The sequence below is a fragment of the Rattus norvegicus genome, chromosome 20 (assembly GCF_021556685.1).
Source record: "Rattus norvegicus strain SHRSP/BbbUtx chromosome 20, alternate assembly SHRSP_T2T, whole genome shotgun sequence".
Taxonomy (NCBI): domain Eukaryota; kingdom Metazoa; phylum Chordata; class Mammalia; order Rodentia; family Muridae; genus Rattus; species Rattus norvegicus.
In genome coordinates this window covers 21,452,838-21,524,926 of record NC_141553.1, presented here as the reverse complement: position 1 = coordinate 21,524,926, position 72,089 = coordinate 21,452,838, and the positions used below count along the sequence as shown (strand labels likewise).

The following is a 72,089-nucleotide window of genomic DNA, read 5'->3' as shown; positions in this document are numbered from 1 at the left end:
TGTCCCAACTGAAGACCCATCCCGTGTGAGAGAGCCCACCGCTAACACTGTTAACGATACTCTGCCATGCTTGCAGACAGGAAGCTAGCACAACTGTCTCCTGAGAGGCTTCATCCAGTAGCAGATGAAGCCAAACACCAGGTGGAGCTCAGGGAGTCTTTTGCAAGAGGGCAGAAATGAGCAAGTCAGAGGGGTCAAGGACACCATAAGAAGACCCACAGTGACAACTAACTGGAGCCATGGGGGCTCACAGAGGCCACCAACCAGGGAGCAGGCAGAAACGGGACCCAGAACCACTAGACATTTGTAGCAAAAGTACAGTTTGGTCTTCATTGTTGTCTCTGTCTCTGTTTCCTGCCACTGGATCCCCTCCCCTACCTGGACTGCCTGGTTGGGCCTCAGTGGGAGAGGATGTGCCTTATCCTGCTGGGACTAGAAGCCCTAATGTGGGGTGGTACCCAAGGGGGGCGGGGCTCCCTTTCTCTGAGAGGAAGGGGAGGGGACAATGGGAGGAGGGATTTGTAAGGGTGGGAGTGGGAAGAGAAGCAGGAGGGCGCTGTGATCAGAATCTAAAGTGAGTAAAAAACGAGCAAACAGAACAAGTCCCGCCATGCTGACAGCAGATTGGCGTGTCTCATGTTTGCCGTGTCTCCTGTCGAGGGATTGGTGTATACTGTGGAGTGTGTAAACATGCTCCACGGTAATGCTCTTACAATAACAAAACAACATTGTATTCCTCCTTCCTCACTTCCATGGTTGGCGGGATACTTTATAGCAAACCTGTGTACCTTTCCGTGCCCCATGAGACGTCAGCAGACAACACGGAGCACAGGCTAATGCATTATTGCCTAGCTGGTTTTGTGCCTCCCTTTGAACATCCGTCAGGAAGTGACTGATCCCCTAGAGGAGCATGGGAGAACGAAGCACAGCTTTGTGATTTGACAGGCTGATCCTTAGCCAAGTTCCCCAGAGGTGCGAACAGCCCTAGTTAAGATCGGTACCTCAACCAGCTGACTCTGACCAATCTGTAGATAAATGAACTAAATAAATAACGGTTAAAACACTAAAGAAAGTACAAATAAAAGTGTGTATACATGTGCAACCTCACTAGGCTGTCTTCGGTAGCTTTAAGTTAGTGTGACAAAATGCTTGAGGCTAGATAGTATGTAAAGAGGAAAGGTTCATTTAATCCATGGTTCTGAAGACAGAAGAGGACTACCCCAGCATCTGCTTGCCTTTGGCAAGAGCCTTATAATAGATCACAGGACAGATTGTTGGGACACATGCAGAAGAGAAATTCAGAGACATTCTCAGCTTACTTAACACAACCAATTCTTGCAGAAACTAATCTAGTTTCATGAGACCTGATCCACCCCCTTGAGACAACATTAATCTGTTAGGGGGATGAAGCCCTGTAACCTAATTAGCTTCCCGTAGGTCCCACATCTGAAAACTTCCCCCACCTAACTCTTACCACATTGAACAGGGACCTTTGATAGGAGGGGGAAGGCACATTAACCTCAGCCATGATTTCTATCCTGGTAGTCTGAGAGCACACAAAACTATGACCTCCACAGCAGAAGTCACCACCGAGAATTTAAAGACAAGACTCTCAGACCGAGGCCAGCTGGGCAAACATGGAGTCCTGCCCCTTCTCATACCTGACTTCAGCTGTCCTATACCACTTCTCTCTTTGATCTCGCCTTTGTTTCATTCTGACCGTTCCCATCAAGTTGATTTCCCATCAAGGTATTTCTTTTTCACACTCGCTACAAGAAGCCTGCTAATTGTTGGTGTAGGTACCCAGCAGAAGAGCTGAGTACTTAGAAAATGTTGGTGGAAGATATACGCAGCCTATTTTGCATGGTGTCAAATGTTAAACGTATGTAAACCAAGAAATACAGATGTGGCCATAGCTTTATGGATCTCCTCCGGGTGAGCCCATAGGATGCTCAGTAGTGGAGTGCTTGCCTTGTGTGTTTGAAGACCTGGTTGGACCTCCAGCACTACAGGAAAATGAAATAAATATCAAGGGGATGAAAAGATTGAGATGAAATGGATGATCGAGAAGCAGAACTGATGTCATACATAAATTGACTTTTCCCTGTGCTTACATCAGGAATTATGACACAGGACTAGAACGGCTACTTTTTAACTTACATAGATTCACACCGTAGAAAAGGCAGCCTGACTGGCCTTCAAATTCACATGAATTAAAAGCAAATTAACTTAAGTTTGCAATGTTGACCGTTGTTCTTGGTAGTAGCGTTTGTAAAGCTCAGCAGCTGGTGTCCGCTGCACCGGATGTCCACTGCACCGGATGTCTTGGGTACAATACTTTCTCCATCATGTTCAAAGTTTAGTTAGAAACAATGTTCACTGGTGTGTGTGTGTGTGTGTGTGTGTGTGTGTGTGTGCGTGCGCGCGCGCGCGCGCGCGCGCGCAAAGGCAATGAATCAAACCAGAGTTCCAAAGACAGCAGTTTGAGCACATAGACCCCCAGAGATGAACTTTGTAGGTTCAAATCCCGGCCCTAATGCAAGTTGTCATTGTTATTTCTGCATTTGTATTCATGTATGTTCAGAGTACACATGAATCAATCTCACGGGGTTTTGCGAAAACATAACAAGCAAATAATGTCTATACATACACATGCAGTTTACCTTGAGCTTCTAAGAGTACCTAGCATGTGGGGCTTGCACAATGATGCATGTGTTTCAGCTTTTGTTTTTAGAGACAGGGTTTCTCTGTGTAGCCCTGGCTGTCCCGGAACTAAGTCACTCTGTAGACCAGGCTAGCCTTGAACTCAGAGATCTGCCTGCCTCTGCCTCCAGAGGGATTAAAGGTATGCACCACCAGCCAGTCAGTCAGTCATGCATATTTTTATTGTCTATCCTATGAGCCAGACTTTATTTTACCACAGGCCCATAGTTTGAGTAAACTGTGTGTCTATGAGATTTATATGTATTGAACAGGTGCTATTGAATACCTTCTATATCAGGTCCATACATTTGTATATAGATCCATAACTTTTTCGCAGGAGAAAACACACTGTCATTTTCTGTTTTTGCACATTTCTGAAGTTTCTATATTTCTACCGTGATTATATATTGTCTTGAAAAAAAGAATGTGTATTTAAAGACACTAACGTATTCTGCAGCAAATAGCATTCTACAGCTGTCTGAGTTCCATGTGCTGGCCGATCGTCCCCCCTGCCCTCCAAGAGCTCCTACGTGCTATATCTGAGTCATTGGCTTGGCAGATTCTGTCCACAGGGGCCCATTAGATAATCTATGTGATTAGCTAATCAGGGCTTCGTGACCTCTTTCCCGGACTGTTACAAAATCCTCCTGGCAGGTCCTCATCCCAAGTCCAACCCTACCCCAGCCTCCTGGTGCTGTCTCCACAGTATTGCCGGTGACCTGGTGTCTCTCAACTCTCTGCATGGCTTTCTGCTCAAAACATGTTGAACTTCGGTTCACAGCACGAGCCACTCAATCCTTGCCGGTCTTTCTAGAACCAAGTTCTCCAAGCCATTCTGTATCTGTGATACTTCCTAATGGTAATTGGCTTAACAGGGTCCAGAGCAGTGGTTCTCAACCTTCCTGACGCTTCTACCCTGTAACACAGTACCTCATGTTATGCTGACCCCCAACTGTAAAATTAGTTGTGTTGTTACTTCATAATGGAATCATATGTAAATATCAGTGCTTTCCAATGGCCTTAGGTAACCCCTGTGAAAGGATCATTCAACGTCCCTCAGGGGGCCATGGCCCACGGATTGAGAACCACTGAGCTAGACTCACCTGAGAACCCTCTGTGCATGTCTGTAAGGGACTAACCGAGGTGAGACCCCACGCTAAATGTAGGCAGCACCACTGGATGGGTCCCTAAACTGAATAAAAAAGAAACATCCGAGCTTAGTTCTACCTTTCTTTTCTCACTGCTTCCTGACTACAGGTGTGGTGCGACCAGTCACTTCCAGTTCCTGCTACTAAGCCCTTCCTCCCTTGCGTGCTTCTTTCAAGCATTTTGTCAACACCAATGTCAAAATTGTCAAAGATGCTATCTGAGTCTTTACTCTCTGCAGCAAAGAAGAGTCTACCTCCCTCTCTACCACCTCCCTCTCTACCATCTCTGTCTCCAACAAGAAGTCTTGAAACACTGCCTACCATTGCCCAAAAGTCCAGAGCTCCCACAGCTGGACCTGTGTCCCACATCCAGCTACACAGAACAGCAGTCAGGTGTTTACAGCCCTCACTTGACCTCGATTGCATGGTCCTGGAGCAGGTGGCATCCTTCCTGTGCATAACCAAGATGCTGACCTCCAAATAATGCTACAAAAGGATGGACTTGGAGAGAGCACATTTTTAGTACTGTTTTACTAAAAAAGAGTGTTAACCGGGGTTGGGGATTTAGCTCAGTGGTAGAGCGCTTGCCTAGGAAGTGTAAGGCCCTGGGTTCGGTCCCCAGCTCCGAAAAAAAAAAAAAAAAAAGAACCAAAAAAAAAAAAAGAGTGTTAACCATGCTGGGACTTGAACCCAGGCCCTTATGCATGCCAAGTAATCACCCTACCCACTGAGCTATACCCCCAGCCCTAAATGAATCTTTAAAAGTATATCGTTATGCCATACAGACTCCATTTTAAAAAAACATTATGCTGTTGGGGATTTAGCTCAGCGGTAGAGCGCTTGCCTAGCAAGCGCAAGGCCCTGGGTTCGGTCCCCAGCTCCGAAAAAAAAAAAAAAAAAAGAAAAGAAAAGAAAAAAAGAAAAGTTTAAAAAAACATTACGCTTATTCCATGTGTGTCTGTGTGCTTGTTGGGGTTCAAAAGATAACTTTCAGGGAACTGGTTGTCTTTCTACTATATGGAATCCAGGGATTGAACTACAGTCATTATGCTTGGCTGCAAGCTCCCTCAGCCACAGAACCACCTTACAAATCCAGTTTCCATTTAATGAGCCGTGGAGACATCCCTTTTGGTAGCTACTTCCTTGACAACAGCCAATATTCACAAGTACCTAACGTTCTTCATAAGGCACATGTGACAGCCCATCCTGACCTCCTCGGAGAACTGGAAACTTTACCAATGATGTCCCATAAATAAAAGTGACCCCATGGGTTTGTGAGCCCAAGAGAACAGGGCTTAGAATTCCTCCTGCTTTCAACCACAGTCTCTACAGCATGAACATCATCTCTTCTGTAAAGCATCAGGACACAGCGGTACTGACGCACTATAGGTTATTAAACACAAATTATTTTGATGTTTCCAAATAGCTTCACATGTGTCCCAATTCATTTCCTCAGGGAGAGTTTTCTAGAGACAAACTTATTTTGAAAAGGCAAGATGCAACACCACGGTTTTAGATATGCAATATCCAATAATTCTACTGAATAGACCGAGTAACTCCACATTGCTTTCTTTTACTCTCTTACAGTCACCAATATTTACATAACTTAGAAAATTCTACTAGGCTGGTGAGCTGTCTCAACCAGCAAAGGTACCTCTCACACAACCTGGGTTCAGTCTCTGGAGGAGAGAATCACCCTTTCAAATCGTCCTCTGACCTCGACACATATACCTCACCCTATACACAAGTAAGTAAATCTTTAAAAATAAAGACTGCAAAGTCATTACCTGAGAGCAATTAATTCCCTTTGAAGGGTCACAGCTCCTTCCTAACCTCCAGCAATTTCCTCGGTCCCTGGTACAAAGCTGGCCCTTTCTGAGGAGCCCAACCAAAACTGCATGTAGCCAGGGATGCTGAGGTCAGCATTCTTGAAGGATCTCTGCAAGAATACTGTTTCCTTCTTCTTTTTTAATATATATATATACATATATACATATGCACATTGTATATGTATATATGTCTATGCATGTCTATATATGTACTATATGTATGTGTATATGTACATTGTGTATGTATATATGTAAATATGTGCATATATATGTATGTATATATGCATGTATATATGTAATATGCATATGTGTGTATAATTTATGTGTATATGTCAATGTACATATATGTATATGTATATATGTATATGTACATATGTGCCTATATACATATGTAAATATGTATATATGCATATATATTTGTACAATTTATATGTACGTGTACATTTATGTGTATGCATATATGTATGTGTGTATGTGCATATATGTATGTGTACATATATGTATGCATGTATATGTAAATCATCTTCATTATATATAAATTCTTTGAGAATTTTAAATATTCTTGCAATTTATTTTTACCATATGCATCCACTTTAGTCTTCCCCTAACTCCTATCAAACCCATTCTTCACCCTCCCACCTCTTCCCAACTTCATATACTCCTTTCTTTTCTCTCTTTTTCTCATATAACCCAGAGTTGGACCTGTGCTCTCCCTATATCTCCTAATCTTTTTAAAACAGCTTTCAGGGATCTGACTCAGTAACACAGACACACTCTTCCTGGCACGGGAAGATTCCGGCTAACCCCTGAGATAAACAGTGGGCCAATCACCACTGCGAAACTGAGTTTCCGCATTGGCAAAGCAGAAACAATGGCTTTCTCCTGGTTGCTTGAGAGCGCATAGTGGGGCTCCTGTAAACAAACCTGGGGCTAAGGGCGAGTATTACTTTGATTGTTCAGTCTTCATCCTTAATCCAGAGTGAAGAAAGAAAGTGACTCATTCTGTCACCTACTACAGGACAGTCCTTCATTGTGGAATGTGGGCTGTTGGGAACAGCTTGAGTCCAGTTCTGAGAGGCTGAACTTCTCAGCTGGGTGCAGTGAGCTGTCTGTGCCAGTCTCCTCAGGCACAAGAGAAGTCCTTCGGGAGACAATGGTGGCCATTGTGGAGCTGGGGTGTGGCGAGAGGGGGAATGTGGGTAACGCCCACTGAACCTTTGCCAAGGACCTGCATGACAAGCAAGGGCAGTTTTTCTGATTAAGAAGTGGGAACGAAGCTAAAAGACTTGTTCCTCCCGAGGCATGGAAGCCTCAAATCTCTCCAGACAGGTGGCCAAGCCTCAGCGGGTCACGACACATGGATGCTGGGACCTCTGCCCTAGTTTCCACTTCAGTGTTTTTTTTTTTAACTGCCGTCGACCCTAGCCCTGGTCCTCCACTGAACAAATCCACCCATGAAGGAGTGAGCCAAGCTTCACCTCTCTGCCAAGCCATGAGGACCCTTGAGGCCAAATTAAACAAGCTAAAGATGAGTAGCCCAAATTGGGCAACTCGTGCGAGGGAGCGAGAACAGGCGGGGGCTGGCACAGCAAAACAATGGCTTCAAGGGGTGACACGAAGAGTCAGTGGCTGGATACCAAAGAAAAGGGAACCGGGTTGGGAAAGGTGGGAAATGGAGAGGCAGTAGAAAAAGACATGACACAATGCTTCATATATTTGGGGTATTCATTGTTTACCCTGCCTCGATCTGTTTGTGGCCAGTGTTTTCTGGGTACTATCTGAACTACAGCTCAACTGGGCCAAGGGTGGAAGAGCCTCTAAGTTGGTGGTTTTCAATCTGTGGGTCGCAGCCCCTACATACCGAATATACTGTACATCAGATATTTACAGTATGACTCATAACGGTAGCAAAATTACAGTTGTGAGGCAGTAAGGAAAATAATTTTAGGTTGGGGATGTCACTGTAACGTGAGGAACTGCATTAGGAAGGTTGAGAACCACTGCTCTTAGTATACAGGCTGTATCGTGTGATGCTGTCCCCAGCTGGGAGACACTAACCAATCTGCCCATTGTATTACGGCCGTCAGCCTTCTATAGTGAGTGGTTTGTTTCAATAAAGATCCATGTGATACCTGCGGCAAAGTGAACTCTATGTCAGGGGGCTGTGCATTTCCTAAGAAAGAAGAATTTTCATTTTTTTGTTTGTTTGTTTTGTTTTTTTTTTTCATTTCATTTTCCAAGAACAGTATCCAAGAACTGTTAACTTAGGCAGAAAGGGTGTGTTTTTGTATACCCTTCCCAGATTCGTTTTTTTTCGGCATCTTCTCTCACATACACGGTGTGGTCCTGGCTCACTGTCACTAGGGCTTTCCCTTCGTTCCTGAGCTCATTTTCTTTCCTTCTGCTGGCTTCATTTAGGGTTACATGCATCAGCAGAACAACAGCAGTTCACAGCACACCCCTCCAATGTGAGGCTCGACTCTACCCCACGAAGCTACCTGACTCTGTGTAGAATTGAAATGAAGGACCTTACATTCAACAACTGTTAAGGATGCCCTAGAGCAGGAGAGCACGTGGGGAGCATGTCTGAATATAGAGGTCTGCTTCAGGGCACAGGTTACAGGCCTACGAAACCCGCCCAATGCCCCAGACTTACTGAGCCACTTATGAACACCACACTCACCTATCCCCTTCTCCTGATCTTTAAATGGTGGACAATAATAATACCTGTCTCATAGCACTGTGGAGTGATTAAACTAGATATTAGTGCTTTGGACAGGGCATGACACGTCAAGGGCTTAAGTATGATTAGCCAGTATTATAGCCCAGATCCTGTTTATAGACCGAGAATCTTCACATCCTAATAAAATGATCAACTGTGAGTAAGAGGTAGATGATGCAGGCAGAGCGATCATATCTCTGTTTTTTTTTTCTTTTTTTGCTTAAATTTGAATCATCAGCACTAGAGAAGTTTAGTGTAAGTCGTCCAAGTGGGCCCTTCATTCCTGCACTCATTTTGCTTATGAGCAGATCCAGTCAGATAAAATTGAAATAGAAACTGAAGAAATGTAAAGGCCAGATGATCTATGGAAATTGTATCAGGCTAACCAAAGCGGTGGCCTGACTAGCATTGTGAGTCTCGGGTCAGCCTGTGCTGTATAATGAGGCCTGGTCTCAGGACCAAAAGGCAAAGGAAAAGGTACCAAGGACACTCTTGAAAGGCAATCATATCCATCCCTAACTGAGGAGTTATGGACAGTGATAGCTTCCAGATGGGAAAGAGTTAGATTTATTTAAGAGTCTGTTTCCCGGTAGGTTAAGCATGCTCTAATGGACCACCCCACAACCAGGAGTGTACGGGTACCACAGGTTAGAGTGGATGAGTTATTTTAAAAGGAAGGGCACAAAGTTGGGGAGGTAGGGAGGGGGAGTATATGTGGGAAGAGTTAGGGTTGGGGTGAATATGATAAAAAAATATTAACAAGTAGAAAAAAAGAGGAAAAGGAACAAAAAATTTGATGTAATTTACTGAATATCCCCCCCACCCAAATACCTAGAGCAACACAGTGTACTATATAGCTGGGTGCTTTCCCATGTGATCATGAGGCTACAGGGACCTTTGGCTAGCTGTGGCCAACCAGCACAAAGAAAGCATCGTACTGTATAAGGCTAGCCCAGGAAGAGATCAACATTCAGAGTCCAGAGTTAAAATGTCTAGTGATCACACGTCACTTTTACACCATAAAGTGGTAAAAGAAAAGAGAACAAACCCACCTTGGTCCTCCGAGGGGCATTGAGACACACACATATGATTCCAGTTCTCTGGGGATGAGGCCGGAGGAGCAGGAGGCCAGCTAGGACTACATCGTGAGTTCTAGGTCAGCCTGGGGCATATAGCAAGACTTGTTTCTGTGTTTTTTTTTAAGATAAGTAAATTACAAAAAAAGCAAAAAGTTTGGAAAGAATTAAGTTAAAAACTGTATCATGAAATAATCTTGTAATGCAAAAAAAATACAGAATAAATTTTTAAATGAAACGAAAGAAACAGTAACATAACCACGTAGCTTGACCAAATCTTAACATCTTTATGTGTCTAGAGTTTTATTGTAAAATATGAAACACAAAGAAAACAGCTCTGCAAAATAAGTGCACTGTTTAATAAGGTAAACACTGCTCTAACCCGAGTGGGAACTAGAAGGAGGACTTGGGTACTCACACTGGAGCTCCCTTGGGCCCCTTCTCTCTGCAGGCCCTCCCTCCCCTGAGATGCAGTCACTATTCTGACTTTCATAGAATTCGCCAGGGAGGGATGTCCATTATAACCAGACAAAGAGGGAATCAGAAACCAACCCTGAGCATAGAACAGGAAAGTAACACAGTGGATAAACAGCACCCTATGCGGAAACCTAGATGGAGGAGGAGCTATTTCCCTTGGGTGACTAAAGGCTTCCTATACGCCCCCGCAGATGGCTAAGAGCCCTCCTCTCTTCTCACAGATGGGTTCAACATTTTCCAAAACTTGATGCATTTTGCCATCCAACAATCTATTCCACCTCCAACAGTGAAAGGCACGCACTGTCAGTATTTTACTAAAGCGACAACACCTAGCCAACATCCCAAGTTGGAAAGACAATTAACCAGCGATTGAACACTCTGCCTCTAATATCGACGACAACTTTCCTTCTTAAAAGATTTTCATTGGGGTTGGGGGATTTAGCTCAGTGGTAGAGCACTTGCCTAGGAAGCGCAAGGCCCTGGGTTCGGTCCCCAGCTCCGAAAAAAAGAACAAAAAAAAAAGATTTTCATTGTATTTTATTTCTAATTGCATGCTCGTTTGCATGCATGGGAGTGTGTGTGTGTGTGTGTGTGTGCATGTGAGTGCAGTACCAGAAGAGGCCAGAAAAGGGAGGCAGATCTCCTGAGGTTGGAGTTACAAGTGGTTATGAGCTATCTGATGTGGGAACTGAACTCAGGTGCTCCCCAGTAGTGTGTGCTCTTAACAGATGAGCCTTATCTCCAATCCCAAGAAATTTGACAGATCGACTTATTGATTGATGATTGATTGACTGACTGACTTCATGTATGGCTGCACATAAATGAGTGTTGGCAGCCATACCAGGGAGCTGCAGAGAATCTTGGTGCCTTCCTTGAACACCTTTCTGCTCTTTGCCTGGAGGCTTACATTTTCTCCCTGTAGTCCACAAGCCAGCATAAGGGACCATCCTGTCCTTGCTTCTCTTAGAGCTGAGCTTACAGGCAAATCCAGGATGGCCAGCTCTTGTGGATGCTGGAGGCTCAATGTCGGTTCTCACAATTACACAGCAAGCATGCTTAACTACGGAGCCGTCTCTCTACTCCCTCGGTAAGTATGCTTTTCATAGCAATGTTATCATTGCTGTGCGAAATGACTTCTTATTCTGTGCCTTTAGAGGAGCCGCAGCCGGGACCTGATAGGGCCACGGCTTCCACCTTAGAGATCCATCTTAAAGAGAGGAGATGACGGGGCGCTTTCACATGGATACATGACCCACAGGCTCCCGCAACTAAACTGCAAAACGTCAACAAGTCGCCTTGGCCTCTTGGCTTGGCTTCTGCCGTGGTGTGTCCGCTTTCCTGGCCCCAGCTGGTTTTGAAAACCCAGAAGCAGGGGCTTGACTGCTGTTTGCTTCCTGTTCCAGTTTGAGCCTTGTGGGAAATGAGCTCGCTCTGTACCTGAGTGCATGACATGAGCAAAACTCTGCAAATGTCCAGTTAAGATAGCACGCATTTAGTTGTATATAATATGTAATATATACCTGTCCATACACATGTCCACATGTACAACTGCTCTGTGTACACGAACATGTGTGCTCATGCAAGTGGAAGCCAGAAGACAACCTTGGAAATCATTTATTAGGTTCTGACTACCTGTTTTGTTTTGACTTTTGAGACAGGGTCTCTCCGTGGCCTGGAACTCACTGAGTAGTCTACGCTGTGTAGCCAATGACCCCTAAGGATCTGCCCATCTCTGAACCCCAGCACTGGGACTCCAAGCACACACTACCGGGCCCAGGTTTTTGTATGTCTTCTGGGTTGTAAACTTAGCTCCTAACAGTTGCAAGGGCTTTTACCCACTGAGCTACCCTTAACCTCGTCATGCATCACATTTCTATCAAAAGGAAAATGCACCAAAAGGCAAAGCAAGCTGAAATATTTATGGGGAACTATACCAGCATCTTCAGCCTTCTTCTGATATATATATATTCATTCACTGGCTGTGAAGATAAGTAGATACCCAAGACAGGAATTATACTGAAATATTACTGACTAACAATGGGGTTAGTTTTGTGCAGCAAAAGAACCATCCAGTTCTTTCAGCTTTGCCATGTGTGTCCATTTCTTTCCATAATGGAGTGTTAGCGTGGGAATTCATTCTGAAGAAGAACTTTCTGGCTCTTTACTCAGTTCTAAGTCAGAGCAAACATGGAGACACTGCTCTTGTTTACTCTTGCTCTCTTGCTCTTGCCTTCCTGCTCCTGCTTTTTCCTTTTGCCCCCCCACACACCACATGCTCATGGCCAGCCTCTACTTTTCTCCTCTCCTCTCCTCTCCTCTCCTCTCCCCTCCCCTCCCCTCCCCTCCCTCTCCCTCTCCCGCCCCCGCCCCCGCCCCCGCCCCCGCCTCTGCCTCTCTCAATCTCTTAACTCCCCTCCCCGTTCCCTGAATAAACTCTATTCTGTTTATTGAAGGAAAAAAAAAAGAATGGAGACCAACTATTCAACTTCAGCCAACTGCCGCCATTTACACATGCGCAGTGAGCACGGAGTGGGTTACGGCGGAACTTTGCGGTACAGGGCAAAGCAAGGACATGGGGTGGACGATGAAACTTTATGGAAAAGAGTGGTTCCCCTGTACCGGTCTTCCTGGCAGCAGGGTGAATGGAGTGTCAGAGTCCTGCACTAAGACATCCCATCTCCATGCCGTTCACAAAGGACGACTGTCATTGCATCTGAGTTTTCTTAGTTGATGATTTTCAGATCTATGCCATACTTCTTTTTTTTTTTTTTTCAACTTAAAGGTTTATTTTGGCTCATGGTTTCAATAGTGTCGTTCTGATGTCAACTGGCTCCACTTAATTGAGCCTGAGCCAAATCAGAAGACATAGGCTACCTACTCTGGGGAAAGGACATATGAGAAGGATATAGGGAAGATTACTCGTCAAAAGCACTTCCCCATGTGCCATACTTCTTATAGCATGTATTTCAGTGAGGAAAAATATGACCGGAAAACAACACCGTGTGTGACTAGCCTTACAGACTAAAGACATATACATCTAAGGATGGGCTAGCCTTCAACCTTTTCCCAGATACCCTCTTAGGAAGGACAAAATCAAACAAAATCCGTTTGTGTTATTTAACACCTAAATCCTGGGAAGATTAAATTGTATACCTAAAGGGAAATGCTTAACGGACTGAGATGGCTTAGGCAGTTAGCTACCTGCCTGGCGAACATGCAACCTGGATTCAACCCCCAGCACCCACATAAAAAGCCAGGTGTGGGGGCACCTGCTTGTACTCCCAGTGCTGCTGAAGCTAAGACAGGATGATGCCTGGGGCTCCTGGGCTAAGCTGGGCTAACCTGAGCTAAGCTGGGCTAACCTGGGCTACCTTGGTCTAATTAATGAGCCACAGATCCCAGGGAGAGACAAGGTAGACATGTCCTGAGGAATGACACCAGAGGTTGATTTCTGGCTACCGCATTAATGCACATACATGTACACACACACACACACACACACACACACACACACACACACACTACTTTAACATAGCTTCTTAAATTGAAGGTTTCACATACTGACTAAGGTAGGAGAGAGGAGGGCAGGGGAAGCCAGGGAAGGGAAGATTACCTGACGGTTAAAGAAAGGGCTATAGGCATTTCCTCCCAGCCACAGGAGGACTCAAGGAATTGTTCTGTAACATATGATCATGTATTAGGGTATATATTTGATACTAAATTGTGAAAAGACTCAAGTATCTACCTATGTATCTATGTATCTATCTATGTATCTATGTATCTGTCTATGTATCTATGTATGTATGTATGTATCTATCTATCTACCTATTTATATATCTATCTATCATCTATCTATCCATATATATATATATCACCATTCGTCCGTCCGTCCGTCCGTCCGTCTGTCTGTCTCTCTGTCTGTCATCTCTTGGCTATCTCCAGCCAGCCAGCACATACACATAGCCGGCCATCTGTTCCTCCCTTCCTCTTTCCCTCCATCTCTTTCAGCTTCTCAGCTTTTCGGAGATGAATTTGATCAGGGACTTTAGTAGTCAGCATCAGGAGGTGACACACCCTTGTCCAGAAAATTCAAAACACATTTGAGTTGCTCTTAATTGACAGGAACATGAGGTCAGCTTTGCTAACTGAAGCCGTGTGTCCTCAGCTTGGCTGGGAATCAACAGGCAGGAGCCAAGACGACCACGGCTCCCTCTCTCTTCCGGTTTGATTAGCAGCATCCTCGGTGATTCTGTCCTTCACTGTCACCTCCCACACTTCAAAACCAGGCACTTAGGCTGATCCGCTCCAGCTCCAGGCCAGAGTGAAGAAAGGGCCAGGCTTCCTACCTCACGTCGTAACAAGAAGGGAAAGGCATGTGCTTCAAACCCTCCCTCTGCTTCCTTCTGCCTAGCCTTCCGAAATCCCGAAGATCAGTCAACTAGACGCCATGTTGACAGCATCAGCAGCACGTCTGTAGAACTTTTAAACACAGGCTCCTTTTGGGTGAAGCGCTTTGGTTCTGTTATCTCTATTTTACAGTTGGAAAATTGGGGCATGGAGAAATGAGGCCATTTAGGAAGTGATACACCTGCCCATCAGCTTCGGAGCTCTTACCTGTGAATTTGAAATAATGATAATAATAATAATAATAATAATAATAATAATAATAATAATAAAATTGGGAAAACAAGTATCTGCTCAAGACCCCACAGGAGTGGTCACTAGACACAGGTTGCTGCATGGAGTCCTTTTGTAATAGAGCTGTGGCATCTGCCAGAAATATGCCCCAAAGAGACAGGATTAGGAATCTACCAGGGTAGAAGAACTTTCTAATCCCATCTTGATAGAATTTATCTACTGATCACCAAATATGTCTATGTTAGTAGGAAGTATTCAAGGAAGACCGAGATGCTTGCTCAAGCAACTCTTGGTGGAGAGAGGCCTGGACAAGCCAGATGGAGTTAAGACAGTTCCCCAAGTGTCTGTGGCCTGAAATCACATGACTTAGGAGCTGCTTGGATGCAGGGGTTATCTGTGAAGGAATTAAGAAGGCTTGCTGATAGAAGACAAGAAGAGCAGCGGAAGGAAACACTGTCACGGTCGAAGCATTGGGAAGTAAGAGGATAATAAAAAGGTATACCAGAGTGACCCAGGACCCAGGGCCAAAAGGAAGAGATTCTGGTTGAAGGCCACTGAGAATCGGACTCACTATGGATGGAGAGCTAGCTGACACAGTCAAAATTAGAAGGGGCTGGGAACAGCCTCTTCCAGGGCTGTAGATAGAAGCACAGGTCTTGGACCAGGTGTGCTGACACATCCCCAGCACCCTCTAGCCTTCCACAGGACCTCCCGTTGGCCAAACTCAAATAGAGTCCAGTCAGTAAGCCAGGGGACGTTATCAGTGTGCATCAGGAACTCTTGGGAGCAGAACAAGGTGACAACTTGGGCAAGGAGCAGCTGACCATGAAAGGGAGTCAATCCTTCCAGATTCCAAAAGCCAGAGGAGATGGGAAACCTTCCCTGGAGCAGTCTGAAGTGTCTCAGCTCTAGAAGAAAGGGGAAGAGCATTAGCCAAGCCATTGCTACAGGAGACATGCTGGGTTCTCACAAGCGAACATACCCTTCCCTGAGTCATACAACTCCATGGGGCAAAAGTTCAAGAACACTAATCTTTGCTTATCTAAGTTGTCACAGTGACGATGCCTACTTCGTTCTATTTGTTTTTAAGTTAACATCATTTCCTGGTCTTGGGGACAGTCATTTAAAGAGAGAGAGTAAAAGGCACTTACCTTCTGATTGCTGGGTGCTCAACTTACCAGCTAAGAGGTCAGCATGGGGCTCTGACTGCAAAAACTCTGCCCATTTTCCTCTTGAAATGTTCAACTCTATGATTTGCGAGTTGCATAAAAGCTACCATTTCGGTTTTCAAAATGACAGTGATATTTATTTTCTGGTTAAAGAGCAGGGGGGAGAAAAACAACTCCTCGGGCTGTAGTTAATGTTTTGAACCTTTTCCTCAAGGGTTGCATTCCAATGTAAGCTTATACCTCTGGACTTGAAACTTTATCCAGCAAGGCAACTCCATAGGCATAAATAATCAGGCCCGGGTCTCCAAGAGTGAGGAACAGGAGGCCAGGAGATAGGTGGCATCTGGGACAGTCTCCCTGGAAAGGCTCAATGCCCAGTTGCAATATACCCAAGAGAAGAAATGATCGGAAGGGTGCCATGCATATGGAGGGGTTTGGTGGCCCTCCTCTGCTCTGTGAGGAATGCCTTTACTAATTCTGTGGTTTCAAAGGATAGGCCTGGAACCAGTCATTAGAGAAAAATTACTCATCCCAGACAGTGGAAGCAAGCATTGATCCACTCTGATGCCCTGTGACCCGGCTCAATGCTTGCTACTGGAGCACCCGAGACATTTGTCTAACAATTAATAATGGGTAATGCTGACCACTGTCCGGGTACTCGAGTGTCCAAGGAGCCAGGAGTTGGAACTCTCTTGAGGACATAAAGGATGTTACAGAGGGTGTCTGTGTAGCAGACAACATTGAACTTGCTCTGTGAGGGTTGCTGTTCGAGCACTGGTGTTGCCCAGATAGACACAAGGCGTGGGGTGGGTGGGTGGGGATGAATTTGGGATGGGGGTGAGGGAGGGGTTCCCTCAGAGACAGCACCTGAATAGTTGCTCTTAGTGGAAGAGGCAGTTAGGAGCTGAGGGGCCTGGGAACCAGTTTTTATGAGGCAAAAGGTATTTCTGTGACGCTGTACCTAAGGAAAGGGCCAACAGGATTACATAGATGTTGATTTAAACGGCTGAACAAAATCGATTGCTTCAAGCTTCTAGGGTAGTATGTAAAAAAAAAAAAATCACTTTTCAGTCCCGGCAATGTTACCATATGCCTGTGAATGCACCATCCACCGCCATGCAAGCATCTATAACATCCCCTGGATTCCACAAACAGTTAATACAGTCTGATTGCGCGTCTCGTCTGGTCTATAGCTGTGAGTCAATGTATGGAATTTACATGCCAGCTTGGGTTAATCTTCGAGCCTTCAATTTAGCAGGGAAATTTTCTGTTTCTCTTCCTGCTTGGGGTCCTAGCTCTTTAAATTCTATCCTTATTGGCAGGCTGTTGTCATGGAGAAAAATAACTTTAAGTAGCTCTTTGGAAGGCTTTGAGATGCTGTTCCTTGCTATTTAAAGATAAAGCAAAAAGCACACGCCACTTCCATATATGGCTCTGCCACTCCAAGGCAAGAGTGTCCCTGGGGCTTGGTTGTGTTCTCAGAGCAGCGTAAGGCACGCCCCCACGTGTCTGAGGATCATATTTACTAAGTACGTCTATCCAGCCTGGGAAGGCAAAAGTAAGACGGGAGGGCACTCTGTCATTTGGAGCAGCCCATTGGGCTCCACGGTCATTCTGAAGCCTATGAGAACCAGCTTGACCTTAGACTCATCTATTTCTCCCCTAACCCAAAGCTGTAATAATCCATTTCCTTGTGATCTAGTCGTCAAACCTCTAAACACCTCAAACTTTCTCCCATTCTATTTGGAAGCCATTTACAGGACACACAAAGTCCAGCCTCTGGCTGGTCACTAGGCATGGATATTATATGATAAGTAAGACAGAAGGGACAAGAGAATGCAGAGGAAGCAAGATGTGCTCCCAGTGAGATGGAGAATGGGCGATTCTCAACTGCGGCTGACCAAGCTTAGCAAGGAGCTACTTTTAAAGCTTGCAAGCCCCAAGCTCTTGTGGCTCAGAAACTCTAGGAAGAGGCTCTAAGAAGTGGCAAGATTCTGTCCTATGAACAGGACTGGGCTCTCTATGACCTCTGACATGTCTGGACCTTTGTTTTCTCATCTATACAATGGGAGGAAGAGAGTGCAGAGGGCACTTGACCAACTTCTCTACTGGTTTGGCTACTTGAAGTACACGTGTGTGTGTGTGTGTGTGTGTGTGTGTGTGTGTGTGTGTGTGTGCGTGTGTACACACATGAGTGATTTAGATAACAACACCCAACGTCAGAGAACTTGGTGGACAACGGGGGAGCAAAGAAATCCCAATGTATGTAGAATGAACCCAAGCAAAACCTTCTTATTGGAGTTGCTGCAATGATGGTATAAGACAGAATTAGCAGAGTATTGAGCACCACTCAATGACTACAACAAGAGCAGTTCTCCCTATGGATGGCATCTTTGTTACTTTTCCCTCTGCTGGAACAGAACATCCCAAATAAAGCTACTTAAGGAAGGGAGGGTTTATTTTGGCTCACAGTTCCAAGATGTAGTTCATCGAGACGGAAAAGGTATGTGGCAGGAGCCGGAGGCCTCCACAGTCATAAGGAAGAGAGTGATGAATGCTCGCTTCTCTTGTTGTATGAAATCCGGGACCCAAACCTATGGAATGATGCCACCCGCTGTGGGCGGGTCCTCCCACCTCCGTTAACCTGATATAGAAAATCCCTCACAGCTGTGTCTGAGGTCTTGCCTGCCAGGTGCTTGGAGATGTCATCGCATTGACAATAGAGATTAGAGCTATCCCAGATGTCGAGGAGACCGAGGAAGCCTCTCTGGGGCAGAGTTTTGAGCCAGTGTGCACAAGTTGTGAGAGGTATGACGTGACGGGTGCAGAGGCAGCAACTGGCTTGCTTGTTGGGAACACAGAGATAACTCTGATTAGCGGTGTTGGCTATGGTGAGGTCAGATTATTCAATGGTATTGTGCAAATTCTTGGGCTGCTTACAGGCAAACAGATCACTTCCTAGGTACAGCACACTAGTAAGACGTTCCTCCAATTGTAGTTACCGAAGCCAGCACTTTCCTTCTTCCTACAGAGAATCCAGCCGTGTTCCCCTACAGAATCAGCCTGGCTTTGCCACAGAGGGTCAAGGACAGCCTAGCTGACCTCAACAGGAAAGGCAAGCACATGTTTCCATGGAATTGGGGCTCTTGCTGGTACAAGGAGACTCGCTCTTGCCTTTGTGTCAAAGGAGCCAGGTTTCTGGCAAGGAGAGACTCTGGAGCAATTGGTGCCCACAGGAGACAAGGGACACATTTGCGTAGAAAGCCATCTAAATCTTTATGAACTTGTTAAAGAATCCATGGTTGGGAGGGCACATGCACAGAGAGTGTCAGAGAAAAGTAGCCAGAAATACTCCAAGGGTTGTAACCTGAAAGCCTTTGTGCCTATGTGCCCAAACCTTTTAGGCTTAAAGATCAGCCTTGCTTTCTGTTTAGTTACCTGATACCAGTCAATGTGTAAAAGATTGGTCTTCTTTGTTACCAAAGAAAATGTTTCCCCTACATAGGATTGTTCTCTTTGTATTAAAATGAAATGGCTTGTTTCATCAAATAAATGTGTTAGCATCAAAAGGCATAACATCGGAGACTGAACTACTAATATTATTTTCTCATACTTAATGTATACGAAATGTATGCTTTGCAAGGTACACGGCAGAAGATCACAAGTACATAAATTTGTGGATTCCTGGGAAGCTTGCAAAGATTCAGACTCATCATCTTGGAGCAGGGCCTGGGAACCTGCTTTTAACAAAGCTCTGATCCATTTGGAATGTTCAGTCCACGTTTAGAAACCCTAGTATACACGAGTCAAGCAATGTTTCTATTTCAAGGGATCTACAGTTCTCTACATCCTACCTGTCGAGTAGCTGGATGGACTTTCCAACTTCCGCCTTCCTGCTTCCTCTCTCCTCCCTTGCATTTATGTGTTGTGTCTGTGCGGGGTAGGCACATGACCAGGAAGATGTCTGCCCTCTGAGAACATGCACATGGAGATCTTCACCGTCACTGTTTGGAGGACAGCTGGAGGTCACCTGCTGTAGATGTGCTCTGTGTGACAGCCAGGTAGGTTAAGGTACCTATGTGAACTCCACTGTCTCCTAGATCAGCATATCTGTTTAGTTACAAGAATTCCTTTTGGTGGGGGACACAGGAGAGAGAGAGAGAGAGAGAGAGAGAGAGAGAGAGAGAGAGAGAGAGAGAGAGAGAACAGTCACAAAATGCTTATGTAACCTCTGCTCCAACAACACAGGACAGTGTCCTGAAAGGTCAAAATTCAAAATCAGACACTGTTCTAGATCCACTTTAATATTTATATTGAGTTGGATAAAACATACTCAATTTTCAGGACAGTAGATCAACTTATTAATGGCAAAAATAATAAAAGCATTAAGTGAATGATAAGAGCTGTGGAAAGTGGGAAGGTGGCCATTCAAGCTCATCCAGATAAAGTACATCAACCTAACAGAGTGGCCAGGAGAGATGATGAAACTGCTGGGGCTGATTCATTGTCGGCCACCGCCCTCTAGTGGTCAGGAGACTCATCACAGCTCTGCATTTAGGGCATTTCCAAAGTAAGCAAACTCAGGTGCTTATTATAAACTCTCTATGGCTCCTAATCCCGTGGGCTGTGAATAGAACACACACTATATGTACATATTAACAAACACACATGAATAAACACTAACATACAGACACACACATAGTTATCTAACCACATACTGACTCAGAACAAACCCTTACTAACACATACACATGAACACACATAGAAACATACTAACAAGAAGGAACACACATACTAGAATTCAAAGAACTCGCCCATACTAACACATGCTAACATACAACACACTGACATACACATGCACACACATATACTCACTAACTCACAAACATGCTAACACACATAACATTAACACACTAACATGCCCACACACATAACATTAACGTGCATACTAATCACATATTGACATATACACATATTAACATGCACAACACACCTATACTAATACACGCACAGACACACAGTAGCACAAAGACAAAAACACACTAACAAATACATGGATACCAATATACTAATATGACCACGCACCAAGACACATACATACTAATACACACTAACATACGCTAACATGTATGCTAACACACATACCATACTAACACCAGTCCACACTAACATATACCTATTAACATGCACATATAGCAAACAAACACATGCATACTAGCACATATTCACTGACACATAAGTGTACAAATTTAGAAGGAAAACGGTTTATGAATTACCCTTGGGTAATATGGCTGCCTGCTAACTTCCTTCTAATATACAGTTAGAGCAAAATAACTCCCTTGAAGTGTTCTTGATGTTGTGTCTCTCACAACTGTCCCCAGAATCCTTTACTTAAAAGCAAATGGAAGGCCGGGTGGTGGAGTCGGCACATGCCTTTCACCTCAGCACTCAGGAGGCAGAGGCAAGACAAACTCTGTGAGTTCCAGGCCAGCCTGGTCTATCGAGCAAGTCCAGGGCAGCCAGGACTCATATGAAACCCTACTCAATACTGGAAAACTCAAAACCCCAAACCCACCCTCTCCCCAAAAGAGGAAGAAGGTAGCACAGGTCTCCTTTAATAGAACAAGATTTCCTGTTTACATTTTCACATTTACTTTATGCCAGGAAGAGGATTTACGAGGGTAAGAAAAGCAGGATGTTGTAGCTCAACTCTTTAAGATAAAAACAACAAATGGCTTCCCAAAGCAATTGGATTTGGTACTGCATGCTTTGAAGCTGAGGCAGGGGGATAGGTAGAACTTTGAGGCCAGTGTGGGCCACATAAGTCAGCTTAGAGTACAGTGTGAGACCCTGTCTCCACACAATTAAAATAAAGAAATAAATAAATTTAGGGGCAGGGGATGTGGCTCGGGGAGGAGAGTATCCATCGAGCATGGACTTTTATCCTCAGCACCTCCGGATACTTGGTACAGAGGTGCACATCTGCAGCCCTTGGCAAGAAGCAGCAAAAGGGCGGGATCTGCGCTCACACACACTGGTACCTAGGCCCACTCAACAGTAGTCCCAACTACATAGCAAGCCCAGGGCCTCAGCTATGTGAAACATTGTCTCACATAAATAGATTATATAAATATATTTTAAAGTTCTTATATTGATCTGAACTGTTGTTCATAGTTTATCAGTTATCAGGTCAGTTGTAAAATGACCTCGCCCACATTTCCCTATCTCTACCCATCTTACTCTCCACAGACACCCACAGAGATGTATACTCATCTTTTCTATGGGTGTGATTGTAGAAAGACGTAAACACGAACAACTTCTGAAATCACTGGGAGCAGAGATGGCGTTTTCTCATCTGTGCACGTACCTGTGGCTCTCCGGCTCCAAGAGCTAACAGCAAGCAAGTAAGAGTCTTCCAGGAAGATGCTTGCCTGCTTGCTGGACCCCTTTGCCATGCTGTGTGCTCACCCATGGCATCTTTTACGTGTTCGTAGTACACCTTGCACGGAACTATGGGTTTGATTCTCCTGACCATGTTACAGATAAGCTGCTGACATAACAGACTCCTGGACCAACGTTACCAACTCTCAAACTAGATCTTACTAACTCCTAGTTGGCCATCTCCTTAGCATTTGCTTTTCCAGCTAGTCGGCTCAGTGTCACAATAGGCAGGGTATTAGTCATTGCAATGGTATCGATCACTGAGGGCCTGGAAAGAGATTCAAGGAATTCCTCCTAGGATAAATATCTCCTACCAAACACAAATTTCTTTGTGAAAATCTTTTTGCCTTGAAGTACCGAAGTGACCCCATGAATGACTACGGTCTTATAGATCATCAAAATTCTCCTTACTAATTAACATTTCAGTGTATGGTTGCCAGTAATCTGGACATGCTGTTTAACTTTCTTGTGGAATTAAATTTCAACGATTGCCATTTGTGCCTGGTGCTTTTCTTCCTAAATAAATGTACTCCATGAGTAAACCGCCTACTGCTCAGATATGGGGAGCTGAGCTTGGGTCCTCAGAACTCATGTGTCCTAATTAATGTTAACTGTCCACTTGTCCTAGCAGGGAGGTCTCAACTGAGCAATAGCCCATATCATACTGGCCTGTGCGGGGTCATCTTGATTGTTAATTGATATAGGAGGGTTCAATCCACTGTGGGAGGCACCATCCTCTGTGCAGATGGTTCTGAGCTGCAGAAGAAATCTAGCTTATGGTATGGATGGACTTGAAAGTGAGCCAGGAAGCAGCATTCCTCCATGGTTTCTGCCCAGTGACACCCTGTAGCCCCTTTCCTCCCCTGGGTTGTTTTTGGCCACAGTGTTTTGTTGTAGAAAGAAAATTAAAGCACTACGAACATGTTGGACACAGTGATCCCTGTGTTTAGTGGAAACAGCAAACTCCAGTTTTGGTAGGAGAGGCAGAGAAGCCATGGAGGGAAGTCATTCCAGCATCAGCCTCTGGCTCTCTCATGTGCTCACACGAACAAGATCTTATGCATACACACACGCACACACATGCACGTGCACACACACACAAATACCAGAAATTAAGAGTGGGGGGAGGGGGAGAGGAGGGGGAACTGGAGGGGAGGAAAAGGGAGGGGAAGGAGAGTGGAGAAAAAGAAAGGGAGAGGGGAGGAAATGTGAGGGGAGGAAAAGAGGAGGAGGAAGGGAAGGGAGAGGAGGGGAGGGGAGATAAAAGGAGGGGAAAGGGAAGAGAGGAGGGGGAGGAGGGGAAGGAAAAGGAAGGGGGAGGAGGGGAAGGAAAAGGAAGGGGGAGGGGGGGAGAGGAGGGAAGGGGAGGGGAAGGAGGAGGGGAGAAGAAAGGGGGAGAAGGGGAGGGGAGGGGAAGGGAAGAAAAAGAAGGGGAAGGGAGGGGAAGGAAATAGAGGGGAGGGCTGTGTACCTTGTAGCCATTAGAAAAAAAACCAGTGATTCAACTTAAATTTTTAGTTACTTTTGTGACAGTGAGTCAAGATTCCGGGCTATATTTAACTTGTACGGCTATCGGGACTTTCCTATCCATCTAGAAGAAAATTCCCCTGCCTGCAAATTTGGCAGCCTGCTAGTTTTCTGCCAATTGTAGTATCTTAGATGAGACACCAGGTGGCGATAGCTCCTCTACAGGTCTATAAATGAATGTTGCAAACGTGTTCAGATCTGTGTGTCAGTAAGGCGGGGGTGGGGGGGGCTAATAAAGAAAAGAAGTGGGGTCGGGGAGTACAGCTCAGTCGGTAGAGCTCTTGAGCTCCGTGAACAAAGCCATGGGTTTGGTCACTATCACTGCATGAGCAGTATATGAAGTTCTGTGCCTGCAATCCCAGCGCCCTGGAGGTAGAGGCAGGACTTTATTGAAAGGGAGGAAAAGAGGGAGGGAGAAAGAAAGGGAGGAAGAGAGGGACGGACAGAGGGAAGGTGGGAGGCTGAGGAGCCTCTCGGTGGGTTAAAAACCTTGCTACCAAGCTTGTCTATGCGTTTGATCCCTAGAACCCACATACATCGCTGAAGCAAAGAACCAACTCCCGAATGCTGTCCTCTGACGTCCAGACCTCCACCTATGAACTTCTACATGTGTGCACACATACGAAGAATCGCTAAATAAACTAATAGAAAAACATAGACAAGCTATAGTAAAGAAACCCAAACGCCAAAGAGAGCGATATGTTAATATTTTGGGTGTATAATATGACGATCCATATATCTGTGCAAAACATGGACAAAAATAGCTAACTTGGCTGACCAGTCATTTTCTATAGATAGTATTTAATTAAGTATTCTGGAGATGACATACTTTAGTACATCTTTTATGGCTTTGCCTGTAAAGTATATGGCATCACAGACGAAGACAACAGATCAAAAGAAATTCTTTTTTCCCCCCTTTTGACTTTTGTAGCTTAAGGACTTGAACATTGCTGGGGGTTGGATGAAAATGTGGCTGCGAAGGGACGTGGTAAAAATAACTTTTGTGCTAGTAAGCAGAATGGATGTGAATTGGTACTGATGTCGATCTCTGCCAACGGACTGGCTTCCCTCAGACTTTGCAGGTGCCTTAAGTGTGGCAGCTCCTGCCACTTCGTTGTCTCACCACTGTCCTTCCATTGCCTGAAAATTAGTTGCTAGGAGTCCTCAGCCTCCTGGCGGGAGAGCCTTATACCATTCTAGAGGTCACCTGCATCATCCCTCAGACACCAGCTACCAGTGAGCGCATGCGCTCTCAGACAATCATACCTAAGGCACCTGTGTGGCCAAACGGACCCTCTTCATTGAGAGGATAATTACAAATGTAAAGTCATCAGAAAATAAGTTGATTCCGAGCATCAGGAAACCTGGGCTCTGGGCTGAGAGCCTGATTAAGTCCTCACCTGTTTGAAAACTCATTTTGGGGTGGGGGAGGGGCGTTGTTGTAGTCCTTCCCAATCTCCCTAGCAAGGACACAAGTTTGGACGTTCGGGAAACATTCAGTAACATGCCATCCAGCTTAACTTTGCTCAGCGATCCTTCAACACATCATCACGCTCCTCTCTCTATGTTTCTCCCTCTAAATTAGAGAAGAATCAAAAACTCAAGTTAGGTTATGGGTCAGAAGTATTGGGGAGGGGGTAGCCTGATCTAAGATATAGTGTTGAAGGACATTACCTTGGGTACACCCCACCTGAGAGAGTCAAGGTCTGTTTGTTGCTCTTTTTCTTCATCGACACCACCTCTCAGAAAGAACCGGGTCCATTCACTCGTTCTAGAGTTTAAACGGGTCACGTGGTCCGAGCCAGGGCAGGCTCCACAGTGCGCTGGTCCGGAGGACTTAAACTCGATTCTCAGCACCCGCTCCACTGATTTGCATTCAGCTCACCTGGGTAAGGCTGTGTTGCCCCAGTTTTAACAAGTACTCGACGTGATGTTCTCCGCGAGATGTTCTCGTTCAAGGAAGTTTGGGAAATGTCGGTCTAGGTACGCAACCCTTTACCAAATGAAGAAACTGAAGCTTGGGTAGACATCTGGAACTAACAGCTCTTCAAGCACCTTCCGTTTTAATCTGGAAGTTCTCCTACATCCGCCATTCCTATTTTTTTTTTCTTTTTTTCGGAGCTGGGGACCGAACCCAGGGCCTTGCGCTTGCTAGGCAAGCGCTCTACCACTGAGCTAAATCCCCAACCCCCCGCCATTCCTCTTTTTGTGATTTGTTTCCGTGTGTGTGTGTGTGTGTGTGTGTGTGTGTGTGTGTGTATGTATGTATGTTTAAAGGTAAGTGTGTGCACTTCTGCATGTAGGTGCCCTTGAGGAGTCTAGAAGAGAAACTCAGATCCCCTTAGAACTGGAGTTAAAGGCAGTTCTGAGCTGCCCAACATGAAGGAACTGGATTCAAGTCTTCTGCAAGTCTTCTGTATCTGCTTCTTTGAATTGCCCACTGTCTCAGTCAGGGTTTCTGTTCCTGCACTGACATCGTGACCAAGAAGCAAGTTGGGGAGGAAAGGGTTTATTCAGCTTACACTTCCACATTGCTGTTCATCACCAAAGGAAGTCAGGACAGGAACTCAAGCAGGTCAGGAAGCAGGAGCTGATGCAGAGGCCGTGGAGTGATGTTGCTTACTGGCTTGTTCCCCTGGCTTGCTCAGCTTACTTTCTTATAGAACCCAAGACCACCAGCCCAGGGATGGCACCACCCACAATGGGCCCTCCCACCCTTGATCACTGAGTGAGAAAATGCCTTACAGTTTGAAGGGAGCCTCAGGGAGGCTCTTTTCTCTGCAAGAACTCCAGCTTGTGTCAAGTTGACACACACACAACCAGCCAGTACACCGACCATCTCGCCAGACCAGGTCCACCCATTTTCCATTTTATGAAGAAGAAAAAGGAGGAGGAGGAGGGGGAGGAGGAGGAAGAGGAGGAGGAGGAGAGGAAGAAGGAGAAGGAGAAGAAGAAGAAGAAGAAGAAGAAGAAGAAGAAGAAGAAGAAGAAGAAGAAGAAGAAGAAGAAGAAGAAAAAGAAGAAGAAGAAGAGGAGGAGGAGGAGGAGGAGGAGGAGGAGGAGGAGGAGGAGGAGGAGGAGGAGGAAGGGGGAGGAGGAAGGGGAGAAGAAGAAGGAGAAGAAGAGGAGGAGGAGGAGGAGGAGGAGGAGGAGGAGGAGGAGGAGGAGTCGTCGTCTACACTGAACACACAGAGTGAGAACGAGAGGATTGGGAACTCCCCACTGTGGTTCTACTTCCTTAGTATTTCCAAGGAAACTCTAGGCTGACTATTCTCAATACCCCCTATTTCTGAAGTAACCAGATTTCCACCCTCAGTATATTTGAGGCCCACACTGGATTTTGGGTTTTAAAAATGAAGCCTGTAAGTGACATCTTGGGACACTCCTTGGTCCTCTGTTGGGGCTCCTGGATTCCACTTTGGATTCCCATCAGGACCATTTCAGCTCTAGGTGGGTAAAGAAGATGATGAGGTGCTCAGAGCGAGTTCCTCTCAGCAGCAGCAGCAACTGAGAGGCATTTCTCTTGTGCTGTCGGTTCCCAAGGCCATCTGCGCATGAGCAATGTGGAGCCTTCACCTGCGCATGAGCACTGTGGAGCTTTTCCCAAGAAGGACATCAGAGTTAGTGTGTGCATACTAAAGGCTTGACACTTGAAATCAACAGACCGAAATATCCCGCCAGCCCCAATTGTTATGCAACCGAGCTGAGAGCAGGTGAATCAGCAGCCGTGATGGCCAAAGTCAGTGAGTCATCTACTGTCTGAAGGAAGTCACTTTCGGAACCCAACTTCTGGGGCTTCCAAAAACTCCTTAGTGACTTCAGTAACTCACAAGCTCTAGTGGAGTTATCTTGGCCCTTTTATGTACCCCTTGGGTATTTGGGTTTGAGTGTGTGTGTGTGTGTGTGTGTGTGTGTGTGTGTGTGTGTGTGTTTATTTACTTTTTTGTTGTCATTGTTATTGGTTTTGTTTGATTAAAGCCGGGTCTTCCGTAGCCCAGGCTAGCCTCAAACGCATTAGGTAAGCAAGAGTGACCTTCAATTTCTGATATCCCGCCCCACCTCCATCTCCCAAGGATTCCAGTATGTGCCACTACACCAAGGTTGTGTGGTACTGGAGATGGAACCAGGGGCTTCACGCACGATAGAAAAGCATTCTGTCAGTGAAACCACCTCCCCAGTTCAACCCGTTTAATTCCTCTTTGGAGAAGTCTCAGATGAACTTAGATCAAGCCTCTCTGTGGAGTAGCTCATACTCAGCAAAGTGTACTTCTTTTTGGCTTGATTCCCCTGCTAATCTGGGCCTTTGGAGGAAACACAGAGTGTTGAGAGGTTTTCCTGGATCACATTCTTAGACTCGTTAAGCCTTGTAATGACTGGAGACAGAGCGCCAAATCTGGGCTTACTAGGAGAGTGCTTGAAGTAAATCTTAGGGTTTAAAACGGAATGTGCTAGGGCTAGAGAGATGGCTCAGTGCTTGCGAGCATTTTTCTGCTCTTCCAGGGGACCTAAATGTGGTTCCCACCTCTCTTGGACAATTCACAAAGGTGCACAACTCCAGTTCCAGGAGATCTCACACCCTCTTCTGGCCTCTGCATGAACATGCACACACATATAAAAAACTAGAAATAAAAAATAAATGTTTAAGGGGCTGTAGACACAGTTTGGTGGCTAAGGGGGCACACTGCTCCTCCAGAGGTCCTAGGGTCAGTTCACAGCACCCACATCTGGCTGTTCACAGCCACTTGTAAGCTCAAGACACTCTGACACCCTCTTCTGGCCTCCTAGGGTACTTCAGACATATGATACACACACAGGCTTGGGCACACACATAGGATAAACATGTAAGTAAATATTTTTTTTCCAAAAGACATTTAAAATAGAATGTTCTGGAGACAGATGCTTTTTCCTATGATTTAAAGCAAGGTTGTTCCCAATGAGTCTTTTTGACCTTACTAACTGACGTATTTGGAAGCCATCCTGACCTTTAACTGTCTCTGAATTGGCTCTTTCAAACTTCTCCACCCTTTGTCATTCGACTAGCACTGGCCTCTCTATTATGTTGAACATTGACAGTTCTGCAAAATTGGATCAAATAGGCGTACTAATTGCAGAAATGCCATTGGTCCCATTTAATGTTTAAAATCCCATTCTTATATTCCAAAGTTTGTCCTGTTTTGCTTCGTTCTCATTGATGAAAGATCATGGCATTACACATACCTTGTGTGTGTGTGTGTGTGTGTGTGTGTGTGTGTGTGTGTGTGAGAGAGAGAGAGAGAGGGAGAGAGAGAGGGAGAGAGAGAGGGAGAGAGAGAGAGAGAAAGACAGAGAGACAGAGACAGAGAGAGAGAGAGAGAGAGAGAGAGAGAGATCATGGATATATAGGTGCTCATGTGTATGTGTTTAGAGGCCAAAGGTCAATTTCAAGTGTCAATCTTTTGATATCTACTGTGGGTTTATTTGTTTGTTTGAGACAGGGAGTCTCATTGGCCTGGATCTTACTGATGTGACAAGGCTTCTGGGCCAGTGACTTCCGGGCCTGTGAGCCACGGACATTTTCCTGTCTCCATCTCCCAGGTACCTGCCACCAAGCCCCGCTTTTAAAGTGGGTTCTAGGGATCGAACATGGGTCTTCCTGCTTGTGTGCAGCAAACATTGCCTTCTGCAAGCTCACGTGTACATTTTAACCTAGAGGTTTATCCTAAATACAAACTCTGTTAAGTCCCATGATCTACACTAGCTATAGTAACCGCTACCATTGAAAACACAGTGTGTAAATTTGAAAAGTAATGTGGAAGTAACAGGTACAAAGACATATATTAGGTCATATTTATATAGCACGTAACAGGTATAAAGATGTGGATTATGTCACTGCTTTTAAAAGAAGCAGAAAGATCTCTACTCACTGATATGGAAATGTGTTGAAAAAAATAGTGTAAAGTGAAACAAGAATCGTATACATGTATGTGTATACACACACATGTGTATTGTATGTATGTATGTATGATGTATGTGTGTGTCTGAGGCTCCATATGAGTTTGACATGTTTTTATACGTTTATATATACTTGTCTGTGTAAAGAAGATGCTGGAAGGTTATCCAAGACAAGTTGTTTTTATAATTAACATTATCGCTTGCTAATAATTTCACAAGTAATTGGAAAGAGCGGAAAAGTCAATGTGTTTTTCTAAGTCTAGAGCTGCTGGCCAAAATCAATAGATCTGACCTATTTGTAATAGAGTAGCCAGTCTCCAGGCAGAGCCATTGCAGAGGAGACCAGGAAAACGTGATAGAGACAGATGGTAAAGCCCATGACTTTTTACCAACTGTTCTATTTTTTTTTCCCTTTGGCCAAACACATTATGAGCTAGTTAAAAGGGAAACACTATAATTATATCCCGAACGGCAACTAAAACCAGCAGCAAAAAGACATGATTAGATGCTTAGTCCCCATTATCGATTCTGTCAAAACAGGTGTGGCAGCCACTCAGTCGGCTCACTCTCAAGCACACCTAAGGCCACACCTCGATTGTCATACTGTGTCTTGTTTGTCAGATGTCTTCTGCCTGGTCTTGAAGTAGAAAGAAAAATAGTCCTTGTGATTCGCTCAGCAAGTTCCACAGGTGAGCCCATGTGCCCATGGACTTCCCTGGCACCATTTGCTCTTTCCCATTTCCATACCTGTGTGACAACACACATACACACGCGTGTGCGCACACAAACGAATGATTGTTTTGAAGAGTTGTCACTAAACTAGCATTTCGAGCTTTACCTGGGGTTTTGGTTTTATGCCCTATAAAACTTACATCCTAAAACCCAAAAAGGAACTTGAGGACGCAGCTCAGTTGATAGAATTGATGGTGCTTTTCCTAGGTGCTGAGCCCTGTGTTTGAGCCCAGCACCACGTAAACAAGGCTAGTGGTGCATGTCCACAGTCCCGTAACTCAAGAGGCAGACAGAGCCTGGAGGAACAGAAATTCAAGGTCATCCTCGGATACATAGCCACGCTTGAGGCTACCCAGCCTAAAAAATTAAATAGTAAATAAAATTTAAATAAAGTTTAGAAAAACGTATGAGTGTCATGGGAAGTTCAAATGGAAGGATTTTTTTTTTAATGTTTGGGGGGTAAGCTTTATATTCTAAGTATATGACATCGTTGAACTTCAGTGAGGAGGGCTTTCCCCTGCTATTGTTTAGAAAAAGAAATCTTGGGAAGCAAGTGATATCCCGCCTGCATTCAGCTTTCAGTGGGCTAAGGGAAGAGGATTGCTGCTAGTTCAAGATCAGCCTGGAATGTATAGTAAGTAAGACCTGATCACAGATAGATAGATAGATAGATAGATAGATAGATAGATAGATAGATAGATAGATGATACATAGATACATAGATACATAGATACATAGATACATAGATGATAGATACATAGATAGATACATCGATGATAGATACATAAATAGATACATAGATATACAGGTTGAGAGAGAGAGGATGGATATAGATAGATAGATAGATAGATAGATAGATAGATAGATAGATAGATAGATAGGCAGATGAGAAAACAAGAACTTCAAAGGTTTAGTGTAATGAGATGGATTTCAAAAGCACACAAGACAAGAACCACTTTGAGCACATAAGAGACCTTAAATGTGTTCCAACCACTGTGCTTGTAACCCTTCTCTAAGTGATAAGTCAGAGGCAGTTATGGGATGTCCTTAGCTGACAGCATCCAAGTGGAATGGTGGTGATACTTAACAATGGTACAGTTACATTGCGTTTATGAGAGAACACAGTACCATTAAGAATATTAGTGGTGAATACATCTCAGCTCAGTTTACTCAACCTCCTACTGATCCTACTGTTCACGTGTCATGGCTGTCCCTGGGCTGTGGCCTCGTCCTGAGGATCATTTAGGAACCACCGGAGCCCTATTGAGGTTTTCTCCAGTTCTAGTCATGACCCCTCACAGTTAACGGAATGTCTGCTTCTACCTCTTCATTTCTGGAGAGAGAGAGACAGGAACAGGAGAAAAGTTCGTCCTTATTTCTTCCGTCGACACAGAGCCAATGGCGGAAACTTCCTCAGAACTTAGGAGAACAGCACATTTGCTGGCATCATGCCCCTAGTAAACTGTGACAAACTGAAACGCCACGTACGTATTGAGAGTTCCTGAGGAAGAGACACTATGTTAATTACTTTTACTTCTCTGTAATGTCTCTGGCAAAAAGAAAAAAAAAGACTTTTTTCTTCTTTTGGTTTTAGTTTTCAGAAAATTCTATCGTGGTGGGAAGGGATGGAAAAGCATCTCAATTCGTGTCCTTACTAGGCAGGAAGCAGAGAGCAAGCAAAAGCAGTGTGTGTGTGTGTGTGTGTGTGTGTGTGTGTGTGTGTGTGTGTACCCGGGTCTGTGTGTCTGTGTGTATCACACACTCATACGTATGCATGTGCATGTGGAGGGAGGTGTGCACGTGTGTGTGCCCGTGCCTCTCTGTGTGTATGTATGTATGTATGTATGTATGTATGTATGTATGTATGTTAGTGATAGGATTTAAACAATTCCCAAATCCCAAGGACCTGTCCCCAGTAGCCCACTTTTTCCAGCTGGGCTCCACCACCTAAAGGTTCTAGAACCTTCTAAACTATTACCAACAATGGAGAGACTAAGTGTTCTCAGCACTGGGGTGGCTTCAGCCTTCATAATAAATCTACCAACGAGAGAGAGAGAGAGAGAGAGAGAGAGAGAGAGAGAGAGAGAGGAGGAAGAAGAGGGAGAAGAGGGAGGAGGAAGAGGAAGAGGGGAGGGGAGGGGGAGGGAGTGAGGGAGGAAGAGAGGGTGAGAGGGAGAGGGGGAGGGAGAGTCCAGAGACAGAGCTGGAGATTTGGTTATGGAGTTACAAGAATAAAAAGTCAAATACAGGTTTTAATGCATGGGCAGGGAGGTATCTATATTGATTAGTTGTGGACAAGTTATTCATCCTCACAGTACAAAGCTCTTATAACATGATGGGAGGTGTGTGCAAAGATGTATGGAGGCAACTGTATGTGTATAGAGGTCAGAGGGCAAAGCTGAGTGTCATTTCTCACACACTGTCCATCCTTGTATTCGAGTTCCCACAATAGCCTGGAATCCACGGTGTAGGCTAAGCTGGGTCACAGAGCCCCATTATCTGCCTCTCTCTGTCAACCCAGCCCTGGGATCACAAGTGAATGCTACCATGCCTGGACTTTCCCCTCTTCCCCTTTCATTGTGGGTTGTAGGGAATCAAACTTAAGCTCTCATACTTGCAAGGCAATCACTATACCAGTTGAACTGTCTCCCCAGCCCAGAGCACTGTGTTTAAACTTGGATTTATTTAAAAAAAAAAAAGATGTGACAGAATATCTTTTTATTCATTGAACAAAACTTTATTGAGTCAGGTGTTGGCTTCAGTGTAAAGTATCATGATAGTGAGCTCGTGGGATCTTTACCATGGGATATCTTTGGGCTTCCCAGCTGGGAGGACCTGGGGTTAATGAACCCATGTTTATTAGTTACAGAGTAATTACAAACCAGCCAACCAAATAAGCCTCTGTTCACTATTTTTTTTTTTACCAACTCTTTATGTATACCTTTATAAACAGAACATTAAGGGTTCAGTCTGGAAGCCAGAGTGAGAGATGGAATCAGTGTCCAGCAAAGAAAGTGCACACACACACACACACACACACTCACACACACATATACACACACACTCGAGTACACACACACATACACATACACACTCTCAAATACACACATGCACACACACAAACACACACACACTCACACACATATACACACTAAGTACACATACTCACACACATACACACACTCACACACATACACACACTCAAATACACACATGCACACACACACTCAAGTACACACACAAACTCTCACACACACATACACACACACTCAAGTACACACACACTCTCACACTCTCATACACACATACACACACACTCCAGTACACACACTCACACACATACACACACACTAAATACACACACACTCACACATATTCAGGCCTCTCAAATAAGAGTCTCTAGGAATCAGTTATAATCAGTGTCTTAGTTAGGGTTTTACTACTGTGAGCAGACACCATTACCAAGGCAACTCTTATAAAGTACAACATTTCATTGGGGCTGGCTTACAGGTTCAGAGGTTCAGTCCATTATCATCAAGGCGGGAACATGGCAGCATCCAGGCAGGCATGGTGCAGGAGGGGCTGAGAGTTCATCCTTATCTGAAGGTCGTTAGTGGAAGACTGATTTCCAGGCAGTTATGACTAGGGTATTTAAGCCCACGCCCACTGTGACACACCTATTACAACAGGGCCACACCTCTTACTAGTGCCACCCCCTGGCCCAAGCATAGCCAAACCATCACAATCAGGCATTTTGTTTGCTGACAGGCGATATTTTTTGTAGACAAAAATTCATTGAAGACACAAAGTCATTTGTAATCAGATCTGATTTTCCTTTTCCTTCACTGAGACCCATACCCTCATTCTGTTTCTATCTCTCTCCTCCCACCAGCATAGACAAAGACACTGCAACACACGGCCCACTCGGTGAACTTGAATGCATTGTGTAAGACCAAGCACATTCAATTCTGAAAATAAGAATGATTTTAATAATCAGAATAACCTAGTGTATAATCACAGTGCCAAATACCATGCTAGTAATTATAATTATTTCCCTCTCAAAATCAATTGGTGTGTAAGCTCAGAGCATGCATTTCATTACAGCCTAATTGGATTCATACAGCTGTGATCTCCTGGTAACCCTAATCCCTGTTATAAAATGGGAAAAAAATCATCATTAAATTTGATTTACATACATTTTTAGTATCACCTACATTACCCTCTTGGCAAGGATTTTCTGTTCAAATTTCTTTTTTAATAAAGAGCTGTAGTGATTTAGAATAACCTGAGGAGAATATGAAATATTCTCCTCAGAGTTTGAAATAAAAATTTAACGTTTTCATTCCTCATTTTCAAAGCTAAATGTTATCTCAAAGCCTGGCTTGCTAAAAATTTCCAAAGAAATTCTGAAAGCACGAATGCTGTAAAGGGTGGTCCCCTTTATTCCACTAATCATGAAACATGTAAAACCTAAATATGTTAGTGTAGCAAGTCTTAGATCTCTTGAAGTTGGTGTGCACGTGCCCATGAGTGTTGCCTGCGTGTGAGCATGTGTATGTTGGTGCATGTACCTCCTATGTGCGTGTGGAAGCCGGAGGTCGGATGTCTTCCTTAAATACACCACACCCTTTCTTTTGAGGCAAGGTCTCTCATGAATGCCGGATGCCAAGTGGCCTATTTCAGCTACGCTGACTGACTGGTGAGCCTCGGGGATCAGCCTATCTCCAAACCTCCAAGAGAGAGCAGTCTCTGACTTCTCTAAAGTCTCATCCACTGTAGGGGGCTGCCGTCTTCATTGCACACTCCTCCCTGCTGTCATCACTCACGATGGAGTGATGGAGAAGACTGTAGAGTGTTCCAAGCACACTTAGCCTGTTCTTCTCAACACCTTGCTTATGAATCTGTCTGATGAGCTCTTCTTAAAGGGCACACTGAGAATGGACAGCAGACAGATGTGACAGGCCATTCCAATATTCCCATCCCTGTCAGGTTCTCTCCTCTTCGTTCTAGCATTCAGTTTTGAGAAGCTCAACTTGTTCAACACAAGCTCTTACCATAGGGTCCAGCTTCAGTCAGCTAAGTGCATGACAAAATCCATTCTAAATTCTTTGAGTTAACACAATCAGTCCGAGATTTCTATTCCTTTCTATCAGTTCATGAGAATATACTGTCCCGGTCCTCGGTGACCTAGCGTATAATAAAAGCCATCCCCACATCTATTCCCCCAAGCTTCTGCCAACACAATCAGCCACTGCTCTGGCATTTAAACTGTCCCCTGTGGCTTATAATTTATTCTTGTTCCTCTGTAGTGTATTGAGTATTTCTCTACCAGACCATGTTGGATGGTGTTATAGCTATTCCTGGTTGTCAACTTGACTATATCTGGAATGAACCACAATTCAGGTTGGAAGGCTCACCTTTGATCCTGATCTTGAGGCTGGGAGATACAAGTTTCTGACCTGGATCTTGGCATGGAGATCTTGAGGCATAGTGGCAATGAATCACAGGAGAGTATGGCAAGGAGATCTCTGAGTTCAAGGTCATCTGGGACAAAGCAAGTCCCAGATTCAGGTGAGGTGGTACACACCTTTAATCTGGGACACACCTTCTGCTGGAGACCTACATGAGGACATTGGAAGAAGGAAGACTCTTCTTTGCCTGCCTGCCTTGTGGGACTGAGCCACTTCTAGATCCTTGGACTTCCTGGTTTTCCTCAGTGATGCACTTTTACCTGAAAGTACAAACCAAACAAACCCTTTCCTCTCCAACTTAATTTTTTTGGTCATAGTATTTCATAGTAACTGTAGCCCTAACTAAGAAACTAGCTACTGCTGACCATGGTCATGGAGACTGTAAGTCTCCCCAACCCTGTATTTCCCTTCCTATATAGAGACTACCTGTAAGCTCTGTGACTCTAAAGAAGGCTGACTAATACAGATGGGATAGATCTTAAATAAAAACTATGTCCATTTGTAACAAATTCTAGGTGAATTTGGGGTCTCCCAAAAGGCATATTCCACCTCCCTGTCCAAAAGGAAAAGGGACAACTGTGTAGATTTCAGGGACCAATTGGATTTTCACACCCACCCAACTTCCCTCCGCCCTGGTATTCAGTGTCTGTCAATGAGCACATTTCTCCAAAAGACATCTCTACTCACACTGCAGACTGAGAGCCAGCATAGCCAAACCCTGACTGTGGCTTCAAGATGTCTTGGTGTCATTAGGACAAGAGGTAATCTGCTATTTTAGGAGAGTTGTAATTATGTTTGTTCAACCGTGTTTAAACCCAGGCGTTTCAAGCTTTGAGCTTGTAAATTCAACTCGAATTTCCCACAGTCTTTTTATTGTCCCCATCAAAATAATTCATTACGACAGCCATTTGGCTTGTCGGAGATTTCCTCTCAGTAGACATTTCACTCTAAGCAAAAATAAACGAAAATCGGCAAATCTTCCCTTGATGGATGTAAGTAAAGCATTACCGACCACGATTGGCTATTAGCAGCCTAAAACAGAACTAGACGAGATTCCTTCATTTGACTGGCCATTTTCCAGATCTCTTTTGGTAGAAAATATTTTATGGGTCAGGGTTCAGAAAAAAAAAAAAAAGAAAAGGAACATTCCAGAAAGGATTGGATACTTTTGAAAGATCACTAGAAGAACTAACAAAAGAAATGTGGAAGAGAGCCATCACATGCTCTTGGGTTCACTGTTAATTTGCATGAAATTAACATACTGCTCTTGTGGCCCAGGCCAAGAGCTCAGAACCTTCCCTGGAGTAAAGTTTACTCAGTCTGCTTTCCTTTGTATTTTAGCCTGATACATACAGTAGCTGTAAAGCAAAAGAGGACGTGCATGGTCTTCTCTGAGTTATGAGGTAAATGGACGTTTCAGTTTGTGTCCTTACAAACACGGAAGGAATTCCACTGTCTTGGATCCTGCCCCGGCTTGTTTTTGTGTCGACTTGACCCAATCCAAGTCATCTCAAAGGAGGGAACCTCCTTGAGAAAATGCCTCCATGAGAACAGGTTGTAGGCAAGCCTGTGAGGCATTTTCTTAATTAGTGATTAATGGGGGGATGGGGCACCCCATTGTGCCATCCCTGGGCTCGTGGTCCTGGGTTCTATAGGAAAGCGAGCCAAGCAAACCATGAGGCACAACTCAGTAAGCAGTGCCCCTCCATGGTCTCTACATAGTCATGGGTCTTCAGGTTCCCGCCCTGGTTTTCCTCAGTGATGCACTTTTACCTGAAAGTACAAACCAAACAAACCCTTTCCTCTCCAACTTGATTTTTGGCCATAGTATTTCATGGTAACTGTAGCCCTAACTAAGAAACTAGCTGTATGTAGTAAATTGCTTGGGTTGGCCTGCAGTACCTGAAGGAAAATAAAACTTAGATTTCAGGGTTAGTCTATTGAAAAGAAAAGGCTAGCTTTGTTAAGAGAGTGTTTATACACATACACACACATACACACATACACACATACACACATATACACATACACACACATACACACACATATACACATACATACACACATATACACATACACACATACACACATATACACATACACACATACACACATATACACATACACACATATACACATATACACATACACACATATACACATACACATACACACATATACACATACATATAACATATACACATATACACATACACATACACATATACACATACATGCACATATACACATACACACATATACACACATATACACATACATATACACATATACACATACACATACACACATATACAAATATACACATATACACATATCATATGTACACACATGCACATATACATATATATATAAACATATAATGCACACTTTGTAAAAGAAAATCAAGTCTATAAAAAAAAGTGAGTTTCTGGTTCATAAAAATCTAAGAGACTTGGGTTGTGTCTCTTCCTTTGCTCCTGGCTTTCTGGACAATTATTTATAATTATTGGAACATTACTCCCTTCGACATGTCTCAGCTTCCTGAAGAATAGAAGGGGAGGCCTAAAAGCTCTAAGCTCTTCCCATTCCCAAGGAGAAAGGAATCCGGGTAGTCTGTGGGTGTTGACACACGTCCAGCTTGAATCGGTGACTGCACCTGAGGAATGTGGGAAAGTGTCCCACTGATTTGATTAGCATGAGGTGACTTCCATCTTCCTCATCTCCTAACGGCACCATTCAGAGGCAAAGACTGAAGAAAGAGCATCACCTGAATGTGGCTTTAACAAAGAAATCGGAGTGCACAGCGGTCAGAGCTCACAGCAGGCTCTATTTCCGAGAAACTGCCCCTTACGTCATCCCCCCCTCCCCGGCATCATTGATGGCATTTGAAAAATAACTAGGGGGCATAAAAGATTAAAATAGTCTGCTCCAAATACTTCAGACCCGATGCCTGTGATAGCCAGCACTAGGGACCACTGTGACAGCACAAAATGAGGAGAGAAAAAAGGCACCTGGTCTTAGGTCTGATAGACTGTGGCCTTTGAGGACCAGTGTGGGGACTTGAAGGAACGGTTGTTGGTAAACAAAGTAAATGTATTTATCAAGGTTGATTTTCTTGTATAGGTACTGATTTTGGTACTATTTCCGAAAATTTTATGTGGATGGGGTAGGTGGGTAGGTGGATAGAGAGAGAGAGAGGGAGAGAGGGAGAGAGGGAAAGAGGGAGAGAGGGAGGGAGGGAGGGAGATGGGAAAAGACAGTGAGGGGGAGGGAGAGGGGGAGAGGGAGAGAGAGGGGGGATAATGGCTGGCTGGGTGGGTGGGCAGGCAGTGGACAGACAGATGGACTAGTGTATAGGTGAGTGGGTAGTTGGGTGGATGGATGGATGGACAGATAGACAGATGGACAGGTAGAAAAATAGATGATGGATGGATGGAAATATATATAGACAGATAGACAGACAGATCTATTTTAATCTCAAATCAGAAGGAACTGCCTTTAAGCATTCTTATACTTGAGCGATAGAAGTAAATTTCTTATTGAAACTCATGTTCTGTGATTATATACCTGCTCATATGCCTCCAATCCAGAAATCTTCCACTATAAAGAGAAAAAGATCCAATGTGCCACTCGGTGATGACAGGATTCAAGACCTTTTAAAAGTCCCAAATCCATCAGCTACATCCCCAACACTCTGTTATCAAGAAGTGAGAATTTCCTCCGAGGCACAGACATTTGTTTTTGGATGAAGATGTTGGAAACCATGGAAACGCTTCGTCTTGGACAGATTCTTCCAAGGACTGATGCTGGGCTCAAGGCTTTCTTCTACAAGAACAGTAACTTGGTGGCATGCAGTCATTCTCTACCAAGCCTCAGTTCTTGCATTTGGTTCTCTTTGTGTTTGTCTTAGACCAAACTTTAGTTTCAGAGCATTTCTGTTAGGTTGATTTTGATTTTAGATCCACTGTGCAGGAGACGCAACCGTTTGAGAGGTTTGCCCAAAACTGAAGGTGATCCAAGGAATAAAATTCAGAACTGAAATCAAAATGAAAACTGGACCATGTGTGTGATTGAATGATCAGTCAAAAAGCATGTTTTGTTTTTTTAATGAGAATGGCCCCCAAAGGCTCTTATGCTTAAATACTTGGTCTCTGATTGGTGGAACTGTGAAGGAAGGATGAAGAGGAGGAGCCTCATTGGAGGAGGCGTGTCACTGGGAGAAACTTTGAGCTTCAAAAGACTCCTGCCATTCCCAGCCAGTCTCTCTCTGCCTCCTACTCATGGTTTGAGATGTGAGCTCTAGGTGTTTCTGCTATCATAAAAAGGCATTTGAAAGCCCTATTCTTGTAGACAATTGCCAGCAATTAATTGAAAAAGAAAACCTAAATATAAGGTGACCCAGGATAACGTTTCTACAAACAGAGAGAGAAAAAACACAACAGAAATAAAACTATCAGCAACATAAAAAATAAGTCAGCAGACAAAGACTTTAAAGTCACTGTGAACTGGGGTGTAACTCAGGAGCAGCATGTTCCTAGCATGTTAGCTAGCATGTTCAAGACCCAGCAGCCACAGCAGCAGTCGCAGCAACAGCAACAACATTTGATTGCTGTGCTTGAGAAAAGAGAGAACGTTGTTTTTAAAGCAGAATTTCTCAGAGGATTATATTTTCTGTTATGTAAATGGTGTGTTGAGTCTCTCAGAGACATATGATTTAAATGCATGGTCTCCAGATGGTGGTACTATTTTGAGTTCTGGGAACTTTGAAGGTGGGACTGAGCATGAAGAAGTGGGTACTGAGGGCAGTTTCTTGGGAGTAGATTATCTGTGGCTCCTTCCCGTCTGATTCTCTGCATCTTGTCCACCAAGGTGTGAACTGCTCTACTCTGCCATACCCTCCCCACCATGATCACCTAGAACTTCTAGAACCGTGGGCCAGATTGAACACCTCCTTCCTTAAATTATGTTAGCAATTTGGTCACAGTGATGAAAGAAATAACCAATACACAAAACTGCTACCAGGAGCATGGCTACTGCTGTGACGAAACCTGACCATGTTGCTCCTACACGCTTGGAGTTTGTTTGTGGGGAGAAATTAGAAATGAAAGCTAGAGAAGTCCTAGAATGCTCAGAGATTAATTCCAGTGGAATCTCAGAAGGCTGGATTAAAGACTAGAATACTGACTAAAAGGTAGACAATAAAGGCCAATCCATGAGGTTTCAGAGGGGAACAAAGATTCTGTTGGAAACTGAACTAAAAGACATTCATGTTACACTATGACAAGGAATTGTGTGTGCTTTGTCCACGTCCTAAATTTTATGGGGAGACCACAAACTTTTTTTTAAAAAACTTGACTAATTTCAGAGCAGAAATTTTTTTTTCCTTTTTCTTTTTTTCGGAGCAGGGGACCGAACCCAGGGCCTTGCGTTTGCTAGGCAAGCGCTCTACCGCTGAGCTAAATCCCCAACCCCTCAGAGCAGAAATTTTAAGAGAGACTAGTATTCAGGATATGGGGCCATCATCATTGGTTAATTGCAATGGAGTTTACAGTGAAAATTAAAAACAAAAACAAAACATAGAAGAAGGAATTAATAATTGTGGACAATAAAAAGGTAAGTGCTATTAAAAAGAATGCAAACACTTTGCGCTGGGACCATACCCACCACTGGGTGAAAGGTATGAAGTAACAAGGTCATGTGAAAGACTTTTCCTTTAGAGGAGAGAGCCACAAAGATACTGTCTTTGCAAAGGGCCTCATAGGGAAGCATTTTCCCAGGTTCTACCACCCAAGTGGTCACAGAGCATTGCAACCAAAGTTCAAGGTTGACAAACATTGGCCTCATCTGCGAGGGGTTGGTTTTGTGGAAACACGGAATGTAAGAGTTATGAGGTCACTGGGACTTCTCAAGTTCTTAAGAATGTGTATGAGGGGATGGTCTCTCTTGAATAACCTAGCAACTATAGGTTATGAGGCAAGACAGATGAAAAAACAGCCAAGTGGACTTCAGATGGTAAGACCATAGGATAGATCTACCCAAGCTTGTGGGAGCTTACATCAGAAGACCACTTCCTCTAGATGCTGGACCTGAAGTTGTAAGGTTTAATGATAATTTTGGTAGACTTCAGTCCTTGGTTTTATGCTGGTTTGAATAAGAATGGGTCCCATAGACTCATATACTTGAATGCCTATTCACCAGGAAATGGAACTGTTTGAAAGGATTAGAAGGATTAGAAGGTGTGGCCTTGTTGGAGTGGGTGTGGTCTTGTTGGAGTGGGCATGGCTTTGTTAGAGGAAGAGTGTCCCTGAGGATGGACTTTGAGGCCTATGCCAGGCTAGATCTCTCTGCCTGTTGCCTGCCTACCTGTGGATCAGGTACTTTTCCAGCCCCATACCTGCCATGCATGCCCTCATACTCCCTGCCATGATAAAGGACTAAAACAATGTTTTACAGAAACTGTGTAACTTTCTCTGTATTACGTAAAAGTTAAATGTAAGTATCAGAAGAAATTTGGTAGGTTTTAGAATTTGGACTAAAAGGCATTTTCTATTAAAGGGGCATCAGCCTTTGGAGGATAAGGACAGAATTTTATGGCCTGAATATATAAAGCCCCCTGTGGGTTCATGATTTGAGTGCTTAGTCCCCAGATATTATTTATGGAAGAACTGAAAATGTAGGCAGTGGGTGGACCTGGAAGAAGCGTGTCACAAGGGGTAGGAAAGTGTGAGCATGTGACCCTGGAGACCTGAGGCCAATCTTGAGTTTTTCCATATCAGCCTATTTATTAATTATTATTATTTATTATTATTACTATTACTATTATTATTGTTATCGTTGAGACAAGGGATCTCTGTAACTCTGGAGCTCAGTGATTGGCTAGACTGGCTGGCTAGCTGAGCCTGTCCCAACCTACACAGTGCTGGGATTATAGACATTTGCCACCATTTATAGCCTTCTACATATGTAAAGGATTTCCAAAGTCAAGAACTAATGCTGTGTGTGTAGCGAGCACATTACCTCCTGACCCACCTTCCCAGCCTCAGAGGCATTAACTGACTATCAATGCTAGGCTGAGTTCTAGGACTCAGAATCTTTATGGGATCAACCCATACATGGACGTATGATCACCTCCACATTTAGCAGTGAAGAGGCTCAAAGGTGGAAAGAGGAACGGGGTAAAATTCAGACTGATGTTTTCTGGCTTTCACTCCCGTGCCCTAGAAACTTCTGTAAATCATATGAGGTCTCGCTTTTACTGTAAAACATGGTAAAGTCACCTTTGTAGCTATCATCATAACAGAGACAAAAGCTGACGTAGAGCCAACACGACACGGAAGAGACAGGGAGTTGGGGGGACGTCACGACATTGGAGCCCGAAATGCCACACACCCATCGTGTCTCACTAGATCCAACGCAGCCAAGTTCTTCCCCGGTGCTGGAAAGAATCACTGTTGACTGAGTGGAGCACCAGATGAAGCTGTTGGCTTGTCGTCAGGAGCCATGTTGTAACAAAAAGGAACCTTTTCTGAAAACATCAGATCCACACTCAGCCAAGTGAGACACCCAACACGCCAAGGCCCACACCGCTCATTTCTTCAGCCACGCTCTCTCCACCTGCCAATGGAAATGCACACTGTGCTTCCATTATTCCTACACTCCTCCCAAGGACTCCAGAAGGGTCAACACAGATGCGTACTACAGAGAACGTTACAAAGCCCACACCAGTAGAATAAAATCTCTGAAATCAACTCCTCACATCACCCCCGTGCTTGCTTTACATGGTCAACATCTGCATTAATAGAGTATCCGAATGGCGTATCATAGAAGGCCAGGATGACCTGAGAAATATACAGTCTAATTCCACCGCAAAATCGAGGCCATAAAGATCCTGCTGACCCAGGGAGAGCACTTGTTCCCCATGTAACCTTTTCTTTGCTGCACTCTGAACATTTTTTATTGTGGAATGGTCTGATTTCTGAATCTTTATACTCTTCTTCCACTGACTCCAGTAATGTCTTTTACCGCCACAAGGTAAGTCATTCTTCTCCATGTGACGCTTGAGGTATTTGAAGGCAGCCCCTCTTGTCACAAGATCAGTCCTCCTGTTCTGTTCTGGGTACCTGCCACCACGTATGCAAAATTTATCGGCGTTCTCATTACAGGATGGCAGAATCCAGCCTGCCCATAGATTAAGTTCCTCTCCTGAGTAGTCCTTTCTGTCTTGGGCAATAGCTGCCCGTGTGTCATAGTAAATCAGGGTAAGTCGTTCTTTAGTACTTGACCAAGACACGGATTGTAAAAGTTGACTACTGCCTCAATGCCACAAAAAAGAACCCCCCCCCCAAAAAAAAGCCATGTCTGACCGCCTGTGTCTGCTTCCCAACAATGCATTCAACAAGTTCTATTTTTGAAAAAAGTAAGTTCCGTCGGTGTTTTCTCTTGTGGTGCATGGTCCTAGCTAAGAAAAGCTAACTCAAAGTCACCGAGGTTTGTGCCACCTTTAAAGTTTATCATTCAAAGGCCTAAATGCTTAACCTGGGATGCCTTGTGAGTTGTTCACAGTGGCAAGTTCACTGTGTGCTCTGGGGATATTTAGTGTTAGAAGCTTTTCATTTTTTTTATTAGTATATATCAATTATACAAAGGATTTTTTCCCTTCCTTCTTCCTTTCCACCTTCCTTTTCTTCCCCTCTGTTCACATAGACTCTCTCTCACGTAGCCCCGGGGTTGCCCTAGAACTTGCTATGTGTTTGAGGATGAGCTTGAATTCTTTTTTTTTCCTTTTCTTTTTTTCGGAGCTGGGGACCGGACCTTGAATTCTTGATCCTCCTGCCTCCACCCTCTAAGTACTGGGATTACAGAGTTTATGTGCAGCTAAAATGTTGGGTGTTGTTATATCATATCATTTCTTCGTGTGTGTATAATACTTGGGTCATTTCAGCTCCTCTGTGACTTATTTCTCTCTCTCTTCCCACTCCTTTGTACACCCCTTGGCATGTCCCCTTTACTCCCGTGCCTTCCCATTTCCCTTTGGTTTCTGTAAAGGAGAACCCGTGAGTGCCTGACAGAATAACATGGATGCAGTCGACGATCCCCGTAGTGAGGCAGTGAGTCCTCTGGAGGAATACAAGTTTTAACATCGACCATCAGCACGGTTTGCCACATCTCCAAGCCTCATGTTCAGAACTCTACATGCATGTGATCCCTGGAACTGAGACCAGTATATTTAAATGCCAGAGATAATCATGAACATTATGCTAGTTCTGGAACCGGTAACATGGAAAACCCATTAGCCTAATGCTAGTTAAGTACTGGGAGCCGAGCAAGGCCGTCTCACCAACAGCTCTAGCAGACTGGAAACAACTGGAGTTCACTGAGTTCCCACAGTTCCATGCCTCCTAGAAGACCAGCAATTGAATGCTCGTCTCTCCGCAACCTGTTCTAAGTACAAGGGCAAGGATGTGCAGCAGATGCAGGCTGGGGTGGGTACACCATGACATCCGTTTGTGGGTTTTGCTAAGCGGTGACAAGATAAAACTAAAGTGTTGGGAAAATGACGCAGTCGTTGAGGAAGCTGGGGAAGACGCCGAGAGGGCTTTTAATGAGCCTCCCCGTGGTGTGAATGTATGTTAAAAAGAATATTTAGATATTGGTATTAGAACATATGGAAATAAACGAGCTGGTTTTCCCCGAAGGCTGATTGGTGTACAAAGTCGTGCTGACTGAACACAAAACGATTTATTTGGGAAGCATAGTTTTGTTCGTGGTTACCGGGGCAACGAACATGACTTTCCGAAAATACTTGACCTAGAAGGAATGGACCGACATGTTAGTCAGAAATATAGCTTTATTATCATAGTATTTCATAATCTAAAAACTTCTTTTTCATTCTGGGAACAGAAATATTCTAACATCTATACATCTGACTGGCCCCACAGCATCCTGGAATACAGCCTCCAAGCAAGCTGCACTTACACATAAGAATCTGTTATTAGTTTGGGGAGGAGATCAGAGGATGACAAGTAGTTCAAAGGAAGATCTTTCCCCCCCCCTTACAAAATAAATAATAAAATTCAATTTATACTTCGGTTAATCCTTGATCATAGTTTCCCAGAAACTTTGGTGATTTAAAAAGTCACTGCTTCAAATCTATGGTTGGTTGCCTGAGTGCGTGTGCGTGTGTGTGCGTGTGTGTGTGTGTGTGTGTGTGTGTGTGTGTGTGTGTGCGTGTGTGTAGATAACATATAAATGGAACTTGGCCATGGTGTAGGTAAATGATCCCTTCGAGCCACCTCCCATACTTTAACAGCAGATTTATACCTCTAGGAAGTCTGTTGTACTTAATATATGTCCTTCTATGGGGGTCAGAGTCAAGCTGAAACTCAAAAGACGTGTTCGAATTTAGTAAGTCAATCTTAAGGCTATTTATCTTGAGTAGTGTATGTAGAGTAGATACAACATCATAGTGCTTTCCAAAGATGAACACGAACCACGGTCGAAGAGGGCTGTCCTGCCTCCGAGGCTTGTTAAAGGAGCGCCAAAAATGACTTACTTTAAATAAAAGAGGAAACAAATCTGCCTATACGGTTGTCAAAGCCGAGGTGTTGTTACCGCGCACACACCACAGGACAGGGAGCATGCGGCACAATCAGCAAGTCACATTTTTCAGTGCGGGCGAAGAAAAAATGCAGCCATGATAAAAACATCAATAATAAGTAACTATGGCGGAAATTCCTTATCCCAACAAATAATAACACTACAGTTTCCGCAGCATCGGCCTCCACGGTGATAGGATACCAAGCTCTGTTTTTACCCCCACTTGGAAACGGCCTGCGCATCACACGGAAGATCTGCCCACATAGGCCGGAAGTCAGCGAAGACTCAAAACAGCGACCTCTCCTACACAAGGACAGGTGCAACGTGTCTGAAAACGATGAGTTCTCTTTTTCAATTTATTGTCATCCCAAGGAACTGCTTAATTATCTATTTTTAATGTAATATGCTAATCAGATGCTTGTTGCAATAACAATAATTCTACTGGTGTTAGGTTACAGTCTTAACTTATAAAGGAATTCGATGTACAGAAACAAAGCTATAAAGTTTTAAAGCTGCCCACCACAAACACTTTCTCCATGAGTATTTAAAAATAAACTATTTATATGCTTAACATATATATATATATATAGTATGTGTAATATATATGTATATACTCATAAACAATATTATTCCTGTTTTGGGAAGGATGTCAGCACAAATAAACTCTAGAGACCTGATGGTGTTGCTCAATTTAAGGAAAAATATAAAAATTCCTTCTGAAAGAAAAATTTAAACCAAGAGATTCTTGAAAGCTTTTTTTTTTTAATGGGAACAATGCCATTTGGGGAGGATAATGTCACGGGTCATATCCCACATGCATTCTTTTTCATCTGAAATTACAGCAGAATGCACCGCACAATGAACACCCCCAGGTGTGTGGCTGAGAGGGAGGAAAGTGTACACCAGCCATAGAAGCAGCAGGAGGCAAAGTGAGCTTCCGGGTGGAAACGGAAGTTAGCAAAGAGCATGCTCACAGGTAACCGGTAGCAAGCCGGTGGAACTTCCAGAGACGCAGGCGGTGGTAGTACGTCGGGCGTCCCCACCGCATGGCCCGGATGGCCATGGGACACTGAATGTGCCCTCTAGCACATCAAGCACTTGGGCACCACATCAGTGCTGCTACTGACCGCAAGGGTTTTAGCAGCTATCTCTAGAGAGGCTGGTAGACAGACAGCTCTTGAGGGTGCAGCGTGCTTAGCCGAAGAAGGCAGGAGGGGTGCACCCAGTCCTGGATAAATATGCTCTGATAGACCCAGATGTGAATCAACTCCGAAAGCCACCTGGCAAAGTGAGAACCGAGGTCTAACTGAACGTACTCTGTAACCCACCCGGAGACTGAAGTCTTGATTAACCAGAATACTCAAGGGTAACAGACGAACCTTTACCATAGAGACTTTCAAATGTATTAAAGGAGATCTACACAGAAGCAAACGACAAAAGCCTTTGATTTCACTGCTCTCAACAAGAACTTTACACTCCTAGCTGGGTGCGGTGGTGCACACCTGTACTCCCAGAGCTCAGGAGGCAGAGGCAGGAGGATTGCTGCAAGTTCAAAGCTAGCCTGGTATATATATATATCAAGCTCCAAGCCAGCCAGGGCTACATAGCATAGCACGGCCCTGTCAGAAGACCAAAAGTAGTATTTTTCTTTAAAGCAGAAGAACTTCACAGTCACATTCCTTGCCTCATAATTCAGAGAGCGGTAGACACCGGAGTCTGGCATCTTGTGCAGCCCACGTACTAATGGGCACCGGGTAGAGGAACCCCTGGAGCCAGGTCTGTGGAAGACTGGGCCAATTATTTAAGAAATTGCACATTCGTGTTTACCAGAACTATAGGATTCGAGTGCTTCAAGTTTTACTTCGTTATTTAATTTTTATAATTTCCCTTGCTCGCACCTAAAGGAGGCCAAAATAAAGTCTTGGCTTACTGAGACCCGCTGTGTTAAATTCTGGTTAATCTGAGTGACCCTGTATGCTGTGTTCCCTGCGTTTCCTTTATGCCTTCCTTCCGCCACAGATCCAAAAGGACAACACCGTTGGCCCCTGGAACACCATTCGGTAAGCCCCGTGGTGATGCTTCTGAGCCACCCAAGCTCTAGATGATATTCACGATCGCCGTAGGCTTCTTTTTAGCCATTTTGGGCCTGAAGTTGCCCTTCCGGCTCAGGCCCAGGTGCTCCCCTTTCTTGGCTGGTCTGAAGAATTCTCTCGGAGACTCAGCCTGTTCGTGAATGGCCTTGGCGGGCTGCATGCCGGCTCGCTCATCCTTGGCTTTCTTCAGGTAGCTTCTCCCCTTCAAATGGAAGTGTGCCTTCAGCTCAGGATGGTTGCAAACAGAATGCTGGTGCCCTCGGCTTCTATGGGGGTGGGGTGGGGTAGTGTCAGGGAGAGGAAAAGAGGAGAAGAGAGGGGGAGGGGGAGGGGGATGGAGACGGGGGGGGGGGGGGGTGGAGAGAGAGGCTTGTTAAAAGAAAAACAACTAACTAATCCTGTCTACCATGCTCCCTCAGAGATAAGTCGCAGATACTAGAATTTCACAATTCCTGTGACCGTTTAATGCTAAATCTAAGAGAAAGATTCCTAGTGCTACTACCAGTGTGAAACAGAACAGAAAGAAAAAAAAAATCAATGCTACCAGGATGACGTGCACAGATGCAGGATGAACACAGCTCTTAACTCTTCAGGTGACCACCAGGAGACTCAGCAAAAGACATTGTGTATATAGTTTAAAGTACGTGATATACAAATATAAAAATAGTGCGTATAGAGCATAACAATACTATAATATATATCATGTGTATAATATATGTGTAATATATAAATATATACTATGTCATATATGTGTGTGATATAAACATATATATACATATATAAACACACATCTACACACACACACATATATATATATGTGTATATATATATATATATGTTTAAAAAGTTACAGGAGATAATATGCGAGAACCATCACCCCAGCATTGCTATGGTAACTCTCACGGATCAGCTGCTATTTAAAAGAGACACCGGCATGCAGATAAATGTTCACAGACACCTTTGCAAGTCCAGGCATTGATATCTTATCAAACGCAATAGGCTTAGAAACCCACTTATAGATATCTCATCAAGTGCAACAAGAAGACGCACAACGTAAGCATTATCCGATGGCTCGTGTGTAAGAAAGGCATACGTACAGGCATCGGGACTTCCTGCTCGATGAGATGTCTGTGAGCTGGTGGGAAATAAACAAGAGAGAGCATCAGTTTACCAGAGCTAGGCTAGAGGTGACGCGTGTGTGCCGTATGTGTGGGTGTGAATGGATTCTGTATTCAGCGTGGGGGTGCACTTACCCTCCCAAGCACACGAAGCAGCTAGAGAAAGACACTGGGAATATTCCTCCATTAATCTCAAGCTATTGTCTCAAGACAGAGCCTCTCACTGAACATGGAGCTGTTAGGCTAGTGGCCGTAGGTCCCAGGGATCATCTGCCTGTCTTCTGCACTGCCACCCCTGTGGTGCTGGCGGGAAGAGGTGCACGCAACCTTTTTATGTGGGTCCTGAGGATCTGAACTCAGGTCCTCAAGTTTGCACGGCGGCAAGCACTTTACCCACTGATTGATCTCTCCGGCTCCTGGACCGGGTTTTAAAACTCGATCTTGTTTAAAGACACTCCATTCTCATTAAGGAGGTCTGTAAGTAGTCAGCAGCATTACCTAGGGAGCCATCCACTGCGACAGAGAACAAGTATGTCCCAGATTGGCTTGCTTGGTGAGCATCTCTGGACACCTGCTCTTAGTTTTCCAAGAAGCATGTATCGGAATATCTCAACATTTAAAAAAAATCAAATCAAAAGCTTCCCAGTAAGTCGGGTTTGGGGGAAAAACATGTTTTAAAAGCCTGACACAATGGGCCCTTATTTCTCAGGATCTGGCTGTGTTACAGTTGATTTAGTACAGCTGTAGCTAGTCACAGAGTACCAACCAAGAGGAAATGAGCATCAAATGTTATTTCCTAAATATATCATTTCTAAAATGAGACCATATGAAGACCAAGCCCACAAGCATCCCCAAGGCCATCGACCATCGAGATGATGTCTGTTCCAAGTACCATGCCATAAAATATCTGCCAGTGCTTTGTGGCGGGGCTTAGAGTGCCTTCATTGGGAACGTAAATCGATGATTATCATATTGCTAGCCAGATGTCACCATTCCACTTACAGGGGAAGCCCAGCCCAAGGTTCCCACCCTTCCTCGAGATGCTCTCAGTAGGATGACATCATGTCACGTCTTTAAGCAGAATCAGGGAATGAACAGTGAAGAAAATGTCAGGAATGGCCTCCTTGGAATTTAGACCAGAGGGATCTTGACATGCTTAATATCAGTGGAGGATTAGGTCCCTCGTCGCCTCAGGACACCAAGAGCCATGAATACACACGTTTTAAGTTCCTTAAATGCGGTGCTGTAATATTCGAGCATCCCCTGCACATCCTCTCCCCACTCCCATATACCTACAAGGTGCATCAAACCTTTGACACTGTCACGTGACGCTGTCATCTGCAAAGTTCACACTAGCAGACTCAAGATATACAAATCACCCACACACAAAACCCTCAAACATTTTAATCAGTTTGTAATTTACAGAGATACTCAGCTAGAGTCTGGCCATGGGCTGGCATACCTGGAAGTCTAAATCACCATTAAACTGCTTATACTACCTATTAAGGTGTAAAGGATGCATAAGCAGCTGTTATAACCTCATTAAAAAATAATGGAGCTGGCTGGGCGGTGGTGGGACTCGCCTTAATCCTAGCACTCAGGAGGCAGAGACAGGCAGATCTCTGTGAGTTTGAGGTCAGTATGGTCTATAGAGTTCCAGAACAGTCAGAGCTACACCAAGAAACACTGTCTCAAAACAATAACAACAACAACAACAACAACAACAACAACAACAACAATAATAATAATAATAATAATAATAATAATAATAATAGTGGGGCCAGAAAGAAGAGACTCCTGGGATCATTACAGAAGAAGGGTAGAAAGATTGTAAGAGCCCAAGGAAAAGGGAGTTGGTTGTGAGACTGTGTCTCTTAGAAATGTCAGAGAAGTTATACCCATGAAGTCTCAATGCTCTGCCTGACCTGAACCACTATGACACAGATATACTAACACAGAAGGGGGAAAAAATCACAGAACCTCAATCTTAGACAAAGAACGATGGGCAACTGGATAATGCTGAGAGAAGGAAGAACATGTCACTTGGCTTCTGCCTTAGAGTTTTACTCCTGTGAACACATACCATGACCAAAGCAACTCTTATAAGGACTGGAGCTGGCTTATAGGTTCAAAGGATCAGTCCATTATCTTTAAGGCGGGAGCATGGCAGCATCCAGGCAGGCATAGTGCTGAGAGTTCTGCATCTTCATCTGAAGGCTGCTAGTGGAAGACTGGCTTCCAGGCAGCTAGGATAAGGATCTTAAAGTCCACACCCACAGTGACACACCTACTCCAACAAGCCACACCAACTCCACTCTTTCTTTCTCTTTTTCTTCTTTCTCTTCCTCCTCTTCCTTCTCCTCCTCCTCCTCTTCCTCCTCCTCCTCCTCATCTTTTTGGCAGATGGAATATTAGGTCACTTTGTGTTTAATTTGACAGCATTTTTCAGAGCACAAAGATAAAATATCTGAGTAAGCATACTATATTTTTAGAAGTCAGCCAGGTGGAGAAAAGAAAGACCATAAATGCTCCAGGGGATTGAGGGAAAGATGTAGAATGTCAAGCCTTGTTTCAGAAAAGGCACAAAAGGTGAAGGGAGGCGAGGCATTCCCAGAAGGACGCAATGCTGACAGTCACCTTCTGGAGGAGGCAGCCCACGTAGCGATGGGAGGACTGCCCTCCCCTCTGGTGTGCCCTGTCTAGGGGAAAGGGAAGGGGAGTGGGTGGGGAGAGAGATCAGGGATCATCAGTGTGAAGCCTCCAAGGAGAGGTGAGCGCAGGACTGGAGGGTGAGAGAGGCTGAGTGATTTTCCTGATCAATCTGGGAGGGGGACACGGAGGTGCTGGCAGGAAGAGACAGATGCAGGAGAGCCCAGGCAGGATGTCTGCTTGTCTTGTTGGCAGTAGGTAACTATTCTGGGTGAGTGCAGAAGTCCGGGGGAAAATGGGAGCTCTGTAACACACTATGCTGGACCAAAGAGCTGACTCAAAGTTCTTCTTGCTAAAAACAGCCAAGCTATTCTGTCTCCGTACTGGCTGAGGGTGTGAGAGAGCGGATGTAGCTCTCTGATTATATGGAAGGCATGGCCTTTTATTTTATAGATAAGTGCATATGACCACAATGAGAGTGAGGGGGAGGGAAGAAGAGAGGGGGGGGGAGGGAGCACTCATGCTCCCATTGTAAAGTTTGCAGACTGCCCAACTTGACCCAAGGAAGAGTTGGGGAAGATAAACTACCAATACATGTGCCTAATCCCTTTTGAAATCACTCCATCCTCTGGGTCTGTTTAAGGCCAGAGCTCCAATCTACATTAATTAGGGCTGGTCCTCTCATTACTGCCCAATCACGCCAGTCGCACAGCTCTTCTATCTAAATTGCTCACTGCAATCTCAACGGCACCAAGCATCGCTTGGATTAGCCAGGGCTTCCTTCCGTTGAGCCAGCTGGCTGAAGGCTGGTCATGTGACTGAACCAGAAACGAGGCAAACATAAATATTTAATTTCCTACCATGGGTGAAGGAATTTGTTTGTGTACCTAGTACACAAACACAGATATATTATATACATATACATATGTATGTATATATATATACTGTGCAGTATATATGTGTGTATCCTGTGAATGCACATGTTTACATGTGCATATATGTATATATACATGTGTGTGTGCATGTCTGTGTGTGTGTAAGAATACATACATTGATATGTTTTGTAGAACTCACTATGATGTGGTAGGAGGGGGTACCTTAGCAGGCCCATGCTGAGGCATACCTCCCTGAGGTACCAGCCATATGACAGACATAGTATAAAATAAAGTTTATTTGGGAGGAATGAGAAAGGGGGTTGAGAAGGGACTAGAGGCAGAGAAAGATAGAGAGACAAAGGCAGAGACACAGAGAGAGAGACAGAGAGAAGAAGAGAAGAGGGGAGGAGAGGAGAGGAGGGGGAGGGGAGGAGAGGAGAGGAGAGGAGAGGAGTGAAGAGAAAGAAGAGGTTAACCAAGAACATGTAGAGAGATAGAGTGGGAGAGGGGGAGAGGACAGAGAGACAGAAAGAGGCTAGAGAGGAGAGGAGGGAGAGGAGAGGAGAGGAGATGAGAGGAGAGGAGAAGAGAGGAGAGGGAGAGGGAAAGGGAGAGGGAGAGAAGAGGGGAGAGGGAGAGGAAAAGGGAGAGAGAGAGGGAGGGAGGGAGAGACAGAGACAGAGACAGAGACAGAGAGACAGAGAGAGACTGTTCTCACTTAAACAGTCCTTTTATAGCAAGCCAGGCTTGTTCCTGACTGTTGCTAGGTAACTGTTGGGCGGAGCCAAGAAGAATCGCTAACAGGCATTCCATGTGCACACATCATTCCACATATGTATATCTGACCAGGAGAGGTGGGATGCTTTTCAGCGTTTGATTACAAGATTAAATACAGGTGAGACAGTTATTGCTACGACTCTTCAAAGATCAACATTCAAGCTGGGGGGGAAATGCTAAGCCAAAGACATGAGCCCAGAAATATAAAAAAGAGGGAACACTTCTGGCTTCCTGCTTCCTCCCTGCCGTCTACTGTTTTCTATTCTAGGACCCCGTAGGCAGAGCGCAGGGGTGACGGTGACTTGTCCACCTACACACCGAAAAGGTTAATACTGCCTTGCAGCCTCAGGACTCTGAGACCCCAGTCACAGGTGAGCTGACAACTCAGGAAGCTAAAGGCACTTGGAGAGCACTGGGCGCATTCACTTCACGTCCTGGAAGAGTAGCAGATCCAGAAAGGCTCGGCTCTGCAAGAAGCAAGTTAAGAGGGTTCTAGAGCCAAGCCTTTTCACCTCACATGGGTGCTCTGTGACCTCAGGCCAGAGAGGGCTCAGAGCATCATCCCTCCAGCCAATGCTAGCCAAGAGAGGATGTTCCAGAACTAGCTAAGAACTGCTAGACAAGACAGGACGCTCTTCCAAGAAGGAAGCAGAGGAGTCAGCTTGGGGGTGATGGTCCTGCCTCAGGACGATTACACAGAGCACACAGGCACCTGCCTGGAAAAGAGGAGGTACCAGCAGGTCTGGAGGGTGGCGCTGAAACTTCATGCACTGATTCCTCTCCTTACTTAACCTACAGTCGGCCTGGAGAGCGGAGGTGAAATCTGGCTTCATTTATGTTGTCTTATTTAGTATTCGTCTCTCCATTCCTCTAAGGTCGAACTTAGAGCAGACAGATCTGACCATCCACTCGCCCTGCCTGAAGACCGATTAGACACCCTATTACCCTTCAGAAGCCAGGGAGTCTTGATCAAGGAGGCCACTTAACAAGACCCTAGAGCAGGAAACACAGCCAGGGGCTGGTGGCAACCTTTAGCCCCGGGAGCTTCTGTGTGAAACAGTACACCGAAACCAATCACCTGCCACGGGTTCTCTTTGAATATCCACTCAAAGAACGTTTCTCAGCGAGCGCCACTGAAGAGGGTTTCCCTCCACTGTAAGGAAGGCTGAGTGTGTATGGACATGGTTGAGTGTTGCTTTCTTGAAATGATGATCCTTAGAAGAGAATATCACCTTGAAGACCTTCAACCCTGCATACTTTCTGGTCTATGCGAAAACTAAGGCCAGAACTCAGATATTTCCGACTTCGTTATTTTACAAGTATAAAAAAATTATGTCTACCAATTCAGCTTGGAATGGAGGTCGAAAGTGAGCAGGTAAGTGTTGCCTCAGACTCAGCGACCTCCCTGCCACCCTGTTAACCATGATCAGAGGCAGGCATGGTCTAGCTAGGGCTTCAAATGACACCCAGGAAGGCCCTGTGAGTCACGCAGCTCTATTGTTCTCCGTCCTAGCTCAGTCTTGGTCCATTCTGACTACCATATTCAGGGGGCCTTGGGGCTGGCACGGCCGGCTGGGGACTCACCATGTGCTCGCTAGTGTCATGGCTGAAACCGGAGGCCTGCTGGCTTTGATAGTACTCCAACTGCTTCTCCGCCAGCTCTACCCTTTGCAGCAGGTTCTCAATAAAGTCCTGGAGCCTTGCTTTTCCTTGAACCTCCTTCTCGGCCGCCGCTTCCAGGAAATGGTTGAATGTGACAACTTCTCTGCAAGGACAAGACACAGGGTGACACAGGGAGTCATTCACTGCACACATGTCAAGTCCCCAGCCAGCCAGCCAGCCAGCCAGCCACCCAGCATCCCGACAGCCATGACCATAACGAGAGGGATGAGGCTGCATGTTGACTGAGGGAGACAGTCACGGTAGGATGTAAAAATAAATGCATTCTGTCAGGAGTTAAGGACATTGAAACTAGGTACAAGGTGACAAAGTGACGGCCAGCGGTGGGGTGGCGAGATTTCAGAAAGCAAAATCAAGAGCAACCTTTTAGATGGAGACACCGGGAGGAGGTCCGGAGGAAGAAGCCTCGGAGACACCTGGGAACTATAAACGAGGTACGCCAGAGAGACATGTAGATGGATCTGAGCCGCTGTGAGGATGTGTGCATAGACGAAGAGCTGAGAGACTTCTAGGTCACCATGACGATCCAAGACATATGGAAAATAACATGAGAGACCCCCGAGAACCACCGAGAGCCACATCTTTATCTCCCTGAGGAATGGTTTCTGAGTAGGGAGGTCTGAAGGTTAGAGCTGAGGCTCAGCTAGGTTGATAGATTGTTCTCCTAGCATGTGAGGAGCCTTGGGTTTGATCCCCAGATCCATATAAAATTGAACGTGGTGGTGCCATGGTTAAGCTCAGCACTTGGGAGGTGGAGGATTTGGAATTCCGGGCCATCCTCAGCTGCCTAGTGAGTTCAGGGCCAGCCTGGGCTACCTGAGACTCTGCCTCAAAACTGAAACAACAAAATGCAGGACGCTAACCACATTGTATTTATAGCTTCTCTACTAATTATACTGTAAGCCATAAAACACTTGCTCAAGGTACCCGACAGAACAGCGGAGCTCCACAGGAGAGAACAAACTGTTCACGGTCTGGCTTCGGATCCCACACACACACTCTTTTAGAAACCACCAGTTGTTAATGTTTGGCCTGGTATCACCCACTGTTGTCTGCGAAAGAGATTCAAACACCCCTTAGCTGTCTTACCGGGTCTCTATGTGAGACTCCTTATTTCTTTCATCTAATTTTCCCCGAAACAATAAATTTGTACCACCCTGAATGTAGAACTACTAAAGCTCAGCTGGGCTCTGTGAGGCTGGCACTGAAGTATTTCTAGGGTGGGAGAGAAGGCTCCGTCGATAAGAGAGCTTGCAGCATGCACCTGCAACTTGAGCTTACTCTTCAGAAATAGGAGACCACCAGCTCCCAAAAGTTGTTCTTTGACTTCTACTCTGCCATCCATGCTCACCCATACAGGCAACAACAACAAATAAAAAATTTACAAGTAAACCGTATGTGTGAAACTTCTCAAAACAATGTCCTTCTCACTGAATTATTTTGAGGAAGATAGTTTTCATTAAAGTCTGTGGTTTGTGCTAACAGAGCGTTTTGTGTGGTGGCTAAGGCAGACATTCTAGGGGGTAGATCCTGAAATATCCAACGTCAAGGCTTATGACGAGGAAGGGGAAGAACATGACGCAGTCTCACAGGACAGTAAAACTCGTTCGTGGCTATAATATAGGTTCCTGTCCTGCTGAATCAGAACATCGAGTGACGCTCTCAAAGGCCAGAGGCAAAGATGAGGGCCAATCTTAGTGAGATTCAGTCAGGGCGTGGGAGGAATAAATCTCTTTAACTGCTCCTATGTCACTTCCTGCCCCCATCTTTATCGCTTTTTAAAGAGAAGAATAAAATACTATTGAATCCAAGATTCTATGGGAAATACACCTATTAAAAGTAACATTTGACTCTAAAAGGGGGAAATGCCAGCTACAGTGTAAGAAATTGACGTTGAGGCTTCATCATCTGCAGCTCTGAGACACTGATTCATCCCCAGGACTCAAAGGCATTTTTAAATCAACACAGCCAAAGGAGGCACCAAGGGGAAAGCCATTTCTGTGCAGCCGAAACTTTAGTGAGAAAAAAATATTTGCTTTCTCATTCCTTTACTCATTTACAGGATGGCCAGAAACTTTGCAAGCTGAGTACCGTTGCTTTTCTGTATTATAACGTGTATTTATTTATTACATACGTGTATGCATGTGTGTACGTGTGCGTTCTCACCAACATGCATGTACACGCTCACTGCACCTGTGGAGGTAGGAGGTCACTCACAGGACTGAGTTCTATCTTCCTACTCAGGGGTTCAAACTCAGGTCCTCAGGCTTGATAACAAATACCTCTAACTTGCTGAGCCCTCTCGACAACCCCTGGACCACCTCTTCCGAGATGAGCTAAAGGTAGCCAGCCTTGGAGAAAACCAAAATGCAATCACTGTCCACAAGATCAGTACACCTAGATGAAAATTTAGACAGTGATGGTGCAGGAAGGAGATGGCTCAGGGTTATAAAAACATCTTGATGTGGTGGCTCCGGGTTATTATCCCAGCACTGAGGAGTCTGAGACAGACAGACAAATGGATTCCTAGGGACCATTGGCATGCCATCCTAGACTATTTGTGAACCCAAGACCAGTGAATCTCCAAAAAACAAGGTGGATGGCACCTGCGGAACTGCATCCAAGGCTGACTTCTGGATTTCAGACACACACACACACACACACACACACACACACACACACACACACAGCCTGGGTGAACAAACTGACAGAAGTGATCATTAATATGTCATGTGTGATATTCATAATTTGCATGCATCCATTGAAGTTTATTAAGGAGAAACAACGTATGGCCCCGGTCATCTATTCCAGTCTGCTATCAAGGACCGTCTAGTCTTTCTGACTTCCTGCATTCCAGCACCCAGCCAGATTCATACCTGGGACATGCTGTTCCCCCAGCCAGAACCTCTCCCTAGCTCCCTGTCTTAATGCTATCTGTAACCTCAGGGTCTCCCTGCAGAAACCATTCCCAAACCCCCAACTGTAGTGACACAGGGTTGTGCACTCCCACAGAACCCTTTAAAACCCTGTCAGGTAACACACACCACAGGAGACCACCCATTTTGTCATAAAATCATCGAGTCTGAGGAGCATATTAGTTACTGGCCTTGCTGTGCCAAAAGCATCTTTAACAAAGGAAACGTTTATTTTGACTCAGAGGGTGGCCTCCCTCAAGAGGGAACTCAGTGAGTCAGGAGCTTGAAGCAGCTGGCCCATGGCATCCACGGTTTTGGAAGCAGAGAAGGATGCAGGCTGGTACCCACCCAGGTCAGAGGGATGCAGGCTGGTACCCACCCAGTTCAGAGGGATGCAGGCTGGTACCCACCCAGTTCAGAGGGATGCAGGCTGGTACCCACCCAGTTCAGAGGGATGCAGGCTGGTACCCAGTTCAGAGGGATGCAGGCTGGTACCCAGTTCAGAGGGATGCAGGCTGGTACCCAGTTCAGTGTTTCCTTTTGATTTAGCCCAGGACCCCACGCCTTGGACGGCTGCTGCCCACAATGCAGATGGATCTTTCCACTCAACTACCCTAATGGAGATAATCCCTCACAGATGTGCTGGGAGATTTGTTTCCATGGTGATGCTAAATCCCATCGAGTTGACCATCAGGATTAACCGCCAGGGGCACACTGTGTCATCCACAGGAGTCCAGCAGATAATGGGGACCTAACACAGTCTTAATGAAGGACAAATGTACAACCAGAGCTCGAGCCAAGTGTCCCAAGCAACAGAAAAACCCCTTTGCTCCTTTCCAGGTCAGTCTCGGGGCAAAAGCCAAAGAATAAACCACAGATACCTCCTCTGGGAGGAGGGTGGGGTGTAAAATGGACTCCTGTATTCAACTCTTAAAAAAAAAATCAGGCCGGCTTTCCTTCCCAAGGGGAGGCTTAATCGAGTTATTTAAAGTTCATTTTACATGACTGATTTATGAACCTATTCAGGGGTATATGAAATGATAAAAATACCTCCAGCTAAAAATAGTCCTAAGTGTTGATCACACAGCACCTCAGACGCTCTATAATGTTGGCCATGAGGCAAACCAAAGAGCAAGAATCACTCCGGGCACCAGGAGCCTAGGGGCAAGCATGAGGTCAGAGCATGGTCCCCCTCCTCCCCAGGGAGCCACCCAAAACTCTGGCTTCTCTCTGTTTTTGTGGCCCCTTGCCTCTCCGTTTTCTTTTGGCTTTTCGGATATACAAGTATTAAGAGGGGTTTTTTTGGGGGGTGGCAAATTTGGGGAGATATCTCGGTGGATAAAGTGCTACAAGCATAAAGAACTGTACTCAGATCCCCTAAACCCACATAAAAGCTACCACCCCGATGTTGGGGTGGGGAGCAGAGACAGATGAATCCTTCGAGCTCATTGGCCACCTAGCCTAGCTGAATTGGTGAGCCCCGCCCCCCCCACACACACACAATTGTACACACCCACTGAAGTGGGTATACATCACAGACACAAAGATTTTTTTTTTAATTTTTTTCCTGGTCATAAAATCAAATTAATTTGTTGATTCTAAGTAGATTAATACTACACTCTAAATTACTCAGGTAGCATGAGAAAAGAGAAGACGGGACAGAAAAGAATTCCTGGGATTTCAAAGTTTTCCCACGCTACCCCTAAGAACACATGTTCCCTCTCCTGTTGATTTTGTATTGGTCTGTATGTCCGATCACAACAGAGATCATTTATAGAAATAAACTGAGGGTGGAGAGATGGCTCAGGCAGAGCACTGGTTGGTCCTGCAGGGGACCTGGGCTCAGTTCCCAATACCTATATAGTGGCTCACAGCCATCTGTAACCCCAGTTCAAGGGGTGGCGGTGGCTCTCCCTCTTCTGGCCTCCACAGGCACTGTGCCCACACGGTGCAGAGACACACATACACACAAACACCCACGCACATAAATTAGAAGCAAACGAATCCTGGAGATGAGCTGAGAGTGTGGAACCCACTGATGCCTCTCTGCCCCCACAATCTCTGCTTCTCACGGGATATCTTTTGGCCATCTTCCTAGGTGAGGATGGGCAGAGACGTGTGTGTGTGTGTGTGTGTGTGTGTGTGTGTGTGTTATATGAACACGACTGTGTGTGCGTGGGGCTCAAGGCCGATGTTGAGTGTCGTACTCTGTTACCCTCCACCTTATTCCCAACAGGGTCTCTCACTGACTCAATCTGCAGCCAGGCTGGTGACCAGCAAGTCACAACAGCACTGAGGACACAGGCCTATATAGGGACACACTCAGCTTTTCATGTGGGCTTCTGAGGATCTGAATGCTATCCTCAGGCTTGTACCACAAATGCTCTGACCTTGAGCAGTCTTTCCAGCCCCAAGCTTGCCAATTCACATCCCACAGCTCAATGGATGTTGCTGGCCTTCCTAGAGCCTTTTGTCACACCATAGAAATCTGTTTCCTGTCGTTTATTTTCTGGTTGGTAGGTTTTCCCCAAAAGCAGAAAAATTCACCTTGCTCACCACTGTAGGACCAGACCTGACACTCATTAGGTTCTCTAGAAGAATCCATCTCCTGCAGGGGCTGGGGACACAGAAAATGACCAAGAGAAGAGGGAGAGAGCATCCACCTACTTAAGCTTACAAACCACAAACTAAGAATCATAGACGGAATCAGAGGCCCCTCACCTCTATCCAAGGCTGCGAGTGGCACGTGCCCCCTTCTGATGGGGTGAGGACATCTGGAGAGCTAAGTCGAAAGTTCCAAGGGACATATTTTAGAGGCTTAGCGTCACAACCCTGCAATGATGCTACCAGGTTCCTGTTTCCAACACCTCCAGTGCCAGCTGACATTCTCTTTAATCACATCAGAAAAATAAATGATGTCACCATAGCAGCAGTCTCAAAATAGCTGGGAAGCAAACTATTCCAAAATGGGCCATGCTTGGGATTATGTAAGTCCCGGTGCTTTGGTAAATCTTACATCATCAGAAGTCTAGCAAGGACACAGTGAACCGCGGCAAGGAAACTACACAGCTTTCTTACAGGATCTGTTTCTAGGCAAGGCAGTCCCTGACTCTCAGACTTTTTTTTTTTAGCTGAAAAAAAAAAAAACTGTGTCCCCCTGAAGGAGGCATAGGGCACCTTCCAGTTCCCAAATCACCAACCGCAGGGAGCACTTAAGGCCTCTCTGGCTTTCAGTGAATCTGCCTGCTGCTTACTAGAGCAAAACACCCTGCCTCTCCCTCTTCTTATGACCTCTCTAGGTAGAAAGGTCTAATCTTTAATGTCTTATTAACTTGAAATTGTGGCCTCCACTCAGGCCCTTGCTAAAGCCACCAATTAGCCAAACATGGTGGTGTACACCTGAAATCTCAGCAGGAATCTACCCAATAAAGCCCTGAATAAAAATTATACCAGGTGTGTGGGGGGTAGGGGGGAGACGCCTCACTACAGTGCTTGCCTTGCAAACATAAGAACTTGAATTTGATCCCCAAACTCATTTTTTACAAAAGGTGGGTTCAGTGGTGCTAGCTTGTAATTAGTGGGGAGAAAGAAGAATCCTTGAGGCTCACTGGCCGGTTGGCCTAGCCTATTCGGCAAGTTCCAAACCAGTAGGGGATATCTTAAAAACAGTGCCCAAAGAACAAGAGTACTATTTCACACACACAAACACACACACACACACACACACACACACACACACACACAAAATTACAGATACTACAGATACACATCACACACATACCATACACCACACACACATAACACACACCACACACACACACACCACAGCACATATACCACACACCACACACACAACAACACACACACCACAAATACATATTACAGACATAACACACACACAGCACCCATACCACACCACACACACGAGACACACACACCACAGACACACACATACATTATACACGCACACATCACACACCATACACATAACGCATCACATACACATAACACACACACACACCACATATACCACACATACACATATCACATGCCACACACACATACACACATCACACACCACACACACACACATACACATAACACACACACATACACATCACACACACAAACACACACACACACACACACGCACAAGCACATACACACACCCCACAGTATATGTAACGAATCCCTGATCCTGTGTTTGCCCAGAACATGCTTACAGATACATCTTATGCTTTCTGCATGTACACCTTGGAGGGAAAATAAGGACTTTATGCTCTCCAGACATGCCTACCCCTACACTGGGTACATGAAGGATAGCCCAGTAGTATTCTCCACTCTTATTGTCTGAAAGTGTGTAAGAACCGTAGTGTTACTATCTTACCCAGGAACTAACTGAGGGACCATCTAACACCATCGTTCTGGTTAGGGATTCGTTACTGCAAGGCGGCCTGGGTTGATTTACCAGATTAGAGACAGTGCTACCCCGCAGCCCTCACTGCTTGTCAATAAGTAATGGCATCTGTCGTTAGAGCTTTTAAAGTCACACTGACTTTGTGAGGATGATGAGCAAATTCTTCTTTCAGACTACACAGCAGGGTTTATAGATCACCTTCCAAGGGGACCCAAGACAACATCACAAATGATACCCAACTCAGATCACCTTCTGTGCTGAGGACACTGTAACTGCTGTAAACAGAGTTAATGCAGCCGGGAGATGAATCAAGGGCTTTGTTTGGTCAGTTTAGTTTTGAGTTTGCTGTGCTATTGAGACCAGGTCTCGTTCAGGAAACCAGGCTGGCCTGGAACTCAATTTGAAGCTCAATATTCTAGCTTCCTTTCTGTTGCTCTGATAAAATACTCTGATCAGAAGCAACGCAGGGAAGGAACAGGTTTATTCCATTTACAATTCTAGGTCAAAGTCTATCACTGAGGGAAATCAAGACAGAGCTTGAGAAAGAATTTTGAAGACAGGCCTATCGATTACTATTTCACAGTGTTACCTCTAAACATGGACCTCAATTTATTGCCAAAGAAGTATGGTGCCAGGAACCATGGAGAAGGATGCTGCATGGCAGGCAGGTTTATGCTCTGCTATCTTTATATAGTTCTGGTCCACCTGCCTAAGGAATGGTGCCACCCACAGTGGACTAGGCCTTCATGCATTAATCAACAATCAAGACATGCCCACGGCAATCACTCATGTGAGACTCCCTTCCCAGATGATCCTAGGCTGTGTCAAGTTGACAGTTAAAGCTAACAAGGGCACCCAGATTGGTCTTTTTAGACTTTTCAGAGGCAATCCCTGGCCTTTGCCATTCAAGTATCACCATGTCCAACTGTCCCTAGAGCCATTAATTTCAGTTTCAATGAAAGGCACTTTCCCTTTTGCATTTGTTTTGTTTGTGTGTTTATTTGTTATGATCAAATCTCTCTATATTTTAAAGTTTACCCAGATTTAAATGAATCTCAAGTGGGACAGCAACAATCTATATGCTCAGAAATGGACTTTTAACCTCAACCCTAGAGCTTGGAGATTCCCATAATGAGATATGTATTAGGAATGATCTGGAAGATTCTTTGGCTAAGAGGGAGCTTTCCTATTAGAAATGCCACATCTCATCTCCGGGAGGTGGAGTCCTCTGAGGAAACAGTGACATGGTAAGGAACCCAGCCAGGCAAACTCAATCAAACCAACTCAGTTGGGATACACAGATGTGGCTGATGGACAGCTGTCTCTGTTCCCAGGCAGATGGCAGAGTGGGGAGCAGGATAGGGGACAGGCTCTGCAGATACTGAGACAGAGGGTACTGTCTTTGTCGTTGTCTTTGTTACACTCAGACCAAGAGACCCAGTGTCCTTCCTGGGAACAAGACCCTTTCAATTCCAACCCATGCACAGAGAATGTGTTTATTTAAGGCTTGAACACAGACATGGCCAGGACAGCCTGAGAAGAAAATGATGTCTTTATATTTGGAAATTTAAGGCAAAGCCTCTATATTTTCATTCCAAGTGGGGTTTTGTTTTAAACTTTAAACTAAATGCTCCTTTTAGCCCTGTCGTCCTCAACATGATATATTCAAAACACCAACAAAAGCAAGGCTACAGCTTAGCCGTCATGTGCATGCTTAGCAAACATGAGTCTCCGACAGAAATTCCACACAACGAATACAGAAATGCCAGATTACAGCCCACACAAATGTGGACAACGATGCAATAAGACGTTAGCTGGAGCTGGTACAGGATATTTAATTCTAGGAACATAGTACATTCAATGGTTCATTGGTTAAAACAGCCACAATATAGCCATACCAGGGAATACAGAAATAGCACTGTACAGAAGACACTGGAGAGTCATGGCACTGTGAGCACATGAACAGCTGTAAGGTCAGAGGGCATGGCAGGATGTATCAGGATTCCGTCAGAGGAACATTAAGAGTTCCTCTTACAATGGTTGTGTGAACACAAGCTAGGCTTGGAAGGAGGTTTATAAAACTCCACAGTGCTTTCTCCTGAGGGTGACGTGGGATAAGCTTGGAAAGGAGAGAGAACACACATCCCTTTATGTGGTGGAATGTTTTGTTCCACAAGCCTCTGTTTAGGTGGCAACTCCGGATGAACAAAAACCATCATTATCAATCCACAGATGATACATTTACTTATTAATTAACGTTGAGAAAGGATCTCATGACACCTGGGCTGGCCTTCAGTGCCCAATGGAGTGAGGATGATTATGAATTCCTGATCTTTCTGCTTTCCCTTCAATACCACTGGATTCTAGGCCTATGACTGTGCACCATAATGGAGTTGTATGGGAGCTTTTTTTTTTTTTTGAATTTAAGGTTTTGTGTATGCTAGGCAAGCACTCTACCAAATGAGTATGATCCCAGCCATGAATCCACTCTTTCAAACAATAAATCACTGCTTGAGTGCACCATGTTGAATCCTTGACGATAGCAGCCATCTGACCACGTGAACTCCTTTCTACCAGTCACCATTCCACATTCTATGCAGCCACTACCCCTAAACCCACATCGATTATTATTTATCCGATGAGCAAATTGTGGAATATAAAAAAAGAAATAAATGCATGAATTCCTATCCCATTTAATTTACTGCTACTAAATCAAACAAAAACAAGTTAGTCTAGGCTTTTCTCTGGTCTCAGGATATCCCCATCAATCATCTCACAGTATTGCAGGGTAGGTCATCTGGGTCTCCACTGTGGCTCCTATCAGAGAGCACCAGAGAACAAAGCACCGAAACAAAAATGATATATTCATTAGGGAACACTTTCTTAAGAACAAAGAAAAGTCAGTAGCGTTGACGCTTCATCTCCATTGTCAACTAGATGGGACTTAGAATCACCATGAAACACACACACTCCAGGCTGTACCTATGAGGCTATTTCCAGAAAGTTTTAACTGAGCTGCCGTCCTGGTTTCATTCCTTCTGCTGTGATTTTTCAAAAGCAGTTCAAGGGAGAGAGGATTTACTTAGACCACAATTCTAGTTCACAATCCATCATACCAAGAAAGTCACAGCGGTAGGAACTTGAAGCAGCCAGTCATGCCGATAGTCAAGAGCAGAGAGAAAATGGATACATGCATATGTAGCTTACTCATGTTCAGCACACATATATAAGCACCCCCCCCAACATACACACACAGTACAGTATCTGATGCCCTGCCTAGGGAATAGAGCCACCCACGGTGGGCTAGGTTCTCCCACATCAATTAATGCATTAAGAAAATCCCCCACAGACATGCCCACCAGCCAACCTCATTGAGACTCTTTTTCCAGATGATTTTAAATTGTAGCCAGTTGTCAATTAAAATTAATCAGTCAGTAAAACAAGTTAACTGTGAGCGACACAATCTCATAGACTGGGGTCCAAGACTGAATAAAAAGGAGAAAACAAACTGAGCATCAGCATTTATTGTCTCTGCTTCCTGATTATAGATACAATGTAACCAACTACCTCACAGTCTTGACACCATGACTTTCCTCCCATGATGAACTACGCCCTCTAACTGTGAGTCAAAATAAACCCTTCCTTCCTGAAATTGCTTTCATGGGGAATTTTGTCACAGTAGTATACAAAGTAACTAATACAATAGCAGATTCGAAGTCACCCAACTACATTAAAAAAAATGTCTAGTGTGACTAAAAAGTATCTCTTTAATGGGAACATAAATATTTAGCGATAGCAAATGAACCTCTCTTTAGTATGCAGTTTTTCTGGGTGTTTTTGTTACTGTAATTTTAGAAAGGAAAGCATCAAAAGCAAGGGAAAAGCATATTCTTGAAGCATATTCTACACGAGAATGGGTCATCATCTCCTGCCCTTGACTAAATAATCCACACGCACTGGTGGAATGGTTCTCCCAGCATATCAATTCTGGCTTCCCACTCACATACATTTACACACCGCGCACAGGCTTATGAACAGGCTGGGTTGTGCTCTCCAACACCACCCATGGAACAGTTTCCAAGGGAACCGGGAGTTAGATATTAATTAGATTAATGCTGCCACTTTGGTCACCCTATCCAAAGAAGATGAATAATACCAAAGCTTCCGGCCTCCTGGTACTAGTGAACCAATGAGGCAGGCAGCCAAGACATGTGCCGGGGATGCCCAGCAAACTTCGCTGAACATCTGCCTGTATCTTGGGGAGGGGAGGGGTCGCCCAAGGGACGGGGGTTAGCATCCAGTTTCAACAGCACTTACTCCTCTTTCCTCAGGAGCTCCTCCTCGGACTCCGTCAAGCGCTGCTTCAGCACGGCGATCATTTCCACAGCCACGTCGACCTGTTTGTGCAGGGCGCGTTCTCGCCTCTGGACTTCCTGCTTCTTCTGAGTCAGCTGCACAAAGGCTGCCCGGACTTCCAACAGTTCGGCGGTTTTCTGGGCCAACTCTTTGGTGAGTTTGTCGATTCTCTTCTCGATGGTCCTGTCCACGGCCTCTACCATGCGATTGAACTTTTCTCGGACGTGAGCCTCGAAAGCAGCTTTGGTGTCTTGGGTGGGGAGTCCAGAGCTGGACCGGGGAGCATCCAGAGAGTCAGCCCGGATGTCCACGGCTGTGTAGGTCTGCACGTAGGACACGGGCCTCTCTGCCACCATCTCAAAGGGTTTCGGGTCCTTGGAGTGCCCATGGGAGATGCTATACAAGTTAACATAGCTAGGCTTCTGCTTGGTCACCTTTGCGTGGCCCCGGAGCAGTTTTCCCTGCTTGGGGAGCTCCGAGGACCTGAGTAGGTCTGTGTCCTTGAGAGAGGGCAGGAGGCTGCATTTTGTCAGGAGGGTTCGTTCCTCGTAGCTGTGACTGAACTCTAGATGAGCCCTCAAGGACGACAAGCTTCTAAATCTCGTATGGTCTCCACATCTCGGGCAGCGGAAGGGCAGGCACACAGCGACATTCTCCAGGGAGTCCTGCCAACGGTACCGGCTTTCCTCAAAAGTCGTCTGTTGCATCACTCTGAACGTCCTGGGAGGGGAAGAAGACCCCAGTTTACATGTCGGTCAGAAGCTCTTGAACTGACACTGGCCGACACTGAAGGCTGCCGTTGGGTGACAATCAGCAAAGTAACGGGTTTCACCGAGGCATTTAACAAATTTACTTGGTTCTACTGGTTCTCTTCCCCATCTCTCTGCCTACCCTTTCTTTCCAGCTGGTCCCTTTCCTCCCACCCCAATATCCACTACCACTTTCAAGTCCCACGAATTCTATTACCCTCCCCTTTCTATCCTTAAGAGACCCGTTTATCCTGCTTTCTTCTTTCAGGCCCTACATCACCAAACGAATGTGCACGTGCGTACACACACCAATACAGAAGTTAAATTCTACGATCATTCTTTGAGAGGACACACAAAACTTGTCTTCTGAGTCTTGCTCATTTCATTTAACGCAGTGCCCAGTTCCATTCATTTCCCTGCAAATACCACACTTTCATTTTTCCTAACCGCTGAATAGAATTCCACTCTATATTTGCGCCATATTTTCTTTATCCTTGCTACTGTTGGTGGGCACCTAGGCTGGCTCGAATGCTTAACTCGGGTGAACAGTGCAACAATAAATATGGAGGAGAAAGTATCTCTGTAGGAGAATACAGAGTCCTTTGGGGATAGGCCCAGGAATGGTATATTCCTGGATCACGTGATACTTCTATTTTTCAGTCTCCTGAAAAAAATCTCCGGGCTAATTTCCATAGTGACTGCATCAGCTCCGTCTTCTTGGTTTGAAGCAACTATCGCATATGATATTTAATGCTGACTTTTATGTTGAAATGAAAACCCAAATCCCTTTGCTGAATGCAACTGCATCTACTCTCTTCTGTATCCTCTGACGCTTCTGCCGAGAGTCGGATACAGATGCCAAGGCCTGCACTTCTAATCCAGCTCCAGGCTGCCTGAGCAAAGGTGCCTTACCCAGGTGAAAAGCTAGAGCAAGGAGGGGAAATACTAAAGCCCACGGAGGAAGGAGAGTGGTCCAGAGACGGAACTCAAGTTTCTTGCCCTCCTGAATTTGCCTTGCTACATGGACATGGGTCGCGCATGAATGTAAAACGCTGCAAGACTCACAGGAATTGTGAGTCACCTGGCAATCTCTTCTAAAGTCTGGGAAAGATGGACCAAACTAAGCACAGTGGCTTTAAACACATCACAAGCTGAAACAATTTTAACCAAACATTTTTTCTTAGTATTTTTAATTTTTTTTTAATAAATAAGATTCCTTATTTACTCTGTGACACTGTGTGTGTGGGGGGGTGTGCGCGCGCGCGCCATAACACAAGTTATTACTTGTGTGAATGGGTTCTCTCCTTCCATCGTGTGTGTGTCCTGGGGATTGAATTCGGGTCATCAGGCTTGGGGACACAGGTCTGCTTATGTCATCGTGGTCTGTTCGTGACGTTAATATTTTTAGTTACTGGTATGATGGCATAAATCAAAGTGTTAGCCTAACAATAATGCTCTTTTGACATTTGGGAACCCACGGTGTCAGATATCATTTGATATAAATGGCCACAGCCCAGATCCCTCGCTAATAGAATGTTCTGGATGGATCTGCCTTGCCTCTGATGCTGTTTTTAGTGTGACAACTTCTAGAGTGTTGGAACCAGACAGATGTCAGCCTAACTCCTCCAAAAAGAGGAAGTTCTTGTTGCCTCGGCATCTTTATCCCCTTTGCCCTAGCAACAGATGACTCGTACAGCCCAATTTTGCAAGGGTCCTGGTACTTATTTCCTCCAAGAATGTTAACGAGGAGCACTGGGTCCCACAGGGAAGGAGCTTGGATCTTAGGGTGCATCTTAGGGTGAGGTGTCTATGTTATACCCTTATCTGTCTCCAGAAGCTGAGATAGAAATGGTGCCTGAGCTGCCAAGCAGGCACATTTTCCAGGTTACTAAATAAAGTCTCTGTACCCCAGCAAAGGGAAACCCTCCTGTGCCGCGCGGGGTTGTTCAATAGGATGCAAACCCTGGCCCAGCCTAGGACTGAAGAAACTGGCAAGGGGGCGCAGAGATAGGAAGAGAGGATTCTAGAGCGGCAGTGGGAAGGAGGGGGTGATGTTTGGATGGGGGAGACAAGATATACCACCCTCCACCCCCAGCAAAAGGCTTCCACCCGCTCAGCGGAAACCTGGGGCACAGGTTAGCAAAAAAGGTTTCGATTTCCTGTGCAGAACTGGTCAGGCTGGGAAGCCTCTGCGTGGGGGTCCTCCTTTCCTAGCCCCCGCTCCCGCTGGTGACTGCGTGGATTCGTGCTCACGCGAGTTCGTGCGAGTGGCTGTGGGGAAGCCAGCGGTCCCGACTCCCCGTGACGCTGCGCAGCCGGGACCACCTCCCCGCGTGTCCATGGAGCGGGGGGGGGGGGGGCGCGGGCGCACAGCTCCAGCCGAGACCACTTACCCGACTTGTTGCTGCCGCTGCAGCCGCCGGTGCTGATGCTGCGGGAGCCGCGCGAGCGGTTTTCAGCAGAGCCGTAAATCAGGCTGAGCCAGGTCGGCTCCCACGCGGGACGAGCGGCGACCGGGGCGGAGCGTGGCGCGGGCGGGACACGGGGGCGGCGCCCGGGGACGCGAGGCTGGTGCTCCGGCCCCGGGCAGCCACCCCTGGGTCCACCCCATCTGGGCCCCTCTAGCGGGAGATCCTGGGCCTTTCCCTTCAATCCAGCTCAGGATTCCGCTGACATCACGGGGAGGGATGCAGGATGGTCTCTGGGGAGGGAGGCGGGGACACGTGCCAGCCTTGCCCAGCCTAGTCTCGCTACAGGCCTAGGCAAGCGCTCCCAGTTGCAGGGGCGGCGAAAGTGGGCGTGAAGATGGAGCCTAGCTGGCTAGACCCTGGAGAGAGCTGCCAGCAGGAAGGCCCTGGTATTTGTGTTAGAACTTCATCCAGGCAACCTGGCAAGGAGGAACCACAGGACTAGCATACTCGTGGAAGGGTGCGTCCTCCAGCTAAGTTAAACAGAACTAAGGCTGGTAAAAGTGTGGAAGTTAAGAAGTTAAGAGGCACATAAAAGCTGAGACCTCCTCACTGAGAAGATGCCCCGAACACGAGTCTCTCAGTGGAAGAAAGATTTAGCCTCCTGAGAAGTGTCATTCCCTAATAGAAGTTTCTGCTCCTGTGTGTGTGTGTGTGTGTGTGTGTGTGTGTGTGTGTGTGTGTGTGTGTGTGTGTGTGTGTGATTTTGTTAACCCTGCTTTTAAGGGGCTGGAGAGATGGTCGGCACTGCTAAAATACTAATAGTTTGATGAGAGGTGCACGCCCGTAAGGTTCAGGAAGTCAGAACCAGAGAGGTCGGAGTGTGCATGTACACAACCAAGAGTCAGGGTTCGCCGAGCAAGCAGGAAGCTCATGCATCCCGGCTACCTTTGGGGCAGGATGCAAAGTGTGATCTGGGGGTGTCAGGGGGACCAAGGTCTAGAGCTCAGCCCTCTCCCAACATTGAGGCAACTTATTTGTCTTTCTTGGTCCTGAAGTGTCGCCACTTCAGGCGAAAGCCTGGAGACTTCCTAGGGCCTTTTTTCTTTTTTTCTTTCTTTTTTTTTTTTTTCCGGAGCTGGGGATCGAACCCAGGGCCTTGCGCTTGCTAGGCAAGTGCTCTACCGCTGAGCCAAATCCCCAACCCCAGGGCCTTTTCTCTAACAGTGGCATAATATTCTTCAATCATATGTTGTGTTTATCAATACAATTTCAATATTAAATCACAGAGTCATGATAAAATGATTTGATATAGTTTTTCTTAGGATGTATTTCTTTTATTTATATAAGAACACTGTAGCTGTCTTCAGACACACCAGAAGAGGGCGTCAGATTCCATTACAGACGGTTGTGAGCCACCATGTGGGTGCTGGGAATTGAACTCAGGACCTCTGGAAGAGCAGTCAGTGCTCTTAACCGCCGAGCCATCTGTCCAGCCCTTGATAAAGTTTTAAATGAGAGTAAAGAAGGGAAATCTTTTCAGGTGAAAAAGAAAAAACTACACTCTTCCTTAAGAATAACTTTAAAAATCA

At 45.2% G+C, this 72,089-nt stretch overlaps 1 protein-coding gene and 1 long non-coding RNA gene across 3 annotated transcripts; one reads left to right on the top strand and one right to left on the bottom strand.

Moving 5' to 3' along the window:
- The first annotated feature begins 41,779 nt into the window (after nucleotides 1-41,779).
- LOC134483799 (uncharacterized) lies at nucleotides 41,780-46,534 on the top strand. Of its 2 annotated transcripts, XR_015645177.1 has the most exons (3): nucleotides 41,780-41,876; nucleotides 44,910-45,346; nucleotides 45,765-46,534. It is a non-coding gene; the product is annotated as an uncharacterized LOC134483799 (long non-coding RNA). The 2 variants fall into 2 exon arrangements; XR_015645176.1 differs by lacking the exons at nucleotides 41,780-41,876; nucleotides 45,765-46,534 and adding an exon at nucleotides 43,086-43,895 and having other exon boundaries at nucleotides 44,910-45,543.
- A 668-nt stretch (nucleotides 46,535-47,202) lies between these two features.
- On the bottom strand, nucleotides 47,203-70,690 carry Zfp365 (zinc finger protein 365). Its single transcript, NM_001025145.1, has 5 exons — nucleotides 70,483-70,690; nucleotides 67,302-68,060; nucleotides 55,557-55,737; nucleotides 49,651-49,688; nucleotides 47,203-48,819 (listed from the first exon to the last, which is right to left on the bottom strand). The coding sequence occupies exons 2-5, from the start codon at nucleotides 68,045-68,047 to the stop codon at nucleotides 48,558-48,560; spliced, it is 1,227 nt and encodes a 408-aa protein (NP_001020316.1). The 5' UTR covers nucleotides 68,048-68,060; nucleotides 70,483-70,690; the 3' UTR covers nucleotides 47,203-48,557.
- Between the last annotated feature and the right edge of the window lie 1,399 nt (nucleotides 70,691-72,089).

Coding starts and splice junctions, on each gene's coding strand:
- Zfp365 (NM_001025145.1), bottom strand. CDS start 68,047: ATGCAACAGACGACTTTTGAGGAAAGCCGGTACCGTTGGCAGGACTCC. Junction 49,689..55,556: donor ATGACACTAGCGAGCACATG/GTGAGTCCCCAG, acceptor ATTTCCCACCAG/CTCACAGACATCTCATCGAG. Junction 48,820..49,650: donor AGCAGGAAGTCCCGATGCCT/GTACGTATGCCT, acceptor CCACCCCCATAG/AAGCCGAGGGCACCAGCATT.